This window comes from Capricornis sumatraensis, chromosome 10 (assembly GCF_032405125.1).
Source record: "Capricornis sumatraensis isolate serow.1 chromosome 10, serow.2, whole genome shotgun sequence".
Taxonomy (NCBI): Eukaryota; Metazoa; Chordata; class Mammalia; order Artiodactyla; family Bovidae; genus Capricornis; species Capricornis sumatraensis.
In genome coordinates, this window is record NC_091078.1 from 65,749,924 (window position 1) to 65,822,012 (window position 72,089).

General features: G+C 38.3%; 1 non-coding gene across 1 annotated transcript; it reads right to left on the bottom strand.

Annotated features, from left to right (window-relative positions):
• Positions 1 to 27,235: 27,235 nt before the first annotated feature.
• Positions 27,236 to 27,307, bottom strand: TRNAW-CCA (transfer RNA tryptophan (anticodon CCA)). The gene has a single exon. It is a non-coding gene; the product is annotated as a tRNA-Trp (tRNA).
• Positions 27,308 to 72,089: the final 44,782 nt, after the last annotated feature.

A 72,089-nucleotide genomic window follows, 5' to 3' on the forward strand; every position in this document is an offset into this window, starting at 1 on the left:
TTGTACTTGTTTAAATGTGTAAATTTTACTATTTCAATCTGAATTTGTACTTTCTGTAATTACCTGGTATAGAGGTACCTGTCAGGATTTATCCAGGAGTTCATTTAGTTAAGTTTCAACTCCGTAAGGCTAAATAGGATCTAGGAGTGTGCCTATTTGTCCCCAGAACCATGCACAGCAGCAAGGATTCCATCTGAGGCATCCAATCTTCCCATCCACTTAGATGTCTTCTTGCTGTTTTGCTTTATTCATATATTCAAGAGGCCCACAGCTATTTTCCTGGGAATTTTGAACTGTTTATTTTACTAAGGCTGGGCTGGATGATCCCTCTCCTCTTGGGACATACTTGCTTATGAACTTTAGACTCTGCCTTGGACACTGAGCTCCGTAAAGACCAAACTTAATCCCAACTACTAGGTCAAGGTAGATCCATACCAGCTTGGACCTCACACTCATGAAGGGCTTCAGATTGACAGTGGTGATATTATGTCCAAAATTGGAGATATACTTATAGGACTGATACACTTGCAGGAATAAAGAATAATAAATTCATTATACATCTTTAAACATGTATTATATTATCTACCCCCTCCACTATACAAGCAAATCTTTTTAAGAACTATGTTAATTACCATGTGAATTGTATATTCATCATCATGTATTATTTTTGTGTTAAAATTGTTTATATGTTAATATAAGCATTTAAATTATATCAGCTTTGATAGCAATATTGTGGCATTTGTTATTTTTTAAACATTATCTCAGTCTCAATAAAATCAAGTGACATAAAATCAAGTGACATGAGCTTTTTATTGAATTGTGAAGGGACTTGAGGACCTATCCTTGAGTTCCTTGAGTTCCTCTAGCACATAATGTTGGGAGTAAGTCCCAAGAGGAAAGTAAAATACATTGATGTGGATTAAGAAGAGAAAGTGGAAAACTAGTTTCAGCTCATTCTTCCCTCTCTTACTAAATTAGAAATTCTTTAAAAGTGGGCACTCTAGGGGGCGGTCCTAAGATGGCAGAGGAATAGGACGGGAAGACCACTTTCTCCCTCACAAATTCCTCAAAAGACATTTCAATGCTGAGCAAACTCCACAAAAAAACTTCTGAATGCTGGCAGAGGACATCAGGCACCCATTAAAGCAGATCAGTGTCTTCAAAAACAGGTAGGAAAAAATATAAAAGACAAAAGAGAGACAAAGGAGGTGGGGAGGGAGCTCCGTCCCAGGAAGGGAAGCCCGTCCTGGGAAGGGAATTTTAAGAAGAGAGGTTTCCAAACACCAGGAAACACTCTGCCTGCTGAGTCTGTGGCGAGCCTTGGAAGCACAGAGGGCAACATAACAGGAAGGAAAAATAAATAAATAATTAAAGCCAACAGATTACAAGCCCAACAGTAATTCCCCCAGCGGAAAAGCAGCGCAGATGCCTGCATCCGCCACTAGCAAGTGGAGGCAGGGCAGGGAGGTGCGGGAGGTATGGGCTGCAGTGCTTTGTAAGAATCGGGCAGGAATGCCCCGCATGTAACCAGAACGAACTAACTTGGGCTAGCAAACCAGACTGTGGGATAGCTACCACAGGAAAAGCTCAAACATAAGACACCACCAGGACTGCACACAGAACAAAGGATGGAACGGAAATAGCCGGCTGCAGACCATCCCCCGCTGGGGACAGGCAGCCAGAGCCATAAGGGCTGAAAAGGGGCAATCGCAGCCCCGGAGAGACTTTACCTACCAAACTGCAAGCAGGCTTCTTTGCTAAGACTTCTGGGGGTGCTGGACAGTCACCATCTGCCTCACAAGGGGCGCCAGTGGTACACCCAGAAAACCAAGCAGCAGAGACAGGAAAGGCGACAAGTCACAGCAACCGCGCTCGCCAAACTCCTGAGCTACTCGGACCTGGGAAGGGCACAAAACGCAGTCCCAACCAAATCTGTGCCTCTGAGGGCTACCTGAGTACCAAACCTGAGCGGCTTAGACCTGGGAGGTGCACGCAGCCTAGGGCCGGCCTCAGACGGTTCCCGGCAGAGCATCGTAGAGCCGGAGTGGTTTGTGCGCCGCAAGCAGGGACAGGTCCAGCAGGGCTGAGACACTGTGTGCACATGACAGTGCTATTTCTTTGCAGCATCCCCCCTCCCCACAGCACAACTGAACAAGTGAGCCTAGAAAAAAAAAAAAAGTGTCCACCACCGCCCCCCTGTGTCAGGATGGAAATCGGACACTGAAGAGACCAGCAAACAGAAGAAGTTAAACAGAGGGAACCGCCTTGGAAGTGACCCCACACTGCCCACAACACCAGAGAAAGGGCCAGATATATCTTTACTATTTTTACAATCATTTCATTTTATTTTTTCTTTTTTGTTGTTGCTGTTATGGGGCTGTTTTTTCTTTTCTTTTTCTTCTTCTTCCTTTTTTTTTTCTAACTTTTTAAAATTGTTAAGTCTTCTATTTCTCCTCTAATTTTTATTTCTATAACCTACTATTACTCTTCAAAAAAAGAAGACTCTATTTTTTAAGGCAAACACCATATATAGTTTTTGTGTGGTTGTTGGTGGTGTTTTTTAATAATTCTTGTGGCTTTTTTTTTTGGTTTTCTTGTTTTTTTTTTTTTCTTTTTTCCTTCTTCTTCATTTCTTTAATATTGTATTTTTGAAAAACCAACCTCTACTATAGATTTTTAATCTTTGCTTTTTGATTTTTGTTGTCAATTTTGTACATTTAAAAACCCAAATTTTACTACCCAATTTTACCTGAGAGCGAGATTATTGGCTTGACCACTCTCTCCTCCTTTGGACTCTCCTTTTTCTCCACCAGGTGGCCTCTGTCTCTTCCCTCCCCCTTCTCTTCTCTACCCAACTCTGAATCTCTGTGTGTTCCAGATGGTGGAGAACACCTAAGGAACTGGTTACTGGCTGGATCTGTCTCTCTCCTTTTCATTTCCCTCTTTTATCCTCCTGGCCACCTCTGTTTACTTCCTCCCTCTCCTCTTCCCTGTATAACTCCGTAATTACCTCTGAGTGGTCCAGACTGTGAAGCACACATAAGGAAGTGATTACTGGCTAGCTTGCTCTCTCCTTTTTTGATCTTACCTCATCTCATTCCAGTCACCTCTAACTACCCCCTCCCTCTTCTCTTCTCCATGTAACTCAGTGAACCTCTCTGGGTGTCCCTCAATGTAGAGAAACTTTTCATCTTTAACCTAGATGTTTTATCATTGGTGCTGTATAGATGGAGAAGTCTAGAGGCTACTGTAAAAATAAAACTGGAAACCAGAAGCAGGAGGCTTAAGTCCAAAGCCTGAGAAAATCAGAGAACTCCTGAATTCAGGGAACATTAATCAAGGGGAGCTCATCAAACACCTCCATACCTACACTGAAACCAAGCTCCACCCAAGGGCCAACAAGTTCCAGAGCAAGACATACCATGCAAATTCTCCAGCAACACAGGAACACTCCCCTGAGCTTCAATATACAGGCAGCTCAAAGTTACTCCAAAACCACTGAATCTCATAACCCATTACTGGTCACTCCATTGCACTCCAGAGAGAAGAAACCCAGCTCCACCCACCAGAACTCCAACACAAGCCTCCCTGACCAGGAAACCTTGACAAGCCACTGATACAACCTCCCGCCCCCCACAGTGAGGAAGCTCCATAATAAAGAGAACTCCACAAATTCCAAGAATATAGAAAAGCCACCCCAAACACAGCAATATAACCAAGATGAAGAGACAGAGGAATACTCAGCAGGTAAAGGATCAGGAGAAATGCCCACCAAACCAAACAAAAGAGGAAGAGATAGGGAATCTACCTGAGAAAGAATTCCGAATATTGATAGCAAAAATGATCCAAAATCTTGAAATCAAAATGGAATCACAGATAAATAGCCTGGAGACAGGGACTGAGAAGATGCAAGAAAGGTTTAACAAGGACCTAGAAGAAATAAAAAAGAGTCAAAATATAATGAATAACGCAATAAATGAGATCAGAAACACTGTGGAGGCAACAAATACTAGAATAAAGGAGGCAGAAGATAGGATTAGTGAAATAGAAGGTAGAATGGTAGAAATAAATGAATCAGAGAGGAAACAAGAAAAATGAATTAAAAGAAATGAGGACAATCTCAGAGACCTCCAGGACAATATGAAACACTCCAACATTCGAATTATGGGAGTCCCAGAAGAAGAAGACAAAAAGAAAGACCATGAGAAAATCCTTGAGGAGAAAATAGTTGAAAACTTCCCTAAAATGGGGAAGGAAATAATCACCGAAGTCCAAGAAACACAGAGAGTTCCAAATAGGATAAACCCAAGGTGAAACACCCCAAGACACATATTAATCAAATTAACAAAGATCAAACACTAAGAACAAATATTAAAAGCAGCAAGGGAAAAACAACAAATAACACACAAGGGGATTCCCATAAGGATAACAGCTGATCTTTCAATAGAAACTCTTCAGGCCAGGAGGGAATGGCAAGACATACTTAAAGTGATGAAAGACAATAACCTACAGCCCAGATTACTGTACCCAGCAAGGATCTCATTCAAATACAAAGGAGAAATCAAAAGCTTTACAGACAAGCAAAAGCTGAGAGAATTCAGCACCACCAAACCAGCTCTCCAACAAATTCTAAAGGATATTCTCTAGACAGGAAACACAAAAAGGGTGTATAAACCTGAACCCAAAACAATAAAGTAAATGGTAACGGGATCATACTTATCAATAATTACCTTAAACGTAAATGGGTTGAATGCCCCAACCAAAAGGCAAAGACTGGCCGAATGGATACAAAAACAAGACCCCTCTATATGCTGCTTACAAGAGACCCACCTCAAAACAAGGGACACATACAGACTGAAAGTGAAGGGCTGGAAAAAGATATACCACGCAAATAGAGACCAAAAGAAAGCAGGAGTGGCAATACTCATATCCAATAAAATAGACTTTAAAACAAAGGCTGAGAAAAGAGACAAAGAAGGCCACTACATAATGATCAAAGGATCTATCCAAGAAGAAGATATAACAATTGTAAATATATATGCACCCAACATAGGAGCACCGCAATATGTAAGACAAATGCTAACAACTATGAAAGGGGAAATCAACAATAACACAATAATAGTGGGAGACTTTAATACCCCACTCACACCTATGGACAGATCAACTAAACAGAAAATTAACAAGGAAACGCAAACTTTAAATGATACATTAGACCAGTTAGACCTAATTGATATCTATAGGACATTTCACCCCAAAACAATGAATTTCACCTTTTTCTCAAGTGCTCACGGAACCTTTTCCAGGATAGATCACATCCTGGGCCATAAATCTAACCTTGATAAATTCAAAAAAATCGAAATCATTCCAAGCATCTTTTCTGACCATAATGCATTAAGATTAGATCTCAATTACAGGAGAAAAACTATTAAAAATTCAAACATATGGAGGCAGAACAACACACTTCTGAATAACCAACAAATCACAGAAGAAATCAAAAAAGAAATCAAAATATGCATAGAAACTAATGAAAATGAAAACACAACAAGCCAAAACCTGTGGGACACTATAAAAGCAGTGCTAACAGGAAAGTTTATAGCAATACAGGCATACCTCAAGAAACAAGAAAAAGTCAAATAAATAACCTAACTCTACACCTAAAACAACTAGAAAAGGAAGAATTGGAGAACCTCAGAGTTAGTAGAAGGAAAGAAATCTTAAAGATTAGGGCAGAAATAAATGCAAAAGAAACAAAAGAGACCATAGAAAAAATCAACAAAGCCAAAAGCTGGTTCTTTGAAAGGATAAATTAAACTGAGAAACCATTAGCCAGACTCATCAAGAAACAAAGAGAGAAAAATCAAATCAATAAAATTAGAAATGAAAATGGAGAGATCACAACAGACAACACAGAAATACAAAGGATCATAAGAGACTACTATCAGCAATTATATGTTAATAAAATGGACAACGTGGAAAAATGGACAAATTCTTAGAAAAGTACAACTTTCCAAAACTGAACCAGGAAGAAATAGAAAAGCTTAACAGACCCATCCCAAGCACGGAAATTGAAACCGTAACCAGAAATCTTCCAGCAAACAAAAGCCCAGGTCCAGACGGCTTCACAGCTGAATTCTACCAAAAATTTAGAGAAGAGCTAACACCTATCCTACTCAAACTCTTCCAGAAAATTGCAGAGGAAGGTAAACTTCCAAATTCATTCTATGAGGCCACCATCATCCTAATACCAAAACCTGACAAAGATACTACAAAAAAAGAAAACTACAGGCCAATATCACTAATGAATAGATGCAAAAATCCTTAACAAAATTCTAGCAATCAGAATCCAACAGCACATTAAAAAGATTATACACCATGACCAAGTGGGCTTTATCCCAGGGATGCAAGGATTCTTCAATATCCGCAAATCAATCAATGTAATTCACCACATTAACAAATTGAAAAATAAAAGCCATATGATTATCTCAATAAATGCAGAGAAGGCCTTTGACAAAATTCAACATCCATGTATGATAAAAACTCTCCAAAAAGCAGGAATAGAAGGAACATACCTCAACATAATAAAAGCTATATATGACAAACCCACAGCAAACATTATCCTCAATGGTGAAAAATTGAAAGCATTTCCCCTAAATTCAGGAACAAGACAAGGGTGCCCACTGTCACCACTACTATTCAACATAGTTCTGGAAGTTTTGGCCACAGCATTCAGAGCAGAAAAAGAAATAAAAGGAATCCAAATTGGAAAAGAAGAAGTAAAACTCTCTCTGTTTGCAGATGACATGATCCTCTACATAGAAAATCCTAAAGACTCCACCAGAAAATTACTAGAGCTAATCAATGAATATAGTAATGTTGCAGGATATAAAATCAACACCCAGAAATCCTTTGCATTCCTATACACTAATAATGAGAAAAAGAAATTAAGGAAACAATTCCATTCACCATTGCAACGAAAAGAATAAAATACTTAGGAATATATCTACCTAAAGAAACTAAAGACCTATATATAGAAAACTATAAAACACTGGTGAAAGACATCAAAGAGGACACTAATAGATGGAGAAATAAATATACCATGTTCATGGATCGGAAGAATCAATATAGTGAAAAGAAGTATACTACCCAAAGCAATTTACAAATTCAATGCAATCCCTATCAAGCTACCAGCAATATTTTTCACAGATCTAGAACAAATAATTTCAAGATTGTATGGAAATACAAAAAGCCTCGAAGAGCCAAAGCAATCTTGAGAAAGAAGAATGGAACTGGAGGAATCAACTTGCCTGACTTCAGGCTCTACTACAAAGCCACAGTCCTCAAGACAGTATGGTACTGGCACAAAGACAGAAATATAGATCAATGGAACAAAATAGAAAGCCCAGAGATAAATCCACACACCTATGGACACCTTATCTTTGACAAAGGAGGCAAGAATATACAATGGATTAAAGACAATCTTTAACAAGTGGTGCTGGGAAAACTGGTCAACCACTCGTAAAAGAATGAAACTAGATCACTTTCTAACACTGCACACAAAAATAAACTCAAAATGTATTAACGATCTAAATGTAAGACTAGAAACTATAAAACTCCTAGAGGAGAACATAGGCAAAATACTCTCTGACATAAATCACAGCAGGATCCTCTATGATCCACCTTCCAGAAATCTGTAAATAAAAGCAAAAATAAACAAATGGGATCTAATTAAACTTAAAAGCTTCTGCACAACAAAGGAAAATATAAGCAAGGTGAAAAGACAGCCTTCTGAATGGGAGAAAATAATAGCAAATGAAGCAACTGACAAACAACTAATCTCAAAAATATACAAGCAACTCCTGCAGCTCAATTCCAGAAAACTAAACGACCCAATCAAAAAATGGGCCAAAGAACTAAATAGACATTTCTCCAAAGAAGACATATGGATGGCTAACAAACACATGAAAAGATGCTCAACATCACTCATTATTAGAGAAATGCAAATCAAAACCACAATGAGGTTCCACTTCACACCAGTCAGAATGTCTGTGATCCAAAAATCTGCAAGCAATAAATGCAGGAGAAGGTGTGGAGAAAAGGGAACCTTCCTACACTGTTGGTGGGAATGCAAACTAGTACAGCCACTATGGAGAACAGTGTGGAGATTCCTTAAAAAATTGCAAATAGAACTGCCTTATGACCCAGCAATCCCACTGCTGGGCATACACACCGAGGAAACCCGAATTGAAAGAGACACGTGTACCCTAATGTTCATCGCAGCACTGTTTATAATAGCCAGGACATGGAAACAACCTAGATGTCCATCAGCAGATGAATGGATAAGAAAGCAGTGGTACATATACACAATGGAGTATTACTCAGCCATTAAAAAGAATACATTTGAATCAGTTCTAATGAGGTGGATGAAACTGGAGCCAATTATACAGAGTGAAGTAAGCCAGAAAGAAAAATACCAATACAGTATACTAACACATATATATGGAATTTAGAAAGATGGCAATGATGACCCTGTATGCAAGACAGCAAAAGAGACACAGATGTGTATAGCGGACTTTTGGACTCAGAGGGAGAGGGAGAGGGTGGGATGATTTGGGAGAATGGCATTGAAACATGTATACTATCATGTAAGAAACAAATCACCAGTCTATGTCCAATGCAGGATACAGCATGCTTGGGGCTGGTGCATGGGGATGACCCAGAGATATGTTATGGGGAGAGAGGTGGGAGGGGGTTTCATGTTTGGGAACGCATGTACACCCATGGTGGATTCATGTCAATGTAGGACAAAACCAATACAGTATCGTAAAGTAAAATAAAGTAAATATAAAAATTAAAATAAAATAAAAGTGGGCACTCTAATCTTTAAATAGCCATAATATTTGACGTAAAGTAAATTTATTAAAGAACAGTCACTATATGGTCCAGCAATCTGACTCCTGGGCATATATTCAGAAAAGATAAAAACTCTAAGTCTAAAAGAAGACATACACCCCATTGTTGATAGCAGCACAATTTAAAATATCTAAGACATGGAAGCAACATAAATGTCCATTGACAGATGAATAGGTAAATAAAATGTGGCATCTCTCTATGCATCTATCTATAAAATAGAATATTACTCAACCATAAAAAGAATGAAATAATGCCATTTGAAGCAACATGGATGGATCTAGAGATTATCATACTAAATGAAGTAAGTCAGAAAAAGACAAGTATCACAGCACTTATATGTGGAATCTAAGAAAGTGATACAAATGAACTTATTTACAAAACAGAAACAGACTCACAGACATAGAAAACAAATTTATGGCTACCAAAGGGTAAAAGCTGGGGGAAGGGATAAATTAGGAATCTGGGATTAACTGATGTGTGTATGTATGTTAGTCACTCAGACATGTCCAACTCTTTGCGACCCTCAACTGCAGCCCGTCAGGCTTCTCTGTCTGGAATTATGCAGGCAAGAATACTGCAGTGGGTAGCCATTCCCTTCTCCAGGGCATCTTAATTCAACTATACTTTAATTTTTAAAATTCATCAAAAAAAAACCCCATAAGTTTCTTAGTTTCTTCCTTGTTTCCTTCATATAGAGACTCCAAAAGATGACAAAAAGATCTTTTTTTAAATCTCATGATCTTTATAGAAGGAACTCTAATTTGCTTCAGTTGTAATCATACTAATCTCTATCCCCTACAAAAAAATAGAAGCAACATATTAGAGTGCCAGGGTAAAGACAGAAGCAAGATGTTATTGAAAGTGGAGATGGCAAAACTACTGAAATTAATTCAAAGAACTCAAAAATTGCAGCATTTTGGGAGTAATTAGTGGGGAGATGAATACCTTGTGTACACTTCAATGGCTATACAGGGGATCGATATCACAACAGTTGATGCACATAAGAATGATTCCTGGTTCTCAACAGAAGGTAGATTTCATGCAATATCTTCTGTTGAAGAAGAAAGGTCAGAGTTGCATTCTTTAGGAAGATTTTGATATCAATGTTTAAAGTGAGGGAAAGTTGAGGTACTTAAAGCCTTGGGTAGCTGAAAACTCATGTAAGAACTCACTTTCCTGGGATAAATAAAATACTTGATAATAAGACTATGACCTCCACAGCTTTTGTCATTAAATTGTTGATCTGGGATATCTTTGGAAGGGATATAGCTGAACTGGGGAGGAGTAATAATTAATTATGTTTACTCAGAAAGTGTCATGCTGTCCATGTTTTTACCAAAAGGCTATGCATCTTATCAAGAAATTTTAAGTGCCTAGACTTCATTGCAACATATTAAGGAATCAGAAAGCAAGATGTCAGAACACTCAGATAAAAAAAGGGAGAAGGCTTTCTGTATAAACAGATGAAGCAGACAAACCTCATTTTTCAGAGCTTCATGTGCCCACTTAAAAATTTGGTCATAATGACCCAGAGGTTACAGTGAACACAAATGAGTATATAATTTTTAAACCACGTATAAGTCTCGCAAACAATCCTGATACAATAGAAACAGATTCCTGTACAATATAAAAGAAAACACTGTGGAGTCTTCAGAATTGGTTCAACTCAGCCAGAACAATGTTGGTGGAGAGATGTGGAATGGAATTGATTAGGCACTATTTCACCAGTTTTAATGTCTCTTTTGCTCATTTATTAGTGAGAGTCATTGTTATGAAAATTTTATAATGCATCTTTAAAATATTTGTTTCATATATTTATGCTTAAATAGATTTATAGTAAGATGAATTGGGTTCTCTTTCCATAGTGTACTTTCTAATACATGTTTTGTAATTTTCTAGATCAATAATCAGCAAACTTTTCTGTAGAATGTCAGGTAGTCATCATCAATAAATAGTTCTGAGCAATTAGACATATAAGACAAAAAAGAAAAAAAAACAGCTTAATGTAAAATAACCTTTCAGAAAAAAAGTATAAGAATTTGAGAATCGAGGCCTAGACAAAGAGTTCTTAGACTTGACAACAAAAGCATGATTCATTAAGGAAATAAGGATAAAATGAATCTCATCAAAATTACCAACTTTGGTTCTGTGAAACACCCTGTTAAGATGATACAAAAACATGATATAGAGTGAGAAAGAATGTTTTCAAACAATATATCTAACAATGAACTGACATCTAGAATATAAAGGAATATTAAATTTTCAACAATTAAAAAAGTCAATCTAACTAGAAAATATGCAAAAGACATGAATAACTATCTTACATAAGATAACATACTGATAGCAAAAATAAAAAATACATAAAAGGAAATAAAACTATTACAGAAATACAAATGAAAACTACAATGAGACATCACTGTTACATATCAGAAGGGGTAAAATAAAAAATCGTGAGAACATCAAATGTTGGCATAGGTGCAGAGAAACTGGATCATTCAAACTTTGCTTATGGAATTACAAAATAAGCAACTTTCATTTTATAGCAACTCTGGAATACAATTTGACAGTTTCAAAAGAAAATCAAATTTTCAGCTGCAAAAGACCCAGCAGCTGTACTCCTGGGCATTCATCCCAGATAAATGAAAACTTAGGTTATCTTTTAAAAAAAATCTCTAGCAAGCATCCAAAGCAGCTTCATTTGTAATAGCCAAAAGCTGGAAACAACCAAGATACACTTCAATGTGTAAATGGTGAAATAAATTACAGTGTGTGTATATATATATACACAATGGAACACTATTCAACAACAGAAGGAATAAAATAAAAAGAAGGAAATCAACAAATTAGAGGAATCTCCAGAAAAACAGTAGGTGAAAAAAGCCCATTCCAAAGGTAACATACTGTATGATTCCATATATATAACATTCTTAAAAATGACAAAACTATAAAAATGAAATTAATGGTTTCTAGGGCTGAAGGAGAGGTTTGGAGCTGGGAGAAAAATACATGTGGCTATAAATGAGCAACATGAGGAATCCTTTTCATGATTAAACTTTTATTTACATTACTTTATCCACTTTATCCTTATGATATTGTACTATGTGTTGAAAGATGATACCATGATAAAATGGGATACAGGCTAACTGAGATATCTCTATACTTTTTGTTACAACTGCATATGAATTTAAAATTAGCTCAAATTAAAGAGCGTAATTTTCATGAAAAGAGTTTAATTTTTAAAAGGACATAACTATATCTGGCTTTGCAGGCCATAAGATCTATGTTGTAACTACTCATCTCTGTCCACATGATGTTTAAGTAGCCATGGATAGCAAGTAAGTAGATGAACACATCTGTATTTTACTAAAATGTTTTCAGGTAAACAGAGAGCAGGATGGATCTGTCATACAGCCTATAATTTGCAGACCTTGGCCCTCAGTTAAATAATCCCTATAAAAATGATCAATTGTTACACTTAAAAAGCATCACATAACCATGTCTTAACCTACAGCCATGCTGCAATTAATGAGATAGTTCCGAAACCTGAAAATCATACTTAACTCAAATTTTCTTACTATGAAGTTAAGATTTAAAATCATACTTAACTTGCATTTTTAATACTGTAAAGGGAAGATTTCTATCACAGCAGACTCATGATATCTTTCCCATTTATGTAATCAGTTCAGTTCAGCCTCAGTCGTGTCCGACTCTTTGCGACCCATGAATCGCAGCACGCCAGGCCTCCCTGTCCATCACCAACTCCCAGAGTTCACTCAGACTCACGTTCATTGAGTCAGTGATGCCATCCAGCCATCTCATCCTCTGTTGTCCCCTTCTCCTCCTGTCCCCAATCCCTCCCAGCATCAGAGTCTTTTCCAGTGAGTCAACTCTTCACATGAGGTGGCCAAAGTACTGGAGCTTCAGCTTTAGCATCATTCCTTCCAATGAAATCCCAGGGCTGATCTTCAGAATGGACTGGTTGGATCTCCTTACAGTTCAAGGGACTCTCAAGAGTCTTCTCCAACACCACAGTTCAAAAGCACCTTTATGTAATAGGTTGGCCAAAATGTTCTTTTGGGGTTTTCTCTACCATCTTACAGAAACATCTGAACATATGTTGTGGTAAACCCAATGTTTACACTGCAGGTGCTTTATCACTGCTCTAGTTTCAAATTCTTGAAAAATCCCTTCTCTGTCCTCTGCCATCATGTGTTTAATTCCCCCTTCTTTCTTTCCCCCAATTTCAGTGGTCTCTCTTTCCTCCCACTCTTAATAATTAGATTGAAACTTATTTTGTTAAGTTCTTCCCTGTCTCTGTTACCTACCTAGTACTATTTCCCACCCATAATCCTCACTTTTCCATCAACGCAAAGAACAACTCTCTCCAGGATAGGCCATCTGTGAAGAATGGGTGAGAGGAAAGAAATGCACTCCCAAAATAAGAATTCTCATTAATGGTTGCTGCTGCTGCTGCTGCTAAGTCGCTTCAGTCGTGTCCGACTCTGTATGACCCCATGGACTGTAGAGGGTGGTAAACTAGACAAACACTGATACACTAATCATTTTTCTCATGCTTCCCATGATTGTGTTTGGATTAGCTTTGACATACTCCTCTAGTTAAGGCATGGGTCCCCAACCTCCAGGATCTAATGTCTGATGAACTAAGGTGGAGCTGATGTAATAATAAAAGAAATAAAGTATACAAAACATGTAATACACTTCAATTATACCGAATCCATTCTCCTCTTCCCCAGTCCATGGAATTATTGTCTTCCACAAAACTCACCCCTGGTAGCTAAAATGGTTGGGGACCACTGATTTAAGGTATCACTAAGCCAGGGTAAGCAGTTCATGGAGCACTCTTTTAAAAGTGCTTTGCTGCAAAATGTCACACATAAGATACATTAGAACAAATTCATCTGAAACACTTGGATTGAGAAGGTAACCGATTACACATTCAGAAGAGGGCAAGGAGGTTTAGTTTAGTTTTTTTTTTTTTGCTTTGTTTTTATATAAAAGCTTTCCCTCTGTGAATCCCAGAAATCTAGCCATGAAGGACACTGGGTAATTATTTTGAATGATGACCCCTGAAATTCCTTCCTACATATTACAAGCCTGACTCTCACCCTGGACCCTTTGGCAGTACACATTTTCATCCATCTTGAAACAGAATGCCCTAAACTGATGAAAGAGAAATGAAGCAATCAAATAATGCCTGTCAGAAGGCGAAATAGGCACGGCATATTTCTCCTCATTACTGCGTATTATGAGAGCTAATGGCAGAGATGAATATCTCTAGTCAGAGCCACTTATATAGGAATTTACATTTAAAAGTAATTGAGGTAGATCATAATTGGTTGATTAGGTGTTCTCAACTCCTCAGGCCCTTTTCAGACTTCAGCTACATGATACATACCAGGCTTTCAGAGGGCCAATTTGTGTGAAAGGAAATGTAATTTGTCCCTTATAAAATATCAAGTTGGAAAATGTTATCACCTTCTTCACATCTTCCCAGACCAGTTATTGTCTCCCACTGTAGGAGTCATCAACTACCATGGAGAGAGTAATTGACATGAAAATATAAATTATGGAGTTGAACCCAAATCTAACTCTAACTTGTATGAGTCATTTCACAAACTGATTTTAGAAAAAGACACCCATGTTATTTTATTAATCTTAGTAACCACAATTCTCCATGCCATATTAGTAGTGAGATCATTATATCCCCCTTGGAGTTTTTCTCTTAAATTATATGATCTCCTATAGGCTTTATGGAAAGTGGGGGATCAATTAGGCTTTTCTTTTTTCTTTCTCTTATCAGGAAAAAACAAAAAGTATCTCTTCAGTCCTTGAGGGGTTTCTCCATGGCTTAGCAGGTAAAGAATCCACTTGCAATGCAAGAGCACAGGAGACAAGTTTGATCCCTGGGTCAGGAAGATTCCCTGGCAGAGGAAAGGGCAACTCACTCCAGTATTCTTGCCTGGAGAATCCCATTGACAGAGGAGCCTGGGGGCCACAGTCCCAAGGGTTGCAAAGAGTCAGATACGACTGAGCACAGCACAGAGTTCAGCTCAGTCCTCTACTGCTTTGCTTTTGGCTGCCAGAAAGCTCCTCCGTAAATTATGGGATCTATCCAGCCCCAGATAGGAAGACAGTTTACTGCTGAGACAACACTACAGGGATCTGAGACCCACACTGATGATCACTGAATCTCCAAGGAAGACAATATCAACTCCTTAATACCAAAGTCAGATCAAGGTGCCTGCACAGAACTCAAACTCATATTGCTTAGCTCTTCCAATTCACATTCACATCAGCAGACTTGCAGCGCATATAGGACAGGAATGGGGCGGGTGTCTGTGTTCTGAACCTTACGGGTCCAGAATTCCTAACTCCCTGCCATCCCCAGAGAGTCATACGTAGAAGCCAATCAGATTTTTCTTCTCACAACTGCAGCTCAATAGGGCTGGTCATACCCATTTTCTAGATAATAGGTCCACTTTTTTAATGGAGGATATCTTGAGTAATTCACAGATTACCTATCCTTCTAAGAAAAACTTCTTCCAAGCAATTCCAGGTTATTTTTTCTGCTTTCTTTGCTTAGAAAACTGGGGAGGGGAATCTACCGATGTAGTTTCTGTGAGGGCAATTTGCCACAGTACTCATAACATTATTTCAAGGAAATACTGTTCCCCTTCACCAACATGTCCCAGAAGTCTCCTGTGCCTTGTTTGGTGCTTTATTAATCCAAGCTACTTGCATATTTATTTATATTCCATTCGTTTGAAAATTTGAATTCATTTATTATTTTTTATCTCTGCTTCACTATCTTTATAAACGAAAGTCAACAAAGAGCTTCTCCAACCTAACACTTACTGATATTATGGTTGTCACCATGAGACTTCCAGGCAGGAGTTGTATCAATTCATTCTTCTCTCCATGATGTTTGGCATATTGCCTGATACATTTAAGATGTTTACTCATCGTTAGCAAAAATCATTTATGAATGGATGAGAGGAAAGAATGGAGAGAGGAAACAAGAGAGGAAGGGATGGAGGGAAGATGGCAGGAATGAAAGCAGCAAAGGAAGAAGAGTGGATGGAAGACAAGGAAGGAGGAGGGATGGAAGAAGGGAGGGAGAGAGGAAAGAAGCCATAATGATTTATGCCTTTGGGTCAAGTCATTATAGTATCTGGGCATCTTCTGATCAAAACTAAAATAAATTCTGAGAAGTAAGAGTGATTATATCATTAGTCACAAAGACTTTGCTGAAAAATTCTTTATCTGATTTCTTTGTAGTGACAACCTGAGAAATGGGGATACCAGTAAGTAAACATATGTAATTGACACTCAGGCATGGTGGAAGGAAAGGATGACTGGCAGGTTACAGTACAGGGACTTTTGTACAACTAAGATCTGCAGATTCCAGAAGCAGGGATGAATGTGAAAGAGTAAGGAGAGCTAAAAGGTCACAAAAGACAAATCACTGATAACTCTTTGTATTAGAGTTCTCTAGAGAACTCTAAGAGAGATAGATACATTGGTAGATAGAGACAAACAGATAGGAGAAAATTTATTACAGAAATTAGCTCATATGGTTACAGAGGCAAAGAAGTCCCACAGTCTGTCACCCATAAGTAAGAGAATCAAGAAAGTCTGTGACATAATTCAGTCTGAGGCCAGATGTCCAAGAACCAAGGGGCTGCCGACGTAAGTCCCAGAGTCCAAAGGCCCAAGAACCAGAGTCTCGGCTGTCCAAGGGAGTTTTTTGTTCAACAGGAAGCAGGGGTGGGGGAGTGGATGCACCCTTCCTCTGCCTTTTGGTTCTGCTTGAGCTCCCATTGGATTGGATGAGGCTTGCCCACATAAGAGTGTATCTCTTTACTCAGTCTACTGAGTCAAATACTATTTTCTTCTAACAACTCCCTCACAGACACACCTAGAAAAAAGTATTTCATCAGCTATCTTGATATCCCATAGCCCAGTTAAGTAGGCACATAAAATCAACCATCTCACTCTTTCTTTTATCAGCCAGTTTACGAATGTTAGGCTCAGAAGCAGCCTGTTCATCACTCACAGTATTTATCACACAATGCAACTTGTCAGCTTCTATAAGGTGGAAAGAAGCAATGGAAAAGAGAAATCATTTAAGGGGAGGACCAGACTTGGAATCAGAAAACCTGGTTTGGGGAGTGCCTACTCTACTTCCTAAGCTGTCTGTTAACTTATCTGAATGCTCAAAATGTGCATAATCATAACAGCCCTCCTGGGGTTGTTGTAAGGACTGAAGGAGAGACAATTTACCTGAAGCCTCCTAATGAATGATAAAGCACTAGGCAGATTCAAAGAGGTGGTTTTGTTGCGCAGAGATAATTGAGACTAAAACCACTTTCAAGAGAACAACTGCAAGTTTTCACACCTTGATCTCCTATGTGTAATTTGGAAAATTACAGTGTATGGTTACTTCTGAAACAGAGGAGCTAACTACTTGTCTTTGACTTTCAAGGATATTGGATGAAATTTGAAACCATAGGGGCACAAAGAATTAGCTTGGGAAAGGAGCAGAAATAATAGCTCTCTACTGATAAGAGCAAATACATTTTAACTCTGAAATTCCCCACTGTGAGAAAATACCATAAAATTCTCTTTGCACAGGTAATGCATTGGTTATGAACCAGAAACCACTGTATATCTCAATTGCTGAAAAATAACACTTTGGAGACACCACTACACTACTTTCCTCTATTCTAAAAGAAAAGGTAGTTGATATTTAAGGTGGAATAGGGAATACGTCTTGTTTCTCTTTAATTCTCACAATAAGTCTATTAAAACCTAAACAAACAAACAAAAACATGTATCATCTGAGCTTTTGGAAATTAAAAGACCAATCTCACACAAGTTTTCCTGAAATGAAACTTTTCGTATATTTACATACCTCTTCATTGTTACTTAATCACCAGTTGTTAAATGCTTCCACTGAAATTTATTAACAGATGTTGGGTACTGGTAACATCAACATTCAGTATACCCTGGCACAGAGTAGATGCTCTGTAAACCTTTTGTGCATGTGTGCTAAGTCTCTTCAGCCTTGTCTGACTCTTTGCTACCCCACGGACTGCAATCCCCCAGGCTCCTCTGTCCATGGGATTCTCTAAGCAAGAACACTGGAGTGGGTTGCCATGTCCTCCTCCAGGAGATCTTCGTGGAATCAAACCCATGTATCAAACCCTGGAATCAAACCCATGTCTCCTGCGGCTCCTGCATTGTAGGCAGATTCCTTACCTCTGAGCCGCTGGGGAAGCCTCTGTAAACCTTAGCTACAGAAATAAACCAAGCCCTAGCATATAAGTGCACAAACCCATATCAGCCTGCTTTATTACTATAGTGCAGGTAAATTTTATATTTGACTCCATAATATGTCTCTACTTGTTTGATTCTAAAGACAGAGTTCTCCTAAATCTTCAAAACAAATTGGCTTTCTAGAAAGATAGCTGTGACTGCCACGTGGACCATTCCATGTGCTCAATCCAAAAATTAAGACCATAAGAATTGGTATAAAAATAGACATTTTGGCAATCATTTTTTCTCCTGATGATGATTTCATCTCACAAATGAACTCATTTAGTGACTTGAATCATGTAACTAAAACATCAGACTATAGTCAACCAGATCTTTTTCCTAATATAATCTACTTCAACCAGGAACAAATGAGCACAGAGAATCCGGGCTTATTCCTGGAGATAAATAAGAAATAACACAGTGTATTGGCCCAAAAGGAAAATGCAGAAGAGAGACAACTGAAAACTCATCTTCTGGATGAATCACAATCTGCCCTAACCTTTGTCCTGTTCAGCCTTCCACTTGCATAGGATTATGCATTGGGAAAAATCTTAAAGATACATTCTTAATGGGGCACCCTGTTCCATGTAAGCCCTGAGAGATTTAGCTTCATGATTTCTACTTGGGGCTCACACTGATCTTGTAGGAACTAGTAAAGGCCCCTTTGAGGCAATGTCATTGTCCCATCTGCGGGCATAGAGTTCACTGGTACACCAGCTCCCCTTGATCGAGGCTAGACAAAATGAACATCATCCAGGGGTGCAGTGATGGGGTAAACCACTGCTGCAGACATAGTATTATGTTATATTATTTAGAGCTTCATTCTAGTTGCTTCCCCTTCTCTATCCTGGGACTTCTCTATTCCACTATACTGTATCATTGCCTCAAGTTCATGTGATTTCTTAGGATAATCTCTCCAAAATCATAAGCATGGTTGGAAGAGGAAGTGTTTCCAGTATTTGAAGGAATTTATGAGTCAAATAAATATGGAATGAAGCAAACTCTACCTCTAAACAGATAGGAGACCTTGAGCAAGTTCCTTAGCATCTCTGTGTCTTCTATCCCTTCATTTAGAGACAGTGATGTTGTGACGATGATGAAATGAGATGGCTATTCCAGAGTGTACAGCACACTGTCTAAATATAATGAGGTACCCAATCATCAATGTTTTCTTTCTTTTATTATTATTTTTTTCCTATGCCAATTCACAACTCCACATCCTTAGAAATTTCATCCAGTTACATTCTGGAGAGGTGGAACTTTACAAATTGAAGATTGATGTTTCTGTAAATGAAACAAATTCCTCAGTCCAAAATTATCAGTACACATTCACTGGCATTTTATGTGTTTAATCCCATTTACTCATTTCAGAAGACTGTGGCAGATATCAGCATTCTTCCTTTGACAATGCTATTGAAGCTGAGACTCAGAAGAGTTAAACATTTGGCCATAATCTCTCAAATTTGTTTTCTAAATATAAGTGAAATATTAATAAGTGAAATATTTAGGAGGCAGATTTGTAGGAATTCTTATGTAACACTAAGTCTGAACTGTATTCCAAGCAGTATTCCTCAAAGTAGTGAAAGGTTGTTGCTAAAACACGAAAGATGCCTCCGGAGGAGAAGAATTCAATCTGGGGCCAGAGACAAGGCTTGATTGCTCAGAGTTTTTGTGTAATAGAGTTTTCAGTTCAGTTCAGTCACTCACTAGTGTCTGACTCTTTGCAACACCATGAATCGCAGCATGCCAGGTCTCCCTGTCCATCACCAACTCCCGGAGTCCACCCAATCACATGCCCATTGTGTTGGTGATGCCATCCAACTCATCCTCTGTCATCCCCTTCTCCTCCTGCCCTCAATCTTTCCCAGCATCAGGGTATTTTCAAATGAGTCAGCTCTTTGCATCAGGTGGCCAAAGTTGGAGTTTCAGCTTCAACATCAGTCCTTTCAGTGAGCACCCAGAATTGATCTCTTTTAGGATGGACTGGCTGGATCTCCTTGCAGTCCAAAGGACTCTGAAGAGTCTTCTCCAACATCACACTTCAAAACCATCAATTCTTTGGCACTCAGCTTTCTTTATAGTCCAACTCTCACATCCATACATGACCACTGGAAAAACCATAGTCTTGACTAGACGAACCTTTGTTGACAAAGTATAAAATAGATTTTTATTAAGTATAAATGGGATAGAGAAAGCTTCTGACATAGACATCAGAAGGGGGCAGAAAGAGTACCCCCTTGCTAGTGTTAGCAATGGAGTTATATACCTTTTAATTAGTTATTACAATGAATCAAAAGAATGTCTCAAGTTTGTGAAAATTTTACCAGACCCACTCCCACAATTTACATTTTAGGATAACAAGATTAGAATTTAACAATAGAAAGATCCTACCAGACCCATTCCCATAATACACATTCTAAAATATTAGGATTAGTCAGAAGGTTTCCAGGAAGGAGAAACTGTCCTCAAGCAGGATACATTGTTGTTGTATAATCCCTAGTATAGAGTTTAAACTGATTTGTGCAACTGACTAAGACTAAGGAATGTAGCGGAGAAGGCAGTGGCATCCCACTCCAGTACTCTTGCCTGGAAAATCCCATGGGCAGAGGAGCCTGGTAGGCTGCCGTCTATGGGGTCGCTAAGAGTTGGACATGACTGAGCGACTTCACTTTCACTTTTCACTTTCATGCATTGGAGAAGGAAATGGCAACCCACTCCAGCATTCTTGCCTGGAGAATCCCAGGGACGGGGGAGCCTAGTGGGCTGCCATCTATGGGATTGCACAGAGTTGGGCATGATTGAAGTGATTTAGCAGCAGCAGCAGCAGTTTATATTTAGTAAAGTTCAAGCTTTCAAATGTGTGACAAATATGTCATGTGGACTCTAAAATATTGCTGTGAACCAGCAAAAGGCAATTCAGAGTTTCAGGTGTTGGAAATGTACTGAGACATATATTTTAGAATCTGTGCTACCAAAAGGACATCTTGAGGGAACAAATAGATCTGTTTTCCCTGAAGCTTGCCTGGTCTAGCCAGCAAGATGTGATCTGCTGAATGACAAGACTTGTTTCTATAAACTAAAAAAAGTTAGAAAGGATCATTAGTGAGTAGAAGATTGCCAAGTTTCCATTCCAGATCTCCAACTACATACAACAAATGCTGAAAAGGAAACCATTGATTGGTACCCTGGTGAAGGCACTCTCAAAACTCAAGGAAAAAACAGAAAATTCTTTCCACTTCACCCCCAAAAGGCATCCCAACTCAGTGAGCTGAGAAGCAAGTTGGAGAGCCAGTACCTTTAAAGGACCCATTCAGTTCAATGAATGATCCTGGTGGAAAGACCTACAGTCTAAAGACTTGAAGTTCACGGTTCACGTATTGTTGAAGCCTGGCTTGGAAAATTTTGAGAATTACTTTACTAGCATGTGAGATGAGTGCAATTATGTGGTAGTTTGAGCATTCTTTGGTGTTGCACTTCTTAGGGATTGGAATGAAAACGGACCTTTTCCAGTCCTGTGGCCACTGCTGAGTTTTCCAAATTTGCTGGCATATTGAGTGCAGCACTTTCACAGCATCATCTTTTAGGATTTGAAATAGCTCAACTGGAATTCCATCACCTCCACTACCTTTGTTCGTAGTGATGCTTCCTAAGGCCCACTTGACTTCACATTCCAGGATTTCTGCCTCTAAGTGAGTGATCACACCATTGTGATTATCTGGGTTGTGAAGATCTTTTTTGTACAGTTCTATGTATTCTTGCCACCTCTTGTTAATATCTTCTGCTTCTGTTAGGTCCATACCATTTCTGTCCTTTATCGAGCCCATCTTTGCATGAAATGTTCCCTTGATATCTCTAATTTTCTTGAAGTGATCTCTAGTCTTTCCCATTCTATTGTTTTCCTCTACTTCTTTGCACTGATCACTGAGGAAGGCTTTCTTATCTCTCCTTGCTATTCCTTGGAACTCTGCATTCAAATGGATATATCTTTCCTTTTCTCCTTTGCTTTTTGCTTCTCTTCTTTCCATATTCACAGCTATTCCTAAGGCCTCCTCAGAGAGCCATTTTGCTTTTTTTCATTTCTTTTTCTTAGGGATGGTCTTGCTCCCTGTCTCCTGTACAATGTCATGAACCTCCATCCATAGTTCATCAGGCACTCTAACAGATCTAGTCCCTTAAAATTTATTTTTCCCTCTCACTGTATAATCATTAGGGATTTGATTTAGGTCATACCTGAGTGGTCCAGTGGTTTTCCCTACTTTCTTCAATTTAAGTCTGAATTTGGCAATAAGGATTTCATGCAATATGGCAGTAAGGAACTCTTCTTTTCACAGCCTGGCATGCTGCAGTCCATAGGGTTGCAAAGAGTTGGACACAAATGAGTGACTGAACTGACTGACTTGACTAAATACCTGGACATCAGCTTACAAATGGAGTTCACCAAAATCACCATCCTTTTGTATCCTGGGTTTGGAGATGAACGGTGGTTACTGCTAAAGGCAGGCAAAATAAGCCACAGACAGATGATGAAATATTTTCATAAATGAGACGGACTGCAGTGGGCATTGGCAGAATATGACTTTCAATTTCTGGAGTGTATGATAGTTGGCCTAGGTTGAATGTAAGTCATCCCCTTCGGAAATTGTAACTTTAGGTTCTTCAATAATCAGTACATGGAATTTACCTGGCCTATATGCCAGGTAATTTTTTAAAATTCATTATCTATCACATTTTTATAATATTGTATTATCAAAAGTGTGAAACATAAAAAATTGAAAGAATTTTGTAGTAAACTTGTATGCCCACCACCTACACTCTAACGCTAATGTCTTATTATTTTACTATCTACTCAGTCTTTTATCTATTCATCAATCCATCTTATTTGTGGTGCACTTCAAAGTTAATTTCAAAGGTCAGTCGATTTCATCATAAACTATACATATTTATATAACTGAACTAAGTATTTGATTATAGTTTTCTTCTGACATAAAATTTGAGTACAATAACGTCCATATGTTGCACTTTGACAAATGCATACATCTCTGTAATACAAAACCCTATCAAGATATTGAACATGACCATCATCCAAAAAAGATTTCTCATATCTCTTTCTAATCAAATTCCACCCAGGTGGCTTCAAAGGCAACCATTATTTCAATCAGTTTCTACCATATACTAGTGTTCCTGTTCCTGATCTTTGTATAAATGGAATCAGACAGAAGGTATTCCCATGTAAGTTTTCATCTTGTTCATGTTATTTTTCAGGTTTATACATATTGTTGATTTGATATTAATTTACTCTTTTTCACTACTGAGTATTATTTCATTCTGTGCACATATCTGTTATTTGATACCTGGACTGTTATGGTTTTTTGAGTAAAGCTGTTAATGTTCTTTCATAAAAAGAAGGCAATGGTATATAGATAAGTCTGCCCCCAAAGGGAGGGCTATGTTAAGACTGACATTGTTTAGAATTTCTACAACATAATGATAAAAGCAGACCAACTTTATCCCCTTTTATTCTTGTTTTTAAATTCTTCACATGCAATGCATTCACTACTGCCTGCATCTGAGTTGTTCTCACTATCTATCACGCCCCACCCCCATCAACAGCTCACTAAGACTGTGTTCACTTGGTTCACATTTATTCGTCTATTTCTGGTGTAGAGTCTGGCACACCTGTGGCTCAACAAATGTTTATTAATTTGCTAAATGTATGACTTACCATTGACAGTGATAGATAAAAGCAGTAGAATTCAAGTGAGCTTTCTTGTTTCTAAAGCTTCTCTTAAAGCCCACTATATTTCTATGCTAAAATAAATATGCCAAAATATAAGTAAATGTTTTTACTCTCATGAAAATACTTATTAAAAAGTCTCCTGGAGGTTTTGATTTTAGTCTGTTAGGCAAACCATGTCTTATGTCATGATACTTGGCATTAGTTTAAAGTAAATGACATATTGCCACTGTTCATTGAAATTTAAAATGTATACACATTGAGTCCTTTCTAACCACTTAACTTCAGTTCTAAACAAACAGCCAACATTCATTTTTATGTGATTTTCAAAGGAGTTTGCACCTGTGCGAATAAATGGCTTAAGATTGATCAATTTACTTTGGAATATTGTTTGCTTATTTTCAAGGCTGTTTTTACAAGTGAGAAAGCCAATTTAAAATGTCACCACATCTATGAACAAACCAAAAATTGTCTTCTTGAGATTATACTGACTCTTAAATGTGTATAGATAAACAACTAGCGATTTATTTGTAATTAGTATTCTTTTGTATTTGCAATCCTAATTTCTTGCATTATCTTGACCTCCCACTTGTGGTTTTTCGACAAATAAATGATGTTATGGTCATGTTTTATTGAGGGAAATGACTAAAACTGCCCATTAAACGCACAACTGCTATTTCCTTGGAATCAGTACAAAATTATTTCTGAAGATTTAAAAACAAAAGTTAGCATTTAATTCTTTCTAAGATCAAAGGCATAATTACCAATGCTGGAAGCAAACAATCAGTCCTTCAGACTCAATCTCATTATTTCCTATTTGTGTGAACTCAGGAAATTTACTAAATTTCTCTGTACTTTAGCCTCCTTTGGAAAGAGCGGCCAAATACTTTGAGCCAAACTCACAGGAAGGTTGTGAGGACCAAATGTGTTTTTGTGCAGACCACACTGAGTCCACAAGGACAGCTGAGTTTAGAAGTCAGAGCCTCTATCTCTCTCAGTCCTCTGTGCCCAGCAATCTGTCTTCAACCTTTACAACCATGATATAAATTATGGTGAGTATTTTAGAGACAATGCCACTGAGGCTCTGAAAGATTGATACAGGATTACAACTCTGTCTCAAACATCATCTCGAACTTCACATACCCTTTCCCTGGTCATTACACTGTAGCTTAAAAGGATATGTCTGGCAATAAGCAAGGTCAAGCTCTGCTGGCTGTTCAACTACTGCAAATTCAACAAAGAATTTTACTGCATTTAATAAATATTTCATATAAAGATCTGACACAAATTCTCCTATCTCAAGTTTCACTTAAAAATTTAAGAAGTAAAGTTATTTAGAATAGTTTATCCCTTTCAATAAACTAAGAAAACTGACTTCCCCTGAAGTGAAATATGTGAAAACTGCCTGAACATTTGAAATTTAAGACCTACTCCATTATCCATCTAGGCACCTGCATTTCACCAGCTCTGACTTGACAGACAAGATAAATTCTCCAAAATGCACTGATATATCTCTGAAGAACAGAAAATTCCCAGCTTCATCGAATGGGTTGTGTTACGCAATTTAATTTTTGTATGTCCACTTTGCCCCCTTAAAAGATAATACATCAACAGAGCAATATATTTACAACTGTAGTACTAAGAGTCATTGTTATATATGCTTCGCTGAGTCAAATTCAATGGTCAAAGGTGGAAGCTGAAAATAAATATTCAATCCCCAGGTGGGAAAGATAAGCAGTGAGGCAGAGAACTCCTGAATCATAAATCTTTGCCCTGTCAGACAGGCAGGGAGAACGTAAGCTAATGAGGTGTAAAAGGTACAAATCCATTTCTGGGTTACTATCTGTCTTCAGAATCATGGGTCAGAGATGCCCAGAGTAAGCTGGAACAATCTGTCGAGACAGTTCCTGCCACATTCCCTCATTCAAGGAGTGAAACTTCTAAGTAAACCTATTCATATCTAAGATAGTAGGAGCTCTGGGAGTCAGGATTTATGGCACATGGTTCTTATTTTTTAGGAACCAGGAATTTAATAAACGGGAGGAAAAAATTAAAATGTTTTAAACATCATCTAAATTAGAGTTTATGACTTAGAAACCATCTGATATCCTTCTATGATGAATTTTTTGTCTCCCACTTAGGCAACAGCTGTTTATGCACAGTGTATTTTTCAAGTAGCTCTTTCTATCTGTTTATTCTTTTCCAGGATAAGACAGATTTTCACCAAAATCATGTTTAGATGAATATGGAATTATCTCTGGGCTTCCCTGCTGGTAAAGAATCCACCTGCAATGCGGGAGACCTGGGTTCAATCCCTGGGCTGGGAAGATCCCCTGGGGAAGGGAAAGGCTACCCACTTCAGTATTCTGGCCTGGAGAAATTATCTCTAGTAGTGAATGTATGTGTCCACATTATTTAAAACTCCTAACATGAGACCACCTACACTTGGGGTCAGGTTTTTTCATCTCTTCTGCGCCCTCCACCATCCACTCTTGAGTTAGAGTTGTTCCAGAAAACAAGAGTAAAGTGTAGACAGAGGTGACTTTATCAGTGTGCAAACTAGGCAGGCACGCTAAGAAGGGCCTCACTCTTGATTTAAAGCTTTGTTGTTTCTGTCTTGGAATTGCTACTGATTTAGCTTTGCACCTGTGTTTTGTCAATGAAGTCTGATGGGACAATGAGAAGATGACACAAGAGAAGAGATACACCCAAAATGCACATCTGCTGCCCTTCCTTGCCATCCTGCCTGGGTGTAGTGGTGCCAGTGCCCCATAAACTCAAAATTCTGATGGATCCATGATATGTGGGAACTCAGGGAGACTTGAAGGTTGTATAAGGTAGGCCTGTTCCTTTTATAATGGAGTAAGTGGGGTGCTGATAGCTCTGTGAGACTACACTTTCCATTCAAACCAAAACATGCTTTGAAGATAAAAAGACAACATCATTCTAAAAAACTAAACAGCTAAGGATTCCTATCATATATTTTCTTCAGTGCCAGCCAACTACATATGTAAAAATGGTGACACAGAAGGAGATGGGAACATAGGGAAGCCCATAGTTTATTCTGATTCTTCCCCATTACTTACTGTAAGTTAAATATGTTAATACAACATGCATGAAGTGAAGTGAAGTCGCTCAGTCGTGTCCAACTCTTTGTGACCCCGTGGACTGTAGCCTACCAGGCTTCACCATCCATGGGATTCTCCAGGCAAGAATACTGGAGTGGGTTACCATTTCCTTCTCCAGGGGATCTTCCCGACCCAGGGATCGAACCTGGGTCTCCCGCATTGGAGGCAGACGCTTTAACCTCTGAGCCACCAGGGAAGCAAAGTAAAACCAATTGTTAGTTTTGTGCAGTGTTTCTATTCTTCTGTTAAGAATGAAAAACATATGCATAAATGAATTAGAAAACATGAACAGTGTAATTTTGGTGAGTTCACCTATGAATGAAATATGCCTATGTTTTCATTAGTAACTAGTATTGCCCAATATAAAGCTGAAAAGTGTGTGCGTGCATGCTAAGTCGCTTCAGTAATGTCTCACTCTTTGCAACACTATGGATGGTAGCCTGCCAGGCTCCTCTGTCCATGGAATTCTCCAGGCAAGAATACTGGAGTGAGTTGCCAAAAGATAAAAGGTAAAGTCAGGCCAATAATTTAAAATTTTAATTTTTCTTTACATAGATGCTAAAATATCAAGATATGACAAGGTAAGAGAGATCACAAAAGAAAAGGAAAACAAGTCTTTATATTTTAGTGCCCTTAATGGCACTTTTACTTGCTTTTTTAGACACAATCTACATTTTCATTTTGCACTAGATTCCATGCTTTGCTTAGTTGACCCTGAATGCAGGACAATGTTTTAAATTATTAGTTATTAGGACAAAATATCATTCCTAGTAATAACTAGATCCAACAGAAATACATTGACTATAAAATAGATGATTTTGGTATAAAAAATCTTATATGGTCTTCCTCCTCCTTCCAAACTAGGTTCTATACATGTAAGTCAGTTGGTTTATTCTGCCCAGTTCATATTCCAAGTTCACTATACATTAAAAATTAACCCTCATTTAGAATACTGGTTAATCAAAATCAAGTACCAGGAAGCATCAGTACCTTTGTTTTCAAGGGTCTGAGGTAAATGAGTGTTACATGGTATCTGAACTCAGATCCTGATATATCATTTTACTGTTTTTCTCCTTTGCTAGGAACACAATGTTTCAGAAAACATTGAGTGAATCACTTTGTTTTCTAGATTCTTCCCCTTGGGACCACCTCTCTGGGAACCAAATTTCCGTGCTGTGATATGCTCATTACCCATAGAGCAGTCGTATGTAAATGTTCTAACCAGCAGCCAGTCATTCACTGCCAGCTATGGGAGGAAGTCAGCTTGAATATTTCAGCCCAAAGCTTTCAGTTGATGGTAGGCTTAGGCAGCTAACCACAGGCAGCACAAGAGAAATATCAAGTAAGTACTGTTACTCTTCCTAGAACTTTCCTGATTTCCGATCAAAATTATTATAGTTATTTAAATCCACTGAGTTTTGAGGCAATTTGTTATGTAACCATGAACAACCAGAACATCAAGTCTTGTAAACTTGAAAATAGCAGGTACAAAGTCCCATTTAAAGGCCCATACAGTTTCTACATTCTATACAAATAGGTTAAAAAAACAACAACATGGTGAACTAATTAGGAGAATTTTTCCGGAAAAGGTGTCATTTGATTCCACAAGACAAGAAACTTGTCAATCAAATTTTTAAGAGAAAAACTATAGGTATACACAATTAAATACATGCTAGAATCATTAAGAGAATTTTTCTCAATCAGCATGTTTGAGGTTTCATTATTCATGAGAGAAACATGTCATTCTTTCATAGTGAATTACTGCATGGTTACTTCGAAGAAAATAATCTAAATGAACACAGAAAATTTCCTCAAGGGTTGTTTATTAATTGCCATCTAACTATATCATTGTAGTCATAATGGAAGATTGAACAATTTTTCTTTCCATGGATTTTGTTGACCTCCTTGCCCTCTTTGTTAATATCAAAGAAGGACTTGCTTGATTACAATCTACTCGCCAGGAATCAGTAAAATTCTAATCTGAGCAACCACTATGTTTCTTAGAAAGTCTTTTGAGAACAGAATAAAGTGAGCAGAGAAGTAGAGCACACTGCTTGTTTGAACAGGGATGTATTCAATTCCCCAACTTGCAGGGTACTGAGATACCACAGAGATAAGCATGTAATCTCTTTATCTACTTCTAACAAGCAGAACTTTCTACCTTATTTGTAGGGATCATGTTCTCAGGCTTTACAGAAAAAAGGCAAGTTCAAAACCTTAAACAGCAACTGCAGCAAATACTAATTGAGAATGCAGCCGCAAAGGCTTACTCCTTGGTTTGTTTCATAAACTTGAACTCAGAATATCAAGGGGGCTAAGTGTTCATATACCTTGCAGTTGGATTACTGTGAGTTTCTTTTGCTCTTTGAAATCAATTTAGTCTACCAAATTTGGCTATAACACAAACATTTGTTGAGAAAACCTATATACCTCTATCTGTCTGATCTCTTAGAATTCTAGAATGTGAGAATTGGAAATAATAGTGAAGCTACAGCTCTGTGGTTTTCAGACTCTGTTCCATGGAACTCTCTAGTTTTTCATATGTTCCAGAAATTTGGTTTAGCATTTATGTGTAAAACATACATAATATATTTTCGAATTAAAATATGAATACTACACACATTAAAGATATCTACTGACTGTATCGGGCTTCCCTGGTGGCTCAGAGAGTAAAGAGTCTGTCTGCAGTATGGGAGGTTCGATCCTTGGGTTGGGAAGATCCCCTGGAGATGGAAATGGCAACCTGCTCCTGTATCCTTGCTTGAAAAATTCCATAGACGGAGGAGCCTGGCCGGTTATAGTCCATGGAGTCGCAAAGAGTTGGACAGGATTGAGCGACTTCACTTTCTTTCTTTTTTTTCCACTGAATGTATTAAAAACCTCAAAGCCTCCAAAGGGTGGGGTACTCTGCAGATCCCTCTTCTACCTGGGGTGTTTCAGAAGGCATCCTGGGGATCAGACTCATGACTATGAAAATTTACCCACATTCGGGTTCTGAGAGGAGACATGAACACTAAATGCAGTTAGGTATTATGTATGGCATCCTGGGTGAAAAAGAGGTACACTGGGCTCTTCTGAGCATGCTGAGTAGCAGTCTCAACAGCTGTGGGGCAGAGACCATACCCTTGACGTCCTGCCTTACAGTTTGTTGTTGTTGTTGTTGTTGTTGTTGTTGTTGCAGGTCAGACATTGTGTCAGAAAGTTTACACTGAAGTGAAGTGAAGTGAAGTCGCTCAGTTGTGTCCGACTCTTTGTGACCCCATGGACAGTGGCCTACTGGGCTCCTCCGTCCATGGGATTTTCCAGGCAAGAGTACTGGAATGGGTTGCCATTACCTTCTCCAAAAGATCTTCCTGACCCAGGGATTGAACCCAGGTCTCCCACTTTGTAGGCAGACCCTTTACCATCTGAGGCACAAGCAAAGCCCAAGCAATTTTTATGCTTAGAAAGGATCATTCCTTTTCTTCTGCCATGCCTTTAGGGTTGGGTATTTTGTTAGCTCTTAGAGTGGAGTTAGACTGGGTTTCTGGTTTGTTCTTGTGGTGATTACCCCAAGAATATCACAGGCTTCAAGATCCCTAGAGATGCTTTGAGTAGAGTAGGGGCTGGCTTTGCAGAGTTTTGATTAACGTTACTCTGAACTCAGGTTTAGACCTTTCCCTCACGATATGCTTCAGTAAGAGTCTCTTTTCCAGCTCCCCTGGAGGGACCTCACCGCTGCTTCCTGTTGACGCTCCTCAGCCTAATAGAGAGGAGCAGGGGAAAGTCCTGAGTGGCTGGTCTTGGGAAAGAACTGTGTTCCCAGTGTTATGGTGGAGCCTGTCCAGGGCCCAGGCTCTGCCTATCCTTGTAGTTCCTCCTGCATATATTCCTGCCTCTCTTCTGGGGGCTTCCCCAGTGGCTCAGCAGTAAAGAACCCTCCTGCCAAAACAGAGAGTGCAGCAGGAGCCACAGGTTTGATCCCTGGGTTGGGAAGATCCCCTGGAGAAGAAAATGGCAAACTGCCCCTCTGTCTTGCCTGGAAAATCCCATGGACAGAGGAGCATGGGGGGCTATAGTTCAGGTTCAGTCCAGTCCTGGTCACAAAAGAGTCAGAAATGACCTAGCAACTAAACAACAAAAGACAACTTCTGGGAATATAATTATTATTTTTTTTTAATTCCATTTTCCAATACCCTAAGGATGACAGCTTCTGTCTTCTATACCCTACAAGTTGGAATCAACATTGCCAGAGAAATATCAATAACCTCAGATATGCAGATGACACCACCCTTATGGCAAAAAGTGAAGAGGAACTAAAAAGCCTCTTGATGAAAGTGAAAGAGGGGAGGAAAAGAGTGGCTTAAAGCTCAACATTCAGAAAACGAAGATCATGGAATCTGGTCCCATCACTTCATGGCAGAGATAGGGAAACAGTGGAAAATGTCAGACTTTACTTATTTGGGCTCCAAAATCACTGCAGATGGTGACTGCAGCCATGAAATTAAAAGACGCTTACTCCGTGGAAGGAAAGTTATGACCAACCTAGACAGCATATTAAAAAGCAGAGACATCACTTTGCCAACAAAGGTCTGTCTAGTCAAGGCTATGGTTTTTCCAGTAGTCATGTATGGATGTGAGAGTTGGACTGTGAAGAAAGCTGAGTGCCGAAGAATTGATGCTTTTGAACTATGGTGTTGGAGACGACTCGAGAGTTCCTTGGACTGCAAGGAGATCCAACCAGTCCAGTCAAAAGGAGATCAGTCCTGGGTGTTCATTGGAAGGACTGATGCTAAAGCTGAAACTTCAGTACTTTGGCCATCTCATGCGAGCAGTTGACTCATTGGAAAAGACTCTGATGCTGGGAGGGATTGGGGGCAAGAGGAGAAGGGGATGACAGAGGATGAGATGGCTGGAAGGCATCACCAACTTAATGGACGTGAGTTTGAGTGAACTCCGGAAGTTGATGTTGGACAGGAAGGCCTGGTGTGCTGCAATGCATGGGGTGGCAAAGAGTTGGACATGACTGAGCAACTGAACTGAACTGAACTGATAACACTCAGGTTAAGAACTTTCCATCTAGGAGTTGAGAAGGGTTCAGGGGACTTCTATGCCTCAACCACGGTAGCTATTCTTACTGTCCCCCAGTCAGTTCCATGAGGGAAGATTTCTTAGGATCTACCACAGTCTTCCTTGTGAGAAGCTGGTGGAGGGCAATATACAAACGTCTGCATCTTGTGAACTACTCCTCATGTGAATCACCCCCATATACACCATCCACTGGTTGACAGACTCCCAGATTCCCGCACTTGACATCCACCAATTCATCAGCTAGTCTCAATTTATCCAATGTTGAAAGAAGTGAAATGCCTCGGTCCTTAGAACTGGCTGAGAGAAAAGAAGTTAATACTAGAATGTTGAAAAACCGCACTATCTACTTCCCACCTTCATTGAAGGTGAGCCATCATTTCTTTTCTTTGGTGTGTCTCATACCCATTTTATTTTAACTTTATCTTGAAGAAGAATGATATGTTGAGAAATGCTAGTATGTATAGGTAAAAAGGAGTAAAGAAAAGATGAGGCCAAATCAAAAGGACATCTTCAACTTACTTGACCAGGTAATAGTTTCTGTCTCTGGGGAGATCCAAAGCTTCATGTATCATATGTTAGAGGGAAAGCAGAGAAATTAAGAAAATTTCCTTCACATGTATTATTAATAATAAAAAATAAAATTTATAGGGACAAGACTACAAACCCTATAAACTTATGGTGATTATCTCTAAAGGTAAAGTTTCAGAAATATTGACTGAGTGTTGCAAGAAGGAGAGGTAATGAACCCTGCAAAAATGGAAAGACCATATGCTCTAGGTCGGAGAAGGCAATGGCACCCCACTCCAGTCCTCTTGCCTGGAAAATCCCATGGATGGAGGAGCCTGGTAGGCTGCAGTCCATGGGGTCGCGAAGAGTCGGACATGACTGAGCGACTTCCCTTTCACTTTTCACTTTTTTGCACTGGAGAAGGAAATGGCAACCCACTCCAGTGTTATTGCCTGGAGAATCCCAGGGACGGGGGAGCCTGGTGGGCTTCCATCTATGGGGTGGCACAGAGTTGGACACGACTGAAGCGACTTAGCAGCAGCAGCAGCATATGCTCTAGGTAAGCAAGTGATTCCATCTCATATATCCCTGCAGGTGCCTCTCTCTCTCCAGATTTTCTTTTAGTTATTTGCCCTGAGACTTCAGGGATAATTTCAAGAAAAGTCACAAACTTTCAGTCTGTCTTTTTCTTGTTATAATAGTTGGAGAAGCACTATTCCTATGGTAGGTATTGTGAGAAAAAAAAAAGATAAAGAAGACAGGAAAGAAGAATGCATTAAATGCATTCCTGACAAAGAAGAATGCATAAAGGGAAAGACAAAACCAAGGTAAAACTACCACCAATTTGCACCCGAAAATTTTCTACAGAGATCACAATAAAGCTTTAAGAAAGAAATGACATTGAGTTGTCCTTAAAAACACAGGATTTTAAGAAATGGAGAAACAAGATCAGGACAATAAGAGAGAGAGAACGGAATAAATAAAACTTGAATTAAAAGGATTTAGAAGAGTTCAGCTTAGGTGGAGAGTAGGGTTCAGGAAGAGAACAGTGGAAACAAGGCTGAAAAGGGGATTGGGAGTAATATCATGCAGGCCTTCAAACACCAGGTTATAGTTTGCATTCTTGATGTCTGTCACTATACATCAAACCAACTTAGGGGAACCCTTGTATAGCATGCAGAGTATCTATTTCTGGAAACCAACAGGTAAGCCCAAAGACATCCAGCATTACAAGAAAGCGGAGGAAAAGGCAGGTGTTTTCCACCTATTCAAAAAGTTTGAATGTTTTCCTTGACCCAAATACCTGCAATTTGCAATGGAAGCCCTTTTCTGGCCAGATTCTGACTATATACCAACTCATTTTTAGAAAGTTCATCTCCTTCCTCCATAAACATGCTGGGCTGAATCTCATGCCCTGTGTATGCCCAGTAGATGCGTTAATAAGACAATAACACTTTATGCAGAGGCTATTCCTGATACTTGTTTCTTATCTATGCAATCATGCATAACTCTCTGATAAAGCAGAGCAGTATTGTTCCAGGGCTCATTCAAGCACATAATAGACTTCCAGAGAATTACAGCAGGCTCCTGCTTAAAGAACTATTTGTTTAGATGTTTCTTGAAAGAGTTGAACCAATATTTTGCACACTTTAGTAGACCAGTTTATACAGCCTGGGATTTATGGAGCTGGATTAAAGCTTATCTTGAGGCATTAGTGGGGCATGTCAGTTGCTATGCCCCACAGCAGTGTCTAAAGAGTGATTCAAGGGGAAGTTGAAGAACTACCCCTGTTGTTGACTAAAAAGAAAGACATCTCCTCTAGAGAAACAATGGAACCAAGACCTAGTAAGAAAGAAATGTCCATCTGTTTCATCTGCATTTTCATTAAGGCTTTACCACTTTCAAACTCCTCTGTTAAATAGAAATCGCAGGAGTAGTATCATTTAATAAACCAAATCTCTCCTTTATGGGGCTTAGTTTATGTAGTGGCTTACAACCTTTTTTTCTTCCTCAACTTATTTGAGGGATGATATATCTAATTAATACCAGTAGCTCAAAAACTACATTGTGGTGAAAATAAAATAGGTGGGAGGAGGGGGAGGAAGAGGGAGAAGATTTCAAGTAATTATATCTAACATACCAATTGTTAGATATGTTAGATCTTGTTCCTGATTAATTTCAGATCATGAACTCCTTATTGCCAAATTCAGACTCAAATTGAAGAAAGTAGGGAAAACCATTAGACCATTCAGGAATGACCTAAATCAAATCCCGTATGATTATACAGTAGAAGTGAGAAATAGATTTAAGGGCCTAGATCTGATAGATAGAGTGCCTGATGAACTATGGAATGAGGCTCATGACACTGTACAGGAGACAGGGATCAAGACCATCCCCATGGAAAAGAAATGCAAGAAAGCAAAATGGCTATCTGGGGAGGCCTTACAAATAGTTGTGAAAAGAAGAGAGGTGAAAAGCAAAGGAGAAAAGGAAAGATATAAGCATCTGAATGCAGAGTTCCAAAGAATAGCAAGGAGAGATAAGAAAGCCTTCCTCAGCGATCAGTGCAAAGAAATAGAGGAAAACAACAGAATGGGAAAGACTAGAGATCTCTTCAAGAAAATTAGAGATACCAAGGGAACATTTCATGCAAAGACGGGCTCAATAAAGGACAGAAATGGTATGGACCTAACAGAAGAAGCAGATATTAAGAAGAGGTGGCAAGAATACACGGAAGAACTGTACAAGAAAGATCTTCATGACCAAGATAATCACGATGGTGTGAGCACTCACCTAGAGCCGGACATCCTGGAATGTGAAGTCAAGTGGGCCTTAGAAAGCATCACTATGAACAAAGCTAGTGGAGGTGATGGAATTCTAGTTGAGCTAATTCAAATCCTGAAAGGTGAATTTGGAAAACTCAGCAGTGGCCACAGGACTGGAAAAGATCTGTTTTCATTCCAGTCCCAAAGAAAAGCAATGCCAAAGAATGCTCAAACAACCGCAAAATTGCACTCATCTCACACGCTAGTAAAGTAATGCTCAAAATTCTCCAAGCCAGGCTTCAGCAACACGTGAACTGTGAACTTCCAGATGTTCAAGCTGGTTCTAGAAAAGGCAGAGGAACCAGAGATCAAATTGCCAACATCCAATGGATCATGGAACAAGCAAGAGAATTCCAAAAAAAACATGTATTTCTGCTTTATGGACTATGCCAAAGCCTTTGACTGTGTGGATCACAATAAACTGGAAAATTCTGAAAGAGATGGGAATACCAGACCACCTAACCTGCCTCTTGAGAAACCTGTGTGCAGGTCAGGAAGCAACAGTTAGAAATGGACATAGAACATCAGACTGGTTCCAAATAGGAAAAGGAGTATGTTAAGGCTGTATATTGTCACCCTATTTATTTAACTTAAATGCAGAGTACATCATGAGAAACGCTGGACTGGAGGAACACAGGCTGGAATCAAGATTGCTGGGAGAAATATCAATAACCTCAGATATGCAGATGACACCACCCTTATGGCAGAAAGTGAAGAGGAACTAAAAAGCCTCTTGATGAAAGTGAAAGAGGAGAGTGAAGAAGTTGGCTTAAAGCTCAACATTCAGAAAATGAAGATCATGGCATCCAGTCCCATCACTTCATGAGAAATAGATGGGGAAACAGTGGAAATGGTGTCAGACTTTATTTTACTGGGCCCCAAAATCACTGCAGATAGTGATTGCAGCCATGAAATTAAAAGATGCTTACTCCTTGGAAGGAAAGTTATGACCAACCTGGATAGCATATTAAAAAGCAGAGATATTACTTTGACAACAAACATCTGTCTAGTCAAGGCTATGGTTTTTCTAGTTGTCATGTATGGATGTGAGAGTTGGACTGTGAAGAAAGCTGAGTGCCAAAGAATTGATGCATTTGAACTGTGGTGCTGGAGAAGACTCTTGAGAGTCCCTTGGACTGCAAGGAGATCCAACCAGTCCATTCAAATGGAGATCAGTCCTGGATGTTCATTGGAAGGACTCATGCTAAAGTTGAAACTCCAATACTTTTGGCCACCTCATGCGAAGAGTTGACTCATTGGAAAAGCTTCTGATGCTGGGAGGGATTAAGGGCAGAAGGAAAAGGGGACGACCGCGGATGAGATGGCTGGATAGCATCACAGATGAGATGGACATGAGTTTGAGTAAACTCCGGGAGTTGGTGATGGACAGGGAGGCCTGGCGTGCTGTGATTCATGGGGTCGCAAAGAGTCAGACACGACAGAGACTGAATTGAAATGAACTGAATTTTAAATATTGTCATTGAGCCTCTCAACTTATTACTATTACCTTTATAAGAAGCATTGAGGATTAAAGACTTGGTATTTTCTTAAAATACTTATCAGGAAGTGACAAAATCTGTATATACACTACTACCTGTACACATTTTCATCCACTGTATGCCACAGTATGCATTTCCATCCACTGTATTATTCTGCCTCCTACTGGGAAAAGAAGCATGCCATGATAACGCTTCTGAGGTGCTTGATATATCAAAATGAGATTACTGAGAATTATTAGCAATTTTTTCCTTATGTGTATTAGGCACACATATTTTATTTTAGCTTAAAAAAGAATGAAATATTAAAGAATGATTCTATAGACAAAAAAGAGTGAAGAGTAAACAATGATACACCAAACAGACTATTTCATCCTACCTTATTTAACTAGGTTTCCTCCCTGTGATATAATATTTACTACGATTTAATACGTGATTCCTGAGAAATGAAGCTTTTTGTGGATCAGTAGTTTGGAAAAGACAGTGAAATTAAGGGAACACTTCAAATATATTACATTTGAAACATGTAGTCAGCAAGACTATAAATCCTACAAATCCAGGGTGATTCAGTTCAGTTCAGTCACTCAGTCATGTCCAACTCTTTGCGACCCCATGAACAGCAGTACACCAGGCCTCCCTGTCCATCACCAACTCCCAGAGTTTACACAAACTCATGTCCATTGAGTCAGTGATGTCATTCAAGCATCTCATCCTCTGTCATCCCCTTCTCCTGCCCTCAATCTTTCCCAGCATCAGGGTCTTTTCCAATGAGTCAACTCTTCACATCAGGTGACCAAGTATTTGGAGCTTCAGCTTCAACATCAGTCCTTCCAATGAATATTCAGGATTGATTTCCTTTAGCATAGATTGGTTGGATCTCCTTGCTGTCCAAGGGACTCTCAAGAGTCTTCTCCAACACCACAGTTCAAAAGCATCAATTATTTGGGGCTCAGCTTTATTTATAGTCCAATTCTCACATCTATACATGACTACTGGAAAAACCAAAGCCTTGACTAGATGGAACTTTGTTGGCCAAGTAATGTCTCTGCTTTTTAATATGCTGTCTAGGTTGGTCATAACTTTCCTTCCAAGGAGTAAGTGTCTTTTAATCTCATGGCTGCAGTCACCACCTGCAGTGATTTTGGAGCCCAATAAAATAAAGTCAACCACTGCTTCCACTGTTTCCCCATCTATATGGCATGAAGTGATGGGACCAGATGCCATGATGATGTTTTCTGAATATTGAGCTTTAAGCCAACTTATTCACTCTCCTCTTTCACTTTCATCAAGAGGCTCTTTAGTTCTTCACTTTCTGCCATAAGGGTGGTGCCATCTGCATATCTGAAGTTATTGATATTTCTCCCAGCGATCTTGATTTCAGCTTGTGCTTCCTCCAGCCCAGCGTTTCTCATGATGTACTCTACATATAAGTTAAATAAGCAGGGTGACAATATACAGCCTTGACATACTCCTTTTCCTATTTTGAACCAGTCTTTTGTCCCAAGTCCAGTTCTAACTGTTGCTTCTTGACCTGCATACAGATTTCTCAAGAGGCAGGTCATGTGGTCTGGTATTCCCATCTCTTTCAGAATTTTCCACAGTTTATTGTGATCCACACAGTCAAATGCTTTGGCATAGTCAATAAAGCAGAAATAGATGTTTTTCTGGAACTCTCTCAGTTTTTCCATGATCCAGTGGATAGTGAAGTGAAAGATCCCTTAGTCATGTCCAACTCTTTGCAATTCTATGAACTTTAGTCTGCCAGGTTCCTCTATCAGTGGAATTCTCCAGGCAAGAATACTGGAGTGGGTAGCCATTCCCTTCTCCAGAATTTCTGAATAACCAGGTATTATAATAGATGCTAAGAATATACACATTTGGAATAATAGCCCTTGCCCTCAAGGGGCTCACACTCTCAGTACATATATCAAATAATTATGTTCTACACCCTGGACTAATACTACATATCAATTATATTCCAATAAGAGTGGGAAAAAATTAAAGAATAGATTCATATTCTCTAAGTGAAAATAGATACTATGAAACTGCAAAAAAAAATTCCATAAAAATTTGGAAATATCAAAAACACCACCATGTTAAATGAACAAATCAATTATAAAACACTTATAATAATAAGTTTAAACTTAAAATAATAATAAAACACTTATAAAACCAATGCACTGAAATACATATTTTAATACAACAAATTGAATATTATATAATACTGTAAGCAATGTAAAATAAAATAAATTTGTAAAAATAAAATACTATGTGAGTATCACTTAGGCTAGAGATTATTCTTCAGTTTAATCCAGAAAACCTGCACATTGCAGAGATATTGGACTTCCAAGGGCAATTCTGGGAAACAAGAGTAAGCATATTACAGATTCTCCCAGAAAGCTTTCTGCAGATATGCTTTGTGTAAATGATAACAGTATCCATATACAGAAATTACAGACAAATAATAAACATTACACATGTGATTTAACCCTGATGTCTTTTAAAAACAATGACAGTATTATCAGAAAGGTCTAATCATGAAGAATTAAAAGCAAAGCAAGAGTGACTCTTCAATTACAGAAATGAACAGCCCAGGAAGCTAGATCCCACATTTCTAAATTTGCCTCAACACCCTCATTCATGGAGACAATTCCTTTTCAATTAAAAGGCTCTCTCTTTCCAAGTTAAATTTAGCAATGAGAAAGATTTATATTGGATTTTGTGAGGCAGGCTCTACTGATATAGATTCTATATGTTATTAATAACTGATAGGGACTTTGTGAGGAAAAAAACCCAACCTGCTTCTATGCAGACACAATATTCGCGAACTCATTTCAAATAAGAGCCAGTGGAGAGGTGGAGAGAAAGGCATCTGACATCTTCTGCAAACAGGTAGCAAAGTGAATCTTTAAGATAGCTGGATTTCAGAAGAAGTGAGGAGGAAAAATGATCCCTGATGAAAAACTTTTCACTTTTTTGCTAATATCAAGGAAAGTTCAACAATAAATAAGTGAAGGGAGAAAGAAAATAAATATTGAATAAACAACTTACTGAAAACAGACCAAGACATTTGGCGAGACTCTGAAAGCCATTGGATATCTGAAAAGGAAACAGAACTGACAGTCCTTTACTCACCATAATGGAAATATGTTTACTAAACACACTGCAAAGTGATGACGCCATCCCCAAAATAAATGCAGTGCATTATGTTATCTGACAGCATTCTCCATGTACATGATATTTTATGTATGAAAATTATACAGGGAACAATTGCACATCTGCTTCTGTGTTCTTACAAATAATGAAGGGGAACTATTTCTTGATGATGCAGCCTCTCATGAATTTGCTCAGGTCAAACCAATTGTGACCCAATTTTTCAAAGTGTCAAAGGCCACCCTTCAGCTCAAGTTGTGATGTAAAATATTTATGGGATTGGCCAAGGGAGAGGGACTAAAAGTCCTTCAATTAGAAATATTGTGTCCTACTAATATGAAGGGTAGAACACTGGAGCAAATTCTATCATAGCATTACAGCTGCCTAGTAAGAAAGAAATGACTTTATTCATCAGAAAAACTGATCAAAGGTCAATACTCCTCTTTTATCAGACAACCAAAATAGACCTTGCATGTGGATCAGGTCATGTGGAATCGAGTGCAAGGAGACCTCCTAACATGTATTCAGCTTGATCCAGTCAAGTCATAATGTAGAAATAAAGTAGAGCTCTACAGATCAACAGTGCCCTGTGGATTTCTTAGAGCATGAAAGGTCTGTAAACATGCTTCAGTAGTCTTTGGTAGCATCTAAAATGGGGAGGCCGTCGTCTCCTTTTTAACCAAAGCAACTTTGTCCTTAGGTGTATGATGTATCACAAAATTTTCACTTGAAGAAGGATTCTAGGGATGTAAAAAGTTTGAAACCAACTGGACAATATCTCGTGAAGCATCAAGTGTAGCACTTATTAGAAGTCACAAACCAATCACTGAGAGAGAAGAAATCAAATCCACATCTCCTGACTGTAATGCCAGTATGTGTGTGCATGTGTGTGAGTGAGTGTTGGGGTGATGATTTGTTTGTTTGGTATTATTATTTATTGAAGGTCAGTGGTGTTTAACTTTGCCTTGAGTTTGATTCACTTGGAGAGCCTATGCCCAGGACACAGCTGAGTGTTATCATTCAAAACCTCTACAGATAGGACCCAGGTGTCTGTGTTTTTTTGATTTTTTTTGTTTTTGTTTTTATTTTTTTTTAGCATCCCAAGTGTTCCCAACAGGTAACCAAGGTGGAAAATCAGGGGCTTTGGCAGAAATTTTGAAATTATCAATACATTTTTAAGCTCATTTTATCAATAAATGTGCCTGGAGTTTGATTTCCTGCTCTGATATGCATCAGCTGTCAAAACTCAGGAATGAAGTGATGTCTTGTGGTCTGTTTTTTCATGTGTAACAGGATGGGTATGGAGAAGGTCAGTTGTTTTCCAATTGTGTTCTTGGGAAGCATATGATTTCAGAAAGGTAAAAAAGGGTTAAGAGATGCAATAATAGATAAGATTCAGTAACTCTTCACCAATTTTTATATTTCTCCATAAAATATTCTCAATTGAGCTTTTCTTTGAAGAAAAAAATGCTACACTACAACTTTTCAAGGTTTTAAGATTGCAGAGCTAGAAAACTTCTAAGATGCTTTTAAAATTTAGCATCCAGGTATGACAGAATTTTACAAAAAACTAGTCAATTTAGTCATTCTAAGGTCAGAATTCTAGAACTTGTGTTTTCAGCTCCCTAATTTTCACCAATGTTTTCATCATACACTGGGAGCAAGGGCGATAGAAGGAAGGTTAGTGCTAATCACCCTGGTCTATCAAGTGCCTACATTAAGCAACCTTCCTTCTAGATACCTAAATAACTAATAGGGAATAATCATCTCAGTTTTCTCCAAGAACTGTTCCAGTTTTGGTAATGAAAATCTGGTGTCCCAGCAAACCCCTCAGTCATGGGTAAACTGGGACAGTTGGTCATCTATGACTAGCAGACAGATTTGGGTGGCTTCATTCCATTTTTAACTTCATCCCACAGTCTCTGGGTATGCTCATTTGACGGAACAGATGAACCCTGGGTGGATGAGTCAATATAACCCAGAAAGGATCTACATCATTTCATCTGAAGGTCTCTAAGAGGGTCTGCAAGTATCAACAGCAGCTTATGTCTAGCAAAGAATGCTGTAATAATCCATTACATCTGGATAGCATTTAATATGTGAGAGCATTTCTAGAAGCTCTGTTCTACTTAAGTGATCTTTGCATATTTTGCAAAACAAAAGATTTAAATTGTATCCATCTTCATACCATCCTCATGAAGTCAGCACATTTTCCATTAGTCTCTAAATGATATATCCATTTCCACCAATCAGTATACACTTAAAATGCTATTTTCTTCCCTTCTTGCTTTTTCTCTCATGTTTCTAGCTTACCCTTCTTACTTTCATTTCTTGTAATGTGACGAGTGAACTCTGAGAGATGGTGATGGACAGGGAGGCCTGGCGTGCATGGGGTCACAAAGAGTCAGACACGACTGAGCAACTGAACTGAACTGAACTGAACTGAATGTGACTCAACCCTTGGATATTTCTGCTGTGGCAGGAAGTCTTTATGCCTCATGGGATGTTTTCTCCTTCCTCGATTAGGGTAGCAACTGTAATAGCTGTCATTTACTGAGGACTTACTCTGAACCAGGCACTGTGTTAAACCGCCATAAGTACATCACCTTATTTGATCTTCACAATTCTAAGGGACTAATACTTATATCCTTCTTTTGATGGTGACCAAAAAGTGGCTTTGAGACATCAAGGATCTGGCAGAAATTCCCATGGAAAATGGCAAAGTTAGGAGTTGAGTTCCTGGCTCTCTCTTTCCACCATATCAGTTATCACACTAATTTGTCTTCCCCAAAATATTTTTGCTGCTATATGCTATTACTTGGTCCTAAAACATTTGCCAATTGCTTCCAAAAATCCCTGTTCAAAACCACATTATGGTAAACTCAGTAGACGTTGTATTTCCCATAGAACAGGTATGATGACAGAGACATAGACTTTCCTAAGAATCAAAAGTATATTACAAAGAACCAAGACTTAACTCATTTCACTCTTTAAGATATTTATAAAATCCAATTTAGTTTACCCCTGGGAGGTCTGGGAATCTATATTAGGAGCTTATGAGTTTTCCTAGACATAGGTACTTATATTTTGTGTCATAAGTATAATAATCACTAGAGTTAGTCATATAAGCATATTTGAAATCCTTTATCAGTGTGGTTAATAGAATTTTTTGTAAAGATAAAAATATTCTATATGCATTGGTCTAATATGGAAGATGCTAGCCATATGTGGTTCTTAAGTGTTTAAAATGTGGTTAGTGTATGGGGGAACAAAATAATGATGCTTAATGTTAATTAATTTAAAGTCAATGTCAATAGACCCATATGTCTAACTGGTATCATACTGGAAAAACCAACATCTAGATCAGAGGTCTGCAAACTTACAGCCACAGAAAAGCAAGTTTAGGTAGAACACAGCTACTCTTATTTATTATAGATTGTCCTAGTAACTCAAAAGCAGCCACAGACAAAGTCAAGTAGTTGCAATGGAGCTGTATGATCCTCAAAGCCTAAAATATTTATTACTTGGCTTTTAACAGGGGAAAAAAAGTTGCTGATCTCTGGTCTAGTTGGCTACCTGAGGCCTATCTTTGCATTTGCGTCCATAGTGGCCTTTATGCCACTTTCCTTATGCATCTTAATGTGAAAAAGGAAAGAAGATGGGCAGTTTATTCAAAGCACTATAGTATAGACATGCCAAATGTCTACTAATCTGCATTGTAGCAGTTAGTATGATATTCACATAACAATGGATATCCTGAGTCATTCTCAATTTTGTGCCAGTTTACCACAGATTCTTAATAGAAAATGTGGTAGTAAATACACCAAGAAGAATTTTTCTGTCCCTAATTCACTCATTAATTATACGGGATATTAATTGAATTGAACTTCCCTAGTGACTCAAACAGTAAAGAATCTGCCTGCAATGTGGGAGACCCAGGTTCAATCCCTGGGTTGGGAAGATACTCTGGAGAAGGAAATGGCCACCCACTCCAGTATTCTTGCCTGGAGAATTCCATGGACAAAGGAGCCTGGTGGGCTACAGTCTATGGGATTGCAAAGAGTCTGACACTACTGACCTGAGTGACTAACACTTTAACTTCTTTCTTTAATTTAATTTGAATTTATTAGCACTGTAACATTAACTATATCTTCAATTGAACCTGACCATTGTAGGGAATTATCATCTTAAAATCGGCACTTTTAATGACTGGTCAGTGATGAATCTGAATGCCCTGAACACAGCTAAAAAAAATCTTTAGGTTAAAAATGTTTTATATCAGCCAGCAGTCCCCAACATTTTTGGCACCATGGACAAGTTTCATGGAAAACAATTTTTTCAAGGCCAGGTGAGGGAAAGGTATGGTTTTGGGATGATTCAAGCACATTACATTTATTGTGTACTTTTTTTCTATTATCATTACATCATCTCCACCTCAGATCATCAGGCATTAGATCTTGGAGCTTGGGGACCCTTGTTTTATACCACACACTAGGCAGACAGACATTAGAAATATTCAAGAAAAAAAAAGTACCAAAATAGACTTGAGTTTCTATATTTCCATTATTATCTTCAACATGAGCATTCTGTTTTAACCAAACATGAACATTTATCTCATTTAATTAGTGATGGTAATTTGAATTTCATAAAACTTGTACCTTTGTTTGCAATTACCATATATATATTCAAATTTGTAGGTAAAAAAAAAAAATAAAGCCAGACAATAGAAAACAGGTGAAAGAATAGAAAACAGCACAACACTGACGAGGATTTCAAGAAGCCCTCAGAGCTTAAGAATCTTCTGATGAGGATGCCTCACAGAGACCCCTCCCCTGAACTCTCTTCTCATTCTCTGTGGAAGTAGGCTGAATGGAGAATAAAAATGAAATTGTTAGTGATAAAGAATCCCCCTGCCAATGCAGGAGATGCAAGAGAGGTGGGTTTGATCCCTGGGTTGGGAAGATCCTCTGGAGAAGGAAATGGCAACCCACTCTAGTATTCTTGCCTGAAAAATTCCATGGACAGAGAAGCCTGGTGGGCTCCAGTCCATGGGGTCACAAAGAGTCAGACATGACTGAGTGCACATGCACACATGCAAACACACATTTTATAATTAACTATTTTGTATAAAATATCAGAATTTTCTGTTTGTAAAATCTTTTGAGATGTTCAGATGACAGAAACAGTATCAAAACAAAGGTGTCATTATGGTTAATAAAATTGCATGAATGCAAAAGTGACCTGGGGTGGGTAGAAAAAATAGACAGCTTTAGTTTTCAGACTAAAGCAAACAGTACTAGCCATTGAGCCTTTTTTACAACCTCCACTTTGTTGACTAGATTAAAAGTATATTCGGACCTTTGTCATAGCCATAATCAGCCTATACAATCACAAGCAAAGGTAAGAAAGAATCCCACCCTGTTGCCATAATCCCTTCACAGGCCCTCCAAGGGGCAATGCATTTTCAACAATCCCTACTATTCATCAGTATAAATAAGAAATCAGAAACATTGTCAATAGATATTCAGCTCTTAAAGTTATAAAATTATTATATGAAAAAATTATCTAAATTTCTATGTTTTTTGTCTCCTTCTTTGCCAGTATAATTCAGGATCACACTTGATTGGCAGACATTAGAACATTACTCTACATTTCCAATTATAACATTTGATAATAAGTGTGATCACTTAGTTATATATTAATAATTAGAGTTGAGTGATCAATAAACTGTGGAAAACTCTGAAAGAGATGAGAATATCAGACCACCTGATCTGCCTCTTGAGAAACCGGTATGCAGGTCAGGAAGCAACAGTTAGAATTGGACATGGAACAACAGACTGGTTCCAAGTAGGAAAAGGAGTACATCAAGGCTGTATATTGTCACCCTGCTTAGAAACGCTGGACTGGAAGAAGCACAAGCTGGAATCCAGATTGCCAGGAGAAATATCAATAACCGCAGATATGCAGATGACACTACCCTTATGGCAGAAAGTGAAGAAGAACTAAAAAGCCTCTTGATGAAAGTGAAAGAGGAGAGTGAAAAAGTTGGCTTAAAGCTCAACATTCAGAAAACTAAGATCATGGCATCTTGTCCCATCACTTCATGGGAAATAGATGGGGAAACAGTGGAAACAGTGTCAGACTTTATATTTTTGGGCTCCAAAATCACTGCAGATGGTGACTGCAGCCATGAAATTAAAAGACACTTACTCCTTGGAAGAAAAGTTATGACCAACCTAGATAGCATATTGAAAAGCAGAGACATTACTTTGCCGACTAAGGTCTGTCTAGTCAAGGCTATGGCTTTTCCTGTGGTCATGTATGGATGTGAGAGCTGGATTGTGAAGAAAGCTGAGCACTGAAGAATTGATGCTTTTGAACTGTGGTGTTGGAGAAGACTCTTGAGAGTCCCTTGAATTGCAAGGAGATCCAACCAGTCCATTCTGAAGGAGATCAGCCCTGGGATTTCTTTGGAAGGAATGATGCTAAAGCTGAAACTCCAGTACTTTGGCCACCTCATGTGAAGAGTTGACTCATTGGAAAAGACCCTGATGCTGGGAGGGACTGGGGGCAGGAGGAGAAGGGGACGACAGAGGATGAGATGGCTGGATGGCATCACGGACTCAATGGATGTGAGTCTGAGTGAACTCCAGGAGTTGGTGATGGACAGGGAGGCCTGGTGTGCTGTGATTCATGGGATCACAAAGAGTCGAACATGAATGAGCCCTTGAACTGAACTGAACTGAACTGATGAAGAATTGATCCTTTTGAACTGTGGTGTTGGAAAGACTCTTGAGAGTCCCTTAGACTGTAACAAAATCCAACCAGTCAATCCTAAAGGAAATCAGTCCTGAATATTCATTGGAAGGACTGATGCTGAAGCTGAAACTCCAAAACTTTGGCCACCTGATGAGAAGAAATGACTAATCAGAAAAGACCCTGATGCTGGGAAAGATCGAAGGCAGGAGTAGAAGGGGATGGCACAGAATGAGATGGTTGGATGACATCACCAATGCGAAGGACACGAATTTGAGGTCCAGGAGTTGGTGATGGACAGGGAATCCTGGTGTGCTGCAGTCCATGGGGTCACAAAGTATCAGACATGACTGAGCTACTGAACTGAACTGAATAATATCCAAAGTAAGTTAAGAAATAAGATCTAAAAAGATGTTAGTTACAACTTTGTATTAGTGAATTTCTAATGTGTTAGGAGCTAAGAGAAAGAGAACACAGAGAAAGGGAAATATAAACCTATTTCTTGAGTTCACAGTTGATACTAGTCTTCTACTGCAGTCTCATCAAATGAATGTCTGAACCCTCCCAAAGAAGGAAAGAACCATGTCACAAGTTAGCTGACTCATTTGTGATATCAGACATCATTTAATCCTGCAGTCCTAACCTTTTATGACCCAGTAGATAAAGCTGGCATCTTGGAACCAAATCTATGACTAACTTCTGCTGAAAAATCTCTTTCTCATAGTAAGGAGGAAGAACATCCTCTAAAGATTCTTACATACTAATCACTCCACTTTGGAGATGTTTCCTTTATACACTGCTAATTAAAGGAAAAAGTCTGGGTTATTCAACTGCATATATTAAGCCTGATTGATGTTAATCCTTTTTATATTTAATAAATCTCCAAATCATTTCTATTTAAGACTTCATCATGTCAGGAGTAGGAAATGTTTATAGCTCTCAAAAAATGCCCAAGGGAAAAACAAATCCACACACATGTAGAAAAACACACACTCATATTGAAATAGGAACAGACTTCTAATGCACCAAATCTACAAATAAAATATACCCCAAATTATTGATGGTACAATGAGAAAGCAAAGCTTCATTAACCTTTATATGTATATGCAGAGGTCACATTACATATACATTCAACTTAGAAAAAAATATTCCAATTATTAACCACCCCAAAATACAGTGATAGTTTTTTTGTGAGCTCTGTGATTTCAAGGCTCTTAGGTTGAATTGGCATGGCAGTGTGGCTTAGCTATTCAGTAGCTCTCATCCACTGAAATAGAGAAACTATTAATAAGGATGCAGTTAGAACCAAACATGGAACAACAGAGTGGTTTCAAATTGGGAAAGGAGTATGTCAAGGCTGTATATTGTCACCCTGATTATTTAACTTATATGCATGCTAAATGCTGGACTGGATGAAACACAACCTGGGACTAAGATTGGAGGAAGAAATATCAATAACCTCAGATATGCAGATGATACCACCGTTATGACAGAAAGCAAAGAGGAACTAAAGAGCCTCTTGATGAAGGTGAAAGAGGAGAGTGAAAAAGCTGGCTTAAAACTCAACATTCAAAAAATGAACAATCATGGCATCCAGTTCCACCACTTCATGGCAAATAGATGGGGAAACAATGGGAACAGTGAAAGACTGTATTTTCTTGGGATCCAAAATCATTGCAGATGGGGACTGCAGCCATGAAATTAAAATACACCCGCTCTTTGGAAGAAAAACTATGACAAACCTAGACAGCACATTAAAAAGCAGACACATTATTTTGCCAATAAAGTTCTGTATAGTCAAAGCTATGGTTTTTCCAGTAATCATGTATGGATGTGGGAGTTGGACTATTAAGAAAGCTGAGCACCAAGAATTAATGCTTTTGAACTGTGGTGCTGGAAAAGACTTGAATGTGCCTTGGACTGTAAGGTGATCAAATCAGTCAATCCTAAAGGAAATCAGTCCTGAATATTCATTGAAAGGAATGATGTTGAAGCTGAAGTGCCAATACTTTGGCCACCTGACATGAAGAACTGACTCACTGAAAAAGACCCTGATCCTGGGAAAGACTGAAGGCAGGAGGAGAAGGGGACGACAGAGGATGAGATGGTTGGATGGCATCACCGACTCTATGGACATGAATTTGAGTAAGCTCCAGGAAATGGTGAAGGACAGGGAAGCCTGGAGTGCTGCAGTCCATGGGGTTGCAAAGATTCGGACATGACTGAGCAACTGAACAACAACACATTTGTCACTCTTTTCCTCAAGAATCATGTCTATATCCTCTTTATTTGGATCTGTATGGTGTGTGACTGCTTTGGCTAATAAAATACAGTGAAAATGATTCATGACAGCTTCTAGACCCAGGTCTTGAGCCAATGGCAACATTCATTTTCTGTCTTCTGGAATATTTACTCTTGGAACCATCTTGTCATGCAGTGAGCAAGTCCATGTGCAGTCACCAGCCTTGAATCCTCATAAAATTGCAAGCCATGTAAGTAACCTAAGCTGGAGGTGGATTCTCCAGCTTGGGCTGACACTGCATGGAGAAGAGAGGAGTCATGCCCTTCGGTCCTGTTCAAATTGAAGACTGTGAGCAAAATAAATGGCTGCTGTTGTTCAAATCACTAAGATTTGAGTGGACAATGGGTTATAAGCAGAAGAGACACTTGTCACTTTCAGGCCACAAAAAGTAACAGCTACTGTAATAGACCTTTTCGATCTATCTACTCTCCTGTCAAGAGGGTTTGTAGGAGATGAATGTGGAGATGGAGGAAACAAAGTATGGGAAACTCTAGATTCCCAGGTAACTACACAAAAGGAAATTGTCCTGGAATAGCAGCCAGAGCTGCAACAGACTTTTTGCTGGAAAGTGTTAATGCTATTTTGTGATGAAATATAATTTAAGGTCATGTGTTACCATAGTAAAGCCATGCCCCACTCCTGATTATTACAATATCAATTTCATTCTTCATAGAGAATAAGAATTGCAACATACAAAAATAGGCTTTCAAAACAAGTTATAAGGGAATAATATTATTTTGGTGAACAGTGAGGATTTTACAGTCAATATCTGGAGAAGGCAATGGCACCCCACTCCAGTACTCTTGCCTGGAAAATTCCATGGGCAAAGGAGCCTGATAGGCTGCAGTCCATGGGGTCGCTAAGAGTCAGACACGACTGAGCGACTTCACTTTCACTTTCATGTATTGGAGAAGGAATTGCTAACACACTCCAGTGTTCTTGCCTGGAGAATCCCAGGGACGGGGGAGCCTGGTGGGCTGCCATCTATGGGGTCACACAGAGTTGGACACAACTGAAGCGACTTAGCAGCAGCAGCAGCAGCAGCATACAAGCTAGGAGGGGGGAAGGAGCTGACTTTGTGTCTCCATGAATATCCGTAATTGTTTCTGGACTATCGAATTCAACTCAGAAATAACTTTCATTAGGAAGCAGATGCAATATTTCTGATAAGTCATCCAAAACCAAACTGGAACAACTGAAAAATCCTTAACCAGTACTTTGATTCTATCTTTTTAATGACAGGAATTTTCCAAAAATAAAGTCCTTCCCTGAATGTTTAATTGAAACTTTTAAAAGACGTTTCAGGATGGGAAACACATGTACACCCATGGTGGATTCATGTCAATGTATGGCAAAACCAATACAATATTGTAAAGTAAAATAAATAAATAAATAAAAGACGTTTTTCTGTTATTAAAAAAAAAACAACAACACTGAAATTGTGAGACACTGAAAAGGGTGTCAGGCAGTGGTAAGAATGAGCTACTTAAAATTTTTTTAAAATGTGCAGAATTAAGAAGGCCCTGATTTTTCAAAATGTTCCATGATTACAATAAAAATTATACTGTTGATATAGTTTTAGACCAAAAAAAGGAAGTAAAAATCTCACTGGAGAATTTTTTTCCTGGAGAATAAGATTCATGGTACTAATAAGCAACATGGATACTGGTATTCCTGATTGCTGAATTTTTGCTTCTCCTGCTCCTGTCTCCATCTCAATAAGAGGAATCTGCATTTACCCCACATCTGACTTCTGCTTTGGTGGGGCTTAAATTCCAACTCTTTTCCCTAGCTCTGTGCACCTGTAGCACTCTCAGCTCTGCTCTTTAATTTGCTGAGCAGTTGAGTTTTTACTGATGCTGTTGTTGGATTTCCCAGAGCTTTGCTCTGGAACATAAATAATCTAGGATTGAGTGTGGCCTAATGGTAATCTGAATGCAGATTTGGGATATATTTCTCTCTTTTACCCTCTGCCAAGATTTCCCTTGTTCCCAGCCACTCAATGACAGTTCCTGCTTAGGTTCTACTCTACTATGCTATGATGTGCAAAACAGTCTCAGAAAAATATCTGGGCTCAATGTGCTTTACTTCTGTGCTGGTTATTCAACGTTTTTATATAGTTATATCATGTATCTTGTCCAGATTTTACGGTTGTTGTTTATGAAACACTTTTTCACAGACTGAACTGGAAATATCCAAACTAACTTTAAAATGTAGTCCTTATCTTTAGAGATACAAGTGAAACATTAATAGCTGATACGAGCTGTTATTTTGGATTTGCATCTAAATAATTTGGAGGGAGAATGTTTAGAGAAGACTGATCATGAGAAAGGCTGTTTCCTTCCTACAGTGAAAAAGTTTGACCCACATAAGACAAGAAATATGCGAGGAAAGGGCAGATAACTTTTTATCTCCACACCCCCTCCAATGGACTGCTCCTAGGCGTAATCTTTTTCCTAATCACTTCTTCCAAGGCATATCATGAGGCTGTGACTCTGTGATTAACAGTGACCTCCATTATTATTTTTTTATGGTCTGTTACAATGCAGTGGTCAGCAGATAACATATCCCCCGGTATTGTTCCCATTCTCTGTTTCCTTTCTCTTTTATCTTACTCGCACTGCCCTGGGTTAGGACCTTCCCAATAAAGCATGAGCAGTAGAAAAGCTCTTCTACTTTTGATTCTATTTGACTGACTAGAGATATCACAAACACATTTGTTCTCTTTGTAATTCCTAAAGACAATAATATATGGAAGTAGATCTATTTGAATTTGTGATAATACTGTCAGATGGAGGTCAAGTAAAGTTGAAATGATATCAGATATGTTGTAAGAAATTACCACATACTATCGAATTTCTGTTTTATATTATTCATAAAGAGAAGAAGCTGAGTCCTAAGAATGTTCAAAATCTTTTCAGGATCACAATGCTACTTAACTAAGGTTAAGTTTGAGACTCAAACATCCAATTCTGAGCTCTTAATCACTATGCTGTTACTTATTATATTACAATACTTTATTATTATAACTAAAGTTTTATTCCTCTCTCATTTTGTTGAGGAAAATGAATACTTGGATATTGTGGGACAATATTACAATGGCCTAAAAATAAACTTCAGTTGATTGACATTTAAAAGAAAAATCTGTTACTAAATTTTGTGCCATTTTTAAGAATTAGGTGTTTAGAGCTAAATTAGATTTTACTGAAAACAACAAATAATTAGAGTGTTTTGCTCCTCAAGTGTTCCATAGTGAAATTATCTGTTATATTTGAATCCACAGATTCAATGGATTCAATGACTGGCTTCTTTTCCTTTTCTAAGACTTGAATTTCAAGATCTGTGTCTAGATTGTCCCCATAATTCATAGATTTGGCTCTTCTCCTCTTTCGCCAATTAGCAAACGTTGCACCACATGAAAGCAGTCAGATGAATATCCTCAGAAAGAACTAACCAAATTGGCTTCAGCAACAGAAAAAAGTTAAGCTGTTTGTTCAGTGAAATTTAATTTAAAGCTCATGGGCTCATTCACAAGACCGTGGGTCACTAGAAAATTGCTTTGGATTTTTCAAAAGTTCTTTAATGAGAGAATATAAAAATAAAGGATAGATATATAAATCTATACCTATCGGTATATCTTCTTATAATGCACGTGTATGTGTGTGTGTGTGTGTGATATTTTAAGAAATATGCAACAACTGAACTAATAAACAGAAAAGGAGGATTGATCATAGGCATATAAACTAGACAGTCCTCCTTAAATTGAAACAACTATTCTGCTTGCTGGCCTTCCCTGGTGGCTCAGGCAGTAAAGCATCTGCCTACAATGCGGGAGACCGGGGTTCAATCCCTGGGTTGGAAGGATCTCCTGGAGAAGGAAATGGCAACCCACTCCAGTATTCTTGCCTGGAAAATCCCATAGATGGAGGAGCCTGACAGGCTACAGTTCATGGGGTTGCAAAGAGTCGGATACAACTGAGCGACTTCACTTTCACTTTCATTTTGCTTGCTGGATGTAAGCTTGAATGAAACTGAGTGTTTAACTATTAATGACTGATTGTTTCATTACAAATAACATATACAAGAGTTTTATAATTCTATTCCTCATTGATTTTTCTAATTTTTAAATTCCCTTTTCCTTTTTTTTTTTGTAATTCCAGTTCTCATATGGGTTGACATTTGGAGTAAGTAGGACCAAAATGAAATTCTTACCTTCTGTCTTCTCCATCACAGAAAGAAATATCAGGGGATTCTATGTCATGTTTTCATGCTACCTAAAGCCATCACCATAGTTGCTTCAGCTGCCAAAGAAATCTAGACATATGTAACATCTCATCAATGCAATTTTTCTCTATTATTTGTACTGTCCACTTGATCTTTGTAACAACTTTGAAGCAGAAAAGAATATTTCACATACATTTTAGATTTTTTTTTCTGTGCCATTTTCCAAATCTATCTTTTATCCCCATTGGTGAGTCAAAAACTCTGTTTTCCTTTTTCTTTAAATAGATCAAATAAGTTCCTTGTTCTTGTTTTAGCAGGCTTTTGACTACCTGACTGGTTTGCTTTACCAAAATTATGAACTCATAGAGCATGCAAGTTTCAAGTTCTTAAAATCCTTTCAGGCAGTATAGGCATTTCTACATTTCCTATATGTTTCATTTCTCAACTTTTTTAAGTAAAATATTTATTGATCACTTTTAAAATTTTGCTTTAATTCCAAAGTAGACCATCCTTTTTCTCTGAGTTTATTTATTCTAACAAACACTTGTACCACCATCTTTTCTACTACGGCAACACATATTTCTTTCCACACTCATGAAATGCAAAACAGTTCTGATCTTTGAAAAAAAGTCTCCAGGAAGGTGCTAGAATGCAGCTTTAACTGTGCATTTCAACTGTACATGGTTTCAGTTCTCCCTATTAAATTCATTTCTTTCTCCCAGATTATGGTTCTATACAGGTATTATTTTAAACAACTGTTCAGTGATGTTAGATATGCCTCATTTTGTTGGCTCATTTGTCTGCCTGGTGTATATTTACTGAGCATCCCCAGTGTCTGCAATGGGCCAGGCTCTGGAAATACAGTGGTGAATAAGCCAAGGTCTCTGCTCTAAAAAACTTTAATGTTCATTCTGATTGATGAACTAAATCCAAACTGAACCACGTACTGAACATAAAATACTTAACCCCTCTCTAAAGGATTATTTCAACAAATTGAAGATTGGAAAATATATATTAACAATTGTGTGGGGACCTAATTAAAATTAAAAACTTCTGTACAACAAAGGAAACTATAAGCAAGGTGAAAAGACAGCCTTCAGAATGGGAGAAAATAATAACAAATGAAGCAACTAACAAAGAATTAATCTCAAAAATATACAAGCAACTCCTGCAGCTCAACTCCAGAAAAATAAATGACCCAATCAAAAAATGAGCCAAAGAACTAAACAGACATTTCTTCAAAGAAGACATACAGATGGCTAACAAACACATGAAAAGATGCTCAACCTCACTCATTATCAGAGAAATGCAAATCAAAACCACAATGAGGTACCATTTCACGCCAGTCAGAATGGCTGCGATCCAAAAGTCTACAAACAATAAATGCTGGAGAGGGTGTGGAGAAAAGGGAACCTCTTACACTGTTGGTGGGAATGCAAACTAGTACAGCCACCATGGAGAACAGTGTGGAGATTCCTTTAAAAACTGGAAATAGAATGGCCATATGACCCAGCAATCCCACTGCTGGGCATACACACTGAGGAAACCAGAATTGAAAGAGAAACATGTACCCCAATGTTCATCACAGCACTGTTTATAATAGCCAGGACATGGAAGCTACCTAGATGTCCATCAGCAGACGAATGGATAAGAAAGCTGTGGTACATATACACAATAGAGTATTACTCAGCCATTAAAAAGAATACATTTGAATCAGTTCTAATGAGGTGGAAGGGAAGGGATAGGGAGGGAAGTAGGAGGGGGTTTCAGGATGGGGAACACATGTACACCCACGGAGGATTCATGTCAATGTATGGTAAACCAATACAATATTGTAAAGTAATTAGCCTCCAATTAAAATAAATAAATTTATATTAAAAAAACCCAATTGTGTGAATAACAGTATATAACATTCACTGGATACTTTTTCTGCTTTAAGCACTCCTCTAGAACTTTATTTGGAATATTTCATTCATTTCTCACCATGGCCCAAGAAGATACATTGTTATAATCACTATTTTACAAATGAAACCAGGGCATAGGGAAGTTAAATAATCTACTATACGATCCATGGAGAGCTCATAGAATTTGTGAAACATGCCACACCCTTGACCAAATAAGTTGATCCTTGGTAATGTAGGCCAGGGGTACAGTATTTTATTTTAACCTTCAAAATGATTCTAATATGTGACCCAAATTAAGATCTGCTGCTGTTTCCAAATCCTTTCCCACCTATATTAAAAAGCTGTTGAGTTTGTGTCCTTTAAACATCATCTTGTCAGTCTCTCTGATGAGAAGAAGAAAAGCTGCTCTGTTCATTAAGACTTCTGTGTTTCAGTGCCAAATATGGGTGTGGACAATGAGGTGCATATTAGGAAAAAAAAATTTTCCTTCACTCTCTGCCACAACAAGGTGGAAATTTGTCTGTACATGAGCTGCTTCTGCTTCTGGGGAACTCAATTGTCTCTTCTGTAAACTGGTGTGAGTTTTTAAAAGTACAAATATAAGAATCTCAGCCCTTAGTATTACTAGCTCAGTACTGTCTGACTCTTTGAGACCCCATGGACTGTAGTCTGCCAGGATCCTCTGTCCATGGGATTCTCTGGGCAAGAATACTGGAGGGGGTAACCATTCCCTTCTCCAGGGGATCTATCTGACCCAGGGATCTGACCCAGATCTCCAGTATTGCAGGCAGATTCTTTACCATCTGAGCCACCAGAGAAGCCCCATCTCACCCCCCAGAGAAGCCCCATCTCACCCCTTGGGCTTTTGCCTTAAATTAGTCCATGCTAGATTACCTAGATTACATTGCAATGATACCAAATCTCAATGGCTTAAGACAAAGATAATAATAAAACCTCCATTAACTGTAAACACTTCGTAGGATTTTTGGTGCAACTGATGGTGGCAGAGAGTGAAAATAATCCTGAGATTGCAGGGTATGACTTCATGAGCAGTCAAAAATAACAGGAAAAGGCAATTACTCTAGTCTACCCCTTCTGTCTCTTTTGTTAAAGATCAGCTAGCTACCTCTCCTGCAAGGCAGGTTGTCATGGTAATGAAAGGATAAAGGGCATGACATAAGAATAATGGGCAAGAGGTTATTTATAGCCACTTTATTAATGTCTTCTTTGGACCAGGCATGGGGTATTGTATTACCTATCCTCTCATGCCTTTTAACATCAATAAAGTCTCCCAAGAGACCAGCCTCTATGCTTCCTAATTTAATCCAGAATGCTGATAGTCTATAACCACAATTTGAGGATCCAACCAAAGAACTGGTGATATCCAAGTTCCCTATAAAGGCAAAGAGGAGCTAATGAGGCAGATGGGCAAAAGTGTTTTAGGGTAAAACAACAACAGAACAGCAACTAGGCCCCACATCCCACATATCATGTTCAAAAACCATGGCAGCACGTGAGAGAACGTGCTAGCTACCATGTGTAATTCTGTATGGCTAGGTGGGCCAGACTATTCAGACTTAATGTACCATGTTAAAGAATTTGGACTTTATCAAGAAAAGCCAATACTGAATTGATTTGTTCAAGATCATTTATTAAGTTGAGAGGAGAATATTGACAGGATTATTTGGTACATCTTATTCTCAGATTAGAGGACACACGTTTCTCTCTGTGTGTATGTGTGTGTGTTTATATACCCTGAATGTTCACTGGCAGGACTGTTTCTAAAAAGCTGAAGCTACAGTCTCTTGGCCACCTCATGTGAAGAGCTTACTCATTGGAAAAGATCCTGATTCTGGGAAAGATTGAAGGCAAAAGGAGAAAGGGGAGGCAGAGAATGAGATGGTTACATAGTATGACTGACTCAATGGACATGAATTTGAACAAACTGTGGGAGATAGTGGAGGACAGAGAAGCCTGGCATGCTATAGTCCATGGGATCACAAAGAGTCATACACAACTTAGCAACTGAAAAACAACAAGTGTATGTGTGTGTGTGTGTGTGTAAGATAAGAGAACAGGAAATGGGAAAAGTAGTGACTTAACGACTCCAGTTACATGAATCAGTTATCATTTGAGCTGTTCTTTAGAACAGTAATGAGTTTATAAGAGCCTAGACAAAAAAGCTTTGTAAAATTCTAGAGAATATCAGGGGTCAGGGACAAAATAATGAAAAAAAACATAATGACTGGTATGTTTCCTTGCCATCTTCATCATATCCAAAGGCCCTTCACCAAGGCAAGAAACCAGAAAAGAAGGAAATGGCCAGCAGCAAATAGCATCACTTGACACACAGGTCATGGTTCCTCTCAACTAATGTACTTTCCTCCCTGACTCTGACATTCAAATACCCTGTGCTCACCTTGAGTTTCTTTCAGCCTATACTTTTTGTGATCTAAGGAATGAATACTTAAATGACAATCTACACTTCTGGATCAAAAGCAATAGCAGCAACAACAAACACATTTACACTTAGTCATGGAAAGAACAAGATAAATGAATTCCCACCTAATACTTTCTCACTATTACATGCATACACCTTTATTTTTAGTATATTTTGTCTGCCACAAGGTGGGAACTAAATTTCACACAACAAAAGCTTTCAAGAGTGGGCTATTAATAGACACCCCAAACTCCTAGCCTTAATTTTACCTTTGTCTCTAGCTCTGGGTCATCTGGTTAAGGACACCAAAAGGAAAAAAGGAGATAATAATCTATTGTCTATGTCTCCTGCTTTATCTTTCTGACACTATCCTCATTTTCTCTGATCAGAGGTGAAGCCTGTGGTTACCTGTTAATCAACTCCTGATAATAGTATTTAAGAAATGAAATATTTTCTGCAATATCAGTAAACAAGGATCTCACAGTCATCAGCAATCGAAGCACTCAGGAAGGAGAATACCTGCAATCCAGCAGCCATCAGATCACAGCAGCTCATATTGTTGCAAACTTCTATATAAACTGACTCCTCCCCTTGCCTCCTCAGAGCAGTTCTCTCATGGTTACTTGAAATTCTGTCTCCTGGACTTGAAGCCCTAAAACTTCCCACCGAATAAAACATAACTCTCAACTTTCAGACTGAGAATATTTTGTAGGTTGACACATCTTTCAGAAAACAAAAGCAAAAGAACTGACACCTTCCCACCTCTGTATTAACTTCTCCCTCATTCAATAATGTGTTTTTCTATTCAGATTTCAAGGAATGGCAAATATGACTCTTCTGATCTTCCCAGGGAGGTTATACACCTAGTCCCCTGTGTGTATGTGTGTATTTTTAAGAGGTACAGACACAGCCCTCATTGCTCTCTCACTGACTTTGGGTTTCTTAAAAGTAGCTGTTGAACTTACGAATCATTATACTCCATCACAATTGTGATTTACAGATTATATAGAAGATGCCCTTCGAATAGTTGCTGAATAAATAATAAGATGTTTGAGTAGCTTTGTGAAATTACACAGCTACTTCTTAAATTAAACCTAGATCAAAGTTTCTCAGAGTCTCTACAACAGCCCAGAAAACACAGACTGTTTAAGATATCATCACCATGGCCACGTATGTTTCTTCTAAATTCTGACTCTATTTAAAAAATTTAACACTCCACCTTTTACCTCCTTTGTTAATGTGAGACATTTTAACACATTAGAACACTTAAAAATACTGAATGTGACTGTCCGAGAAGGAAAAATAATTTTCTCTTTACCTTTCTAGATTCTTGATTGAGATGCCTCTATAATAAAGACACAAATTAACCAGAGAAATACAAGCAGAAGTTTAATATATACCTCCTGTAGACACAGAGCTACCCAAGAAACCTGAGTAGTTCCCCTCAAACACCCTGGTCATCACCTTAAATTGCACCTCTAGCTAAAGACAAAAGTAGTAAGGCTGATGGTGGCATCAGCTATAAAAGGTTGACAGGATAAACAAAATAAACAAAGTTTAGGTTGTTACACAGATTTAAGTCTTCATATTCTCCATTGACAAGAGTTTCTAGAAATTTAGTCATCCTTCTCTTCCTGGTACAGAGGGAGACACCCTTACAAATGGAGATTTCTCTCATAAATTTAAATGTCTCTTACAAAAGGGTAACTTTCACTCAAGTTTTTAGAGCTTTGCCTATGTCAGCCATTTCTTAAAAATAATCAGCCTAAAATAATTCTTATGTCAAAGAGGCTTATTTGGGGGTGACAAATTCTGCCCCTCCATTCACATCCAAATCTGCAGGAAATGACATGATAGCAGAAACGTCTCATTTCTTCTTCAGGTAGGAGGGCAGACTGCTGGATGGTTCATGAGCTCAGGGTATAGATATAAACTGCCTTGACTTGCTCCCTATCTCCACCACATACTTAACAAATGAGCCCTTGGGTGAAGTAATCACTTTCTCTGTGCATTAATTTCCTCATCTGCAAAGTGGCACTCAGCTCATAGGATGAACATAACATCTAGTACATAGGATTACCATGGGGATAAATAAACTAAGCCATGGAAAATACTTATCACAGAACCAAGTATATCACTTTAGATATTAATATTTCAAGTATAAGAGAACATGAGAGCAACATTTACATTTTATAAATCATTTGTCACATTAGGGATATGAGACAATCTCAACCCTCCTTTTATAGCATGTGCTTATTTCGTAGGTACGTTTTCAACAACCGACGATGGTCACTAGAATAGCTAATGTCAGTAACAAGAGCTTGTAGCTCCCCTGCTTCCTGCCCAGCTCCTGCTGGACACATTACCTGATAGGTTTTCCATGTGGCTGTCAGATGATATATAACTCAACAAAAATATATTTATTGTCTAATATCCTGCATTAGTTCTCTGATAAAAGAAACAAACAAATCATCTGAAACTAATTTCTTAAGGAGATTATGATAGGAACTGTATCTATGAGAGAACGTCAGAGTGCTATAAACAGAGCTAAATTTCCTAGGGAGGAATGCAGTGATTTTTGTTAACATGTAATAGTCTCCATTTTTCTTCTTTATAGCACTGTGACTGGAAACAGGAACAGAGATCTGAGTACTAGGATACACAAAATCTAACCTTAGGTTTTCCATGGTTTTGACTGTGGGTTCAATCCCTTGATTGAAGAGACCCCTTGGAGAAGGAAATGGCCACCCCTCCAGTATTCTTGCCTGGATAAGCCCATAGACAGAGGAGTCTGGTGGTCTACAGTCCATGGGGTCCCAAAGAGCTGGACATGACTAAGCACACAGGACTCACTCACTTTCCATGGTTTAGCAAGGATGAATGTATGAAGCAAGTCCCAGTAGCAGCCCTAGTTTATTGCCTGCCACTCAGGATAAGCTCAATCTTGGTGGTTGAATGAATAAACTAAAGGTAAGTCATTTAATACTGAGATTGCCTCATCTGAAAAGAGGAGAAATAATACCACATTTGTGTTGCATTGGCGGTGACATAAGAACATTTCAGAAACACGAGTGCTATTTAAGCATTTAAATTTTCTTTTCTTTCTCTACTGCCCTGGCATACATAATACACTTTTCATTTAGAAGGTTTATCTGATCCAAAATATATTTAGAAACCGCTTCATGGGTTTGAAGGAGGTGGATAACACAGAAATCACAAAGCAAATTCAAGTCGACCTTCAGGCCTGTCTAAAGACAGTAAGTTTTAAAAAGCAAACTTGAATTCAAATCTAATAACACCTGTCTAGCTGGTGGATCTCATTATGGTCAGTCCATACGTAGTCATCGTTTATAAACTAACACCCAGACCTTTTCTTTTCCATTCTTTTATTTATAAAACAATTTATTTCCATAAGAAAGAGGTGAATAGATTGGAAAAGTTAACAGTTGTAGTAGCACCAGTTACTGTGTTAGTATAATATTGATGATAATATTTAAAAAGGCAATGATTATAGCTAATATTGATCAATCACCGACTCCATGCTAGAGGCTGCTGTGCCCAGCCAGAGTCATCTGTCCTCAGCCATCCCTCCACTTCTCTTCTCAGTCCCCCCTCTCTGGCCAAGAGGTGGACATTGATCTAAATCTGCTTAATCTGCATATTTCCACCATCCTGGCAAAGTAAGCCTGGGGGTTTTCCTACAGATAATGAGAATGAGAAATTTCTCTTTTCCTTTAATTCAACCAGTGGGAGGGTATCAGTCTAACTTGCTGTCTTGCCTTTTCTTCATGTCACAGGAAGAGCCTATCTAGAGATAAAGCAAAGGAAACTAGCACCAAGAGATAAACAGTTTTCTGATTCTATTTTGTGAGTTCCTGGAATCTGCGATATCTGAAGCCAATTAATCTGGGACATTTAAGTGATGTGAGTCAATATTTTATTTCAGTCTCTTTGACTGGAGTTTCTATCATTTACAACCTAAAGATCAAAATGCCTATTTTCATTTTTTTCAATCAAGAATAGCACAGGACACAGGGCTTCCCTGGTGATCCAGTGGTTAAGAATCTGCCTGTCAAAGCAGGTGACAGGTCCCATTCCTAATCAGGGAAGATTCCACAGGCCACGGAGCAAAGGGGCCTGTATACCACAACTACTGAAGCCCAAGCGCTCTAGAGCCTGTGCTCTGCAACAAGAAGCCACTGCGATAAGAACCCGGTTTACCACCACCAGAGAGTAGCGTGTGTGCAGCAACGAAGACCCAGTGCAGCCAAAAATACCTAAAATTTTAAAAAAGATTCAAAGAGTGAGCACAGAGTCATGAGACATTATCCCTCTGTGGATTTATCAATTCTGCCAAATTCTCATAAAGACAACTTCCAGAGAGTCATACTGCCTTTGTGCCTAAGCATGTAATTTCTAACTTCCTTCTGAATACCCTATTATATCATGCTATTCTATTTGGACTTGGGCTACTGCACCAGGTTCTCAAACCTTCTTTCTCAATATATATCTACCAACAATAATCTGAAAACTTAAATCTCCAGTTGTGTGTGTATGTGTCTGTGTGTGTGCACGTGCGTGCACACACACAGACACATAGGTGAAGGGGAGTGTTAAAAAAAAGAAAAACTAATTTAAAATATACAATTTGAATATGTGATGCCCCACAAGCATAAGCCTTATATTGAATCCCAAAGTGTGGCTGAATTCTGCAAAATGAGATTCAGAGTCATGGAACAGTGGTTTGGTTTATGTTCTGATACTAAAGCTGCAGGTTTTAGTAAGTCACTTTACTTTTCTCATTCACTGACCTCTCACCAATTAAATGAGAGGAATAAGAGTAACAGCCTTTTAACATGGGAGTAGCAACAATTTAGGTGATGAGCAGCTAGAACATGCTGGAAAAATACCTGAGAGCCACTCATGTAGCATTTAATATGCAAAATACACTGTATCTCTAGACCTCCCTGCTCATCTTAGAGAGAAGAGTGAGATTTACTAAGGCTCATGGAAGTTGCCACAAAACCGGCCAGAGGTTCCCTGGTTTTTCTTTTTCTTTAATTGTGCTTTTGCACTCACTCAGTCCACTCACAGTTTTTATTTCTTACCCCTGCTCTCTCAGCAATACCACTGTTCTGTGAGCTACCTGGGAGTTGCTTAAAATGCCATTTTCATTCTAGTATTGAATGAAATACTAGTCTTCACTCTCAGATATTCTGATTTTGAATCTTGGAAAAAGTCTAGAAATCTGAATTTTTAATAACCATGCCCACTATTTCTAATGCTGGGGATGCACAGATCACACTTGGAGAACACTGAATCCAGCCCATGAGAATAGTCAAAGAAACTGAACCCCTTTTCTCTTGGGTTGATGTTTTGATTTAAAACTGAAATGTTTTGGCCACATGTGAAGCAAAGGCCCCTAGGAAGATGTTTATATGAAAATCTCCCCATTTGGTACACATTACTAGTGAAAATCCCATAAATAAAAATTGCCTATACTTTAGGAAATATATGAGGTAGACATTATCATTCCCTTTATGTGGCTAATGTTAGAGCCCAGAGAAGGTGAAGTGAAAAATGTATATCATTTGCCTGACTAATGTTGCAATTTAAAACTACCAGTTCTTGCAGAGCATTTTGTATCCACATGGAACTGGGCACAAGAGCAATAAATTAATATGCCTCAAAGCAATAAGCTTCCTGAATGAATGACTGCCTGCGTATTTTAAGGCAAAAACAGCTTCAAACATTAATTATAAATATTTATATTCTCCTCCAAATATTTTGTGAATGCTGCATCTTTATTGAATTTCTAGGAAACAAAGCAACTTGTTAACCTATAAGTTAAATGAAGCTATCATTGTGTCTAATGCAAAATTGAAGGGGACCTCTGTCAAAATATTCTAACAGATTGTCCTGGCATTTTATTCAAATGTTTGTGGAAGACTGGAGTGATTCGACACGCTAAATATTTGGTGTTGCCCTGAAAGCTTTTTACCTGAAAGTGTTTTGGTTTAGATTCAATCTATGAAGCAGAAAGGAGCCATGGAGGTAACCTACCCTGACATCTTAACTTTATGAGTAGAGTCAGAGGATCCTGAAAATTCAGAGATGGACTCACAGATACCAAATAAGTTAAAAGTCAGAGTTATTAAACCCAGGACTTCCTTCCTCGTAAGGCAGTTTTAACTACTATATAAGCAGTACTTCTCAAAGAACCCAGAAAAAAGTTGAACACCTATTTATAAGAGGCCACGAACTTGCACTGAATACTTGGTCTTTTGCATTCACAGACTGAAGCCTTGGATGAGCTGACTAAGTTAATATTCTCTTGTGACAGGACTGTGATCATTTTTCATAGACAAATGATTAACGCATGAGTTCCATCAGTTATCAATGAAAAATTACAGCTTATTGTATACGGTTGTATATATATTGTTTCCTCTGTTTCTTCATAAGACAATCTACTAAAAAAGACTGTGAGGAGCCCCTCAACTCAGATGACTAGAATTTGAAGACATTAAATGTCTTGGCTGGGCTCCCCCAGATAATGAAACCTGTAGACCTACTGAAGCGTGTTCTTCATACTCTCACACAACGGCTTCTGAAAATAACCAAACTTACCTTTAACAGTCTGATTCACATGCCCAACTACCATCTAGGACTTGAGTCCCTCTTTGAAGGTTTAGATAACAAGGCATCTTGAATCCATTTTTCTCTATATATTATTTAAGGATTTTGCAAAGTCACAAATCCGTAGATCTGTTCAAAAGATCCCCTGATATGTAAACTGAGATAATGTTTGCTTTTCTGGTAGTCTTGACAGTTAAAGGCCAGCTGATCAGGAATAACAACATGCCACTGACTTGCTGAGTTTCTCCATTCTTATCTCTAAGGACCAGGCCAACCAGACCACTCTCATAATCACGTGCATCTATCCAGTTCATCATCCATAGCCTGTCTGATCTATAGTTAGATGGTCACAACCTGTATCTTACACAACCAGAAGACTCTGAAATCCAGGGCTTTAGCCTCATAATAGGGGATTTTCTTTCAAGATTTATCATACCTACTCTTAGACTCCTGCCAGAAAAACTGACCCTGCTGTTCTAGTATTACACAAAGATCACAAACAGAAAGGAGAATATCCCCTTATTTTCTTCTCTCTGGAATCACCAGCCATTAAATGGATAAACTCACTTTTGTCCCAACCTGGTAATAGTGGTTGAAGGTGATGATACAGTTTTCAGAATAAAGGATAACCCTAAGTCCAAGTTTATGTACACTGCTGGCTAATAAGGAAAAAAGTGTGTCCCAAACATATAACATTCCTTTTTGGACTAAAGCTAAGATATAGAGAGGTAAAAGAATTTAAGACGCTATTGAAGTAAAAGTAGAACTTTCAAAGAAAATCAATAGGTATAGGGGAAGCAGAGAGAACAGACAGCAAAAGAACAAGGCATTAAAAATGGATAGTAACATGGACCAAACTGAATCTGTTCTTATTTCTCCAGGACACGCCCTATCAAATGGAATGACATTATTTTTTAGATCATCAGGTAAGATTTAATGCATATCTGCTTAGCTGTTACATTAAGACAAAGACATATTGGTTGCATTGTCTTTTTGTAATATTGATTAGTCCTCCCTTTCCAAAATCTAAGTACTTAGAAAACTAGTGACAAAGTCTTTTAGGAGGCCTTATGGAAGGCATTGATTAATATTTGCTGCCATGTAGTCAATGCTGATTATTTATCACGGTCACATTCTAAATCAGTACTCAAGGAGACACACATGCTCCAGTGAGCCTTCTGGGTGTTAGCTGATGGGTAATAGGACTTGCTCAAGCACAAGATTTCTTGAGAAACAAATTAGCTTCTTTTCAGAAAGTCGAGTGTTCTATTTTACTTATCAGCATTCCCCACTATGAAGCACTGTCTCATAATGTCTTATTTTGTGCATGATTTCAGACCAGATAATATTTTCTCATCTGAATTGAAGAGCCAGAATGAATATACCTTGGTTTAAAGCCCAGGACAACCATTTATTAGTTGGGTGACCTTTTGTAGGTCATTTAATCTCTGTAAATCTCATATTTTTAAAAATCAGTAACATGTAGATAATCATTATCTCATGGAGCTCCTGAGAGGATGAAACAAGATAGAGCAAGTAAAGCCTGTAGCACTGTGTTACTAACACACTGGAAATCTCAATACATTTTATTCATTATGTTATGTTTTTTGATCATTATTATAAGGTCAAGGGGCTTCCCAGGTGACTCAGCCGTAAAGAATCTGACTGTCAATGCAGAAGACACAGGTTCAATCTTTGGGTTGGGAAGATGCCCTGGAGAAGGAAATGGCAACCCACTCTAGTACTCTTGCCTGGGAAATCCCATGGATAGAGTAGCCAGACAAGATATAGTCCATAGGGTAGCAAAGAGTCAGAATCAACTGAGCACACGCACATAAGGTCAACAATCTGCTTCAACAAAGCTTTTAGTACAAATGTAAACTGTGGCATGTGGGGTGGCCTCACTGAAACTGATGATTACTGCCAACTAAAGAATGCTGCTGACCATCTGGTTCTGCAAAGAATAGGTCTCTTGCTACTGCAGCTGTTGACCTTCAACACACCCTGAAAGGCATTCAGGGTGGAGATCAGGAATGGGGCACTCTGTCCTCCGGGAAAACTGGCAGCACAGGCCCTCAGATAGTTAGATACTTACAGGAGAAAATTTTACGAGTTCAATTTCTTACATCTTTCCATACATATTGTAGAACAATACCAAAATCATTAACTAAGATACCAGTGGTTCAAGACTAGCAGTAACCTTCTACCAAGATATATGCTCATTTGCTAGTACTCCCTTCTTCAAAATCACATATATACTGACCTTCCCCCTATATCTCCTAAGAAGTTCCTCAAAGCTACCTGAGCAGCTGTTTCCTAGGCTAGAGTTCTCAGTTTTATCCCCCAATAAAACTGAAACAGCTTTCATTGTGCTTTTTTATCTCAGTCGACATTATAAACCCTTTAAATATTAGTTATTGGCCTTGCCTGCACATTAGAATCAACCAGAGACCTTGAAAAAGCCCCAGCCTTTAGTCTGTTCACCAAGTCACATAAAGGAGATTTTCTAGGGTAGACACCTAGATAGCAGTATTTTTTAAAGCTTCCCAGGGAATAATTTCGACTGGCTATCAAGGTTGAGAATGACTATTTAAAAATATAACTGACCATACAGCCTCAGTCAGAGGCAGGCTTTACAGAACATTATTCCTCTACAGCTTCTAGCCTATCCCTTTTTATGAATCAGTTTTTATATAGGGTAGTTAGGATCAATGGGAACCTCCTTACTCCATCCACGGGGCACAATGGTCCTTAAACATTTTGTGTCACTATTTTTTTTTTCTCTTTGAAATATTAATATGAAAAAGCAATATTCTATGAGGATACAATAATGAATTATATGAATTATATCACTTTGTTAACAAACTGGAAATCGCTTGATAACACAAAATTTTAATTGTGGTGTTCAGAAGAAAATTGTAGACATCTCTTTTGGATTCAGTATCCCATACTTTGATGTTTTTTGTTTTAACTGTTTAAACAGTTTTACCACTGTTCGCAGTATCTCATACTCTTTTGTTTTTCTAGTGTAACGCCAAGCAAATTCTGATTAATAAAATACTCCTTGGCAATGGTAATGAGTAATTTTTTTTGGATATTTTTAAACAACTCATTTGCAATCATACAATATTCTTCAATTAAACTAAATTAGATGCCTGAAAGGGTAGCAATATTTTCAGACTATTGTTACAAATATGTCTACTAACAACATCTAACACATTTAATTTCATAATTATGTTATATTAATACAAGAAGCACTAAAACTTAGAATAAGTGCTTAAACTCTACAGGATACATTTATCTGACATGTATTGACAAGAGCACTTCTGATACACTGATAGTGTGCCAGAAGTTTGCATAACATTTTAAGGAAATATAATGCCCATGACCTGTATAATTCTGTGTGAGTGAATATGTAATTTTGAAGTGATTATACATGAAAAAGCCTGAGATTAAAACCATTAAAAAAAAAGTCTCTACAACTTTTCCAACCAATGTGTATCAATGATAATCTCAGAAATATTTTGGTAGAACTTCAGAGACATTCATCATGCAAATTACTGCTAATAATTGCCAGCTTATTTCAAACAATATTTGTGGACTAGGGAGCTAGGTTATGGTTCTCATTTCCATTTTATACATCATGCAGGTAAAATTTTTATTCCTGAGCGGCTAGAGTTAATTTGTGCAGGACTGACACCTTACAAGTTGGTCAGCACCAAAAAGAACCTATCTTACTTATAGCCAAACAGAAAAACACTTGGAGGCCAATAGATACATTAACTGGCACTGTTTACATCCTATTCCACTCCTTCCTTGGCTTTTAACCAGAGCCAAGCTGATCTCATGTAAGTCTGTCTGTATTAGACTCCCATCTGCTCTTCCCCTCCTACCAATCTATCTTTCCCAAGGGTGCCAATCCAGTTTTATTCCTTTGCTGCCTTCTTTTTCTGAGATAGCAAGTTCTGTTTTCCAGGATCACACCACTCTCAGATTTACTTAAGATTAAGTCCTGTTTGGCTTAAGGCTCAAATCATCTTTAATACCAATAACCTACTGGTGGTTCTGCAAACTCATTTCTTGGAAGGAGATTTTTTAAAGCAATCACAAAAAAATGGAAGTCACACTCTTATAAAGTGTAAAGATCATTGTTATTAGGTTTGAGATATAAAACTATCATATATTTTGCTATCCCTATGTAGAACAAAACTGAGGACAAGCAAAAATACCTTAGCTCTTTGCTCCAGAAAATGCACTTCTGGAAGAAAAGACCTGCAACTAAATGAAACAATATGCTTTTCAAAACTGACATCTTGCTTACCAACGTGTGCTCAGTCATTTCAGTCGTGTCTGCCTCTTTGCGACCCCATGGACTATAGCCTGCCAGCCTCCTCTGTCCATGGGATTTCCCAGGCAAGAATACTGGAGTGGATTGTCATGTCCTCCTCCTTCCTGACTCAGGGATCAAACACACGTCTCCTGCATCCCCTGCATTACAGGTGGATTCTTTACTGCTGAGCCACTGGGTTCACCTCAAAAGCCTTAACAGCCATTATATTGTAAATTCAGCCCAATCCTGACATATTCCCCACCTTGCAAGATCTACCTTTAAACTGCCCAGGGCAGGTCCTGAAACCCTGTAAATCCCAAAGCCCCTCTTCTGAGATTCAACTAATAACCGTCAATGTGTATTCTCTCTTATGGAGCGGGACTAACACACTTAGCTTTGTTTGATCAACAGGTTTTTCTGATGGTCTTTAAGAGATGGGAACTGATAGCCAGACTCTATACAACAAAAATAAGGAAACTAGTATAAAGGACATGAGGAAGCAATTCACAGAAGAGGAAATCCTCAGGATATTTAAAATATGGAATATGTTCAAAGGTAAGAGAGTATTTCTAAATAATTCACATGGCAGATGAAATTCCTGACAAAGGAGACATTCAAACTTAGACTTAATTGGAGATTGGCACAGTCTGAATCAGAGGTAAATGATGCAAAGTAAGGAAAGACTTTCAGGCCAAAAAAAAATCAGGATAACCACAGAAAATAAAACTATGTGATGTGATTGGTGGATCAGACTTGTGAGACAAGTATACATCAACAAAAGGCTGGACAAGGAGCTGAAGACCAATTATGAAGAGTCTTGAGTATTTTAAGGTGTAAAGGACACAGTAGTTCTTTATCAGTACTGCATTCTCACATTGCAATTTAATTCCAAGGGACCATTGCTCAAGTAGGTCATGACTTCCTTCAGGGTAGGGGTGTTGCTGTGAACTATCCTCCAAGGATCCAAACTGGAGACCTAGCCTAGACATAAAGATATGAATACATCAGTTTAAAAAAATACAACAAACGTCTCTACTAGTGTCTTATGTCTGTGATAGAAATTCATTGAAGCTCTGTGAGTGAAGGAGGCAAGGCATATATATTCCTTGACATATGAACAAATGCAGTTCAGAAAAGAAACAGAAGGCAGCTACTGACCACAGGCAAGGTGGTAGTATGTTTTTGTGTGTGCATGTGTAAACTAACATGAGCTTATATGTGTATGGATGTATATTTATGCACTCTAATATGTATATATAATTCTACATGTTCACAACTACTCTGTAAAGAAGGTACTGTTATTATCTTTTCAAAAACATGGAACTGGACAATTTGATTGGATCAGTGAGTGGAGCTGGCACATGAACTAAGCTTGTCTGACTCCTACTCCAGTGTTCATTATATGATATTTCTTCCCCTTGCTTGTCATTTTCCAAAGTTCTTATCTGACAGTATTTCCTCTACCCTTCCTACAAACAACCCTAACTGTTGAACTATTTTCCTTCCTCATCATACCTCAAACAGATACTGCCAGTTTTGCTGACTTGTTAAGTCTCATTAAGTTAAGACCCACAAATACTGTCGCTCTGACTGTGGTCCCCAAAGATAGATGTATGTAATATTCAAGTCACAAGACTGAAACTCAGGATGTGGTTGTGCTTTTCCTAGTGAGTTCAGACAAGACTCTGTGACTTTCATTTAAGTCTTCTGCCAACAGCTTCTTACAAAACATCTAATATTGGCTTCTTGAAGGCAACCAATTATTAAATGTATTATATTTCCCTTAAAGCTAGAAATAATTTACCTTCAGTTGAACTAAAACATATTTGAGAATTAGCTTTCTTTCTAAAGAGAAATAGGGGCCATTCTCTTGCATTCCTAAAAATCAGAAAGAGAAATTAAGAAAAAAATCCCATTCACCATTGCAACAAAAAGAATAAAATACCTAGGAATAAGCTTACCTAAAGAGACAAAAGACCTGTATGCAGGAAACCATAAGACACTGATGAAAGAAATTAAAGATGACACAAATAGATGGAGAGATATACTGTGTTCTTGGATTGGAAATAATTAATATTGTGAATATGATTATACAACCCCAAACAATCTACAGATTCAATGCAATCCATATCAAACTACCGATGGTATTTTCACAGAACTAGAACAAAAATGTTCACAATTTGTATGGAAACACAGTTCAGTTCAGTTCAGTCACTCAGTCATGTCTGACTCTTTGTGACCCCATGAACCGCAGCATGCCAGGCCTCCCTGTTCATCACCATCTCCCGGAGTTCACTCAGACTCACATCCATTGAAACACAAAAGACCCTGAATAGCCAAAGCAATCTTGAGAAAGAAAAATGAAACTGGAGGAAATCAACCATACTGACTTTAGACTATACTACAAAGCTACAGTCATCAAGACATTATGGTTTGGGCACAAAACAGAAATATAGACCAATGGAACAAGATAGAAAGCCCAGAGGTAAACCCATGTACCTATGGGCACCTTATCTTTGACAAATGGGGCAAGAATATACAATTGAGAAAAGACAGCTGCCTCGATAAGTGGTGCTGGAAAAACTGGACAACTACATGTAAAAGAATAAAACTAGAACTTCCTAACACCATACAGACAAACTCAAAATGGATTAAAGACTTAAATTCAAGGCCAGAAATTATAAAGCTCTCAAAGCAAAACATAGCCAATACACTCTTCGACATAAAATGATAGCAAGATCCTCTTTGCCACTTCCTAGGGTAATGAAAATGAAAACAAAAATAAACAAATGGGACCTAATTAAACTTAAAAGATTTTGCACAGCAAAAGAAACAGTGTATGTGTTAGTCACTCAGCCGTGTCCGACTCTTTGCGACCCCATGGGTTATTGCCTGCCAGGCTCCTCCATCCATGTGATTTTCTAGGCAAGAATACTGGAGTGGGTTGCCATTTCCTTCTCCAAAAAGAAACAGTAGACAAAACTAATGGACAGCCCTCAGAATGGAAGAAAACAATTGCAAATGAAATAAATGACAAAAAATTAATCTCCGAAGTGTATATGCAGTTCATACAGCTCACTATGAGAAAAACAAACAGCACAATCAAAAAATGGGCAGAAGTCCTAAACAGACGTTTCTCTAAAGAAGGCATTCAGGTGGCCAATAAACACATGAAAAGATGTTCAACATCAATAATTATTGGAGAAATACAAATCAAAATGACAGTGAGGTATCATCTCACACCAGTCAGAATGACCATCATCAAAAAATCTACAAATAATAAATGCTGGAGAGGATGTGGAGAAAAGGAAGCCCTCTTGCACTGTTGATGGGAA